The sequence below is a fragment of the Oncorhynchus keta genome, unplaced genomic scaffold, assembly GCF_023373465.1.
Source record: "Oncorhynchus keta strain PuntledgeMale-10-30-2019 unplaced genomic scaffold, Oket_V2 Un_contig_7461_pilon_pilon, whole genome shotgun sequence".
Lineage (NCBI taxonomy): Eukaryota > Metazoa > Chordata > Actinopteri > Salmoniformes > Salmonidae > Oncorhynchus > Oncorhynchus keta.
In genome coordinates, this window is record NW_026289475.1 from 40,529 (window position 1) to 112,360 (window position 71,832).

General features: G+C 46.7%; 1 protein-coding gene and 3 long non-coding RNA genes across 15 annotated transcripts; 3 read left to right on the forward strand and 1 right to left on the reverse strand.

The window, feature by feature from the left end:
- The first annotated feature begins 6,574 nt into the window (after positions 1-6,574).
- LOC127926384 (uncharacterized) lies at positions 6,575-7,096 on the forward strand. Of its 2 annotated transcripts, none has more exons than XR_008124028.1 (3): positions 6,575-6,707; positions 6,808-6,932; positions 6,983-7,096. It is a non-coding gene; the product is annotated as an uncharacterized LOC127926384 (long non-coding RNA). The 2 variants fall into 2 exon arrangements; XR_008124027.1 differs by having other exon boundaries at positions 6,575-6,682.
- A 16,503-nt stretch (positions 7,097-23,599) lies between these two features.
- LOC127926385 (myelin regulatory factor-like protein) lies at positions 23,600-60,542 on the reverse strand. Its single transcript, XM_052511775.1, is given in 23 exon segments — positions 23,600-23,713; positions 23,856-23,967; positions 24,850-24,924; positions 25,024-25,108; positions 25,232-25,279; positions 26,683-26,856; positions 31,297-31,349; positions 31,529-31,600; positions 34,749-34,825; positions 34,934-34,997; positions 37,595-37,764; positions 39,004-39,222; positions 39,366-39,460; positions 39,463-39,565; positions 39,937-40,027; positions 41,460-41,570; positions 41,764-41,840; positions 42,947-43,142; positions 45,148-45,384; positions 49,417-49,888; positions 50,061-50,122; positions 52,531-52,621; positions 60,494-60,542. Coding segments are annotated over 22 exon segments (2,787 nt in total). The 5' UTR covers positions 52,611-52,621; positions 60,494-60,542.
- Positions 30,373-31,039, forward strand: LOC127926383 (uncharacterized). Of its 2 annotated transcripts, XR_008124026.1 has the most exons (4): positions 30,373-30,489; positions 30,616-30,713; positions 30,756-30,867; positions 30,994-31,039. It is a non-coding gene; the product is annotated as an uncharacterized LOC127926383 (long non-coding RNA). The 2 variants fall into 2 exon arrangements; XR_008124025.1 differs by lacking the exon at positions 30,616-30,713 and having other exon boundaries at positions 30,784-30,867.
- On the forward strand, positions 43,203-44,463 carry LOC127926382 (uncharacterized). Of its 10 annotated transcripts, none has more exons than XR_008124015.1 (3): positions 43,203-43,354; positions 43,429-44,284; positions 44,335-44,463. It is a non-coding gene; the product is annotated as an uncharacterized LOC127926382 (long non-coding RNA). The 10 variants fall into 10 exon arrangements; XR_008124016.1 differs by having other exon boundaries at positions 43,210-43,354; positions 44,361-44,463; XR_008124019.1 differs by having other exon boundaries at positions 43,210-43,354; positions 43,429-44,232; positions 44,309-44,463.
- Positions 60,543-71,832: the final 11,290 nt, after the last annotated feature.

Here is a 71,832-nt window from a genome sequence, read left to right on the forward strand (position 1 = left end):
ATTTCAGCCAGCACGGAGCCCATCATTTCAGCCAGCACGGAGCCCATCATTTCAGCCAGCACGGAGCCCATCATTTCAGCCAGCACGGAGCCCATCATTTCAGCCAGCACGGAGCCCATCATTTCAGCCAGCACGGAGCCCATCATTTCAGCCAGCAGTACAGCCCATCATTTCAGCCAGCACGGAGCCCATCATTTCAGCCAGCACAGAGCCCATCATTTCAGCCAGCACAGAGCCCATCATTTCAGCCAGCACGGAGCCCATCATTAGCATTATCCCCTCAGCCCAGCCTCTATAGCATTATCCCATCTCACAGTCAGTACAGCCTCTATAGCGTTAGCCACAGTCAGTACAGCCTCTATAGCATTATCCCATCTCACAGTCAGTACAGCCTCTATAGCGTTATCCTCTCTCACAGTCAGTACAGCCTCTATAGCGTTATCCCCTCTCACAGTCAGTACAGCCTCTATAGCGTTATCCCCTCTCACAGTCAGTACAGCCTCTATAGCGTTATAGCGTTATCCCCTCTCACAGTCAGTACAGCCTCTATAGCGTTATCCCCTCTCACAGTCAGTACAGCCTCTATAGCGTTATCCCCTCTCACAGTCAGTACAGCCTCTATAGCGTTATCCCCTCTCACAGTCAGTACAGCCTCTCATAGCGTTATCCCCTCTCACAGTCAGTACAGCCTCTATAGCGTTATCCCCTCTCACAGTCAGTACAGCCTCTATAGCGTTATCCCCTCTCACAGTCAGTACAGCCTCTATAGCGTTATCCCCTCTCACAGTCAGTACAGTTATCCCCTCTCACAGTAGCAGTTATCAGTCTATCGTTATCCTCTCACAGTCAGTACAGCCTCTATAGCGTTATCTCCTCTCACAGTCAGTACAGCCTCTATAGCGTTATCCCCTCTCACAGTCAGTACAGCCTCTATAGCGTTATCCCCTCTCACAGTCAGTACAGCCTCTATAGCGTTATCCCCTCTCACAGTCAGTACAGCCTCCATGACTACCTTTCCCACAAGTCCTAGAGGCAAAATGGAAGACGTTGTAGTTCCTACCACATGTACTGTACCTCCTCAAGTAGACGCTTGTTGTCCTCCACTTTCCTCTGGTGCTCCTGGAGGGGAGCTCCTGGAGGGTGAGCTCCTGGAGGGTGAGCTCCTGGATGGGGAGCTCCCGGAGGGGGAGCTTGGCTGGGTCTCCCCTCTCTTTGCTTTGAGTAGCAGGGTTGATGGGAGGGAAAATACATGGCCTGTAAAAGGAGAACGGGGGAACATTAGATGATGCTCCTTTTTCTAACACATTCTAAAATATATTACTTTATTTTCAAACACATTTCCAGAACATTTAAACCTCCAGGTTTTCATAAGCGTTTCTTTCCACTGACAGCAGGTTTTCTAAGTGAGCAAACGGCACGTTGACAAAGGGATTGATGACGCAGCAACAGTCCACCTAAAGTGTAACCGTGAAGTCTCCCATTTACCAATGTCTTCCTCTCTCGTTGCTTCCTTCCCTGCCTGCTGTTAACCAATCAGATGTCTTTACTGTACATTGAGCCTTGCCACTGTAACGTATCCCTGCTCCTGAAAGAGAGGTTGTGGTTCGGTCCTGCATCGCCGTGGAAAATCTGAGTAATCATCATTATTCAGGTCAGTAGCCAAGAGCCCTTCAGTTAAGAGAGGTGAGGCCTGATAGAGGTGTTGGCTTGCCTGGATCTGTATCACAGCAAATACACACACACACACACACACACACACACACACACACACACACACACACACACACACACACACACACACACACACACGGACAAAGGGTGAGCTCACAGATTGTCTTCGGGAGCTTATTTTACAGGTTTGCCTCAATGTGATCATGATGGAACACTAAGTGTTGGGTTACTGGATGGAAACGACACCAAGACATGAGATCAATAGCACCTTGAGCCCACCCCTGTCTCTTCTCACTAGAGCTTGTCTCTTCTCACAGAGTTTGTCTCTCTCTCACAGATGTGTCTCTCATCTCTCATGGCCCACCCTAAGTCTCTCTCTTCACTAGAGCCCACCCTGTCTCTCTCTCACCAAGAGCATGAGCCTGATAGAGGTCTCTCTCTCACTAGAGCCCACCCTGTCTCTCTCTCTCACTAGAGCCCACCCTGTCTCTCTCTCACTAGAGCCCACCCTGTCTCTCTCTCTCACTAGAGCCCACCCTGTCCTCTCTCTCACTCTCTCTCTCTCTCTCTCACTCAGAGCCCACCCTGTCTCTCTCTCTCACTAGAGCCCACCCTGTCTCTCTCTCTCACTAGAGCCCACCCTGTCTCTCTCTCTCACTAGAGCCCACCCTGTCTCTCTCTCTCACTAGAGCCCACCCTGTCTATCTCTCTCTCTCACTAGAGCCCACCCCCTCTCTCTCTCTCTCACTAGAGCCCACCCTGTCTCTCTCTCTCACTAGAGCCCACCCTGTCTCTCTCTCTCACTAGAGCCCACCCTGTCCCCTCTCTCTCACTAGAGCCCACCCTGTCTCTCTCTCTCACTAGAGCCCACCCTCTCTCTCTCTCACTAGAGCCCACCCTGTCTCTCTCTCTCACTAGAGCCCACCCTGTCTATCTCTCTCTCTCACTAGAGCCCACCCTGTCTCTCTCTCACTAGAGCCCACCCTGTCTCTCTCTCACTAGAGCCCACCCTGTCTCTCTCTCACTAGAGCCCACCCTGTCTCTCTCTCTCTCTCTCTCTCACTAGAGCCCACCCTGTCTCTCTCTCTCACTAGAGCCCACCCTGTCTCTCTCTCTCACTAGAGCCCACCCTGTGGAGCCCACCCAGAGAGAGCGACAGAGAGAGAGAGCGACAGAGAGAGAGAGCGAGAGAGAGCGAGAAGGAAAAAAGAGAGCCAGAGAGAGAGAGCAAAAGAAAGAAAGAGCACGAGAGAAGGAAAAAAGAGAGAGGGAGTGAAAGAGAGAGAGAAGGAAAAAGAGAGAGAATGAAAAAGAGAGAGAGAATGAGAGAGAGAAGGAAAAAGAGAGAGGGAGTGAAAGAGAGAGAGAGAATGAGAGAGAGAGAATGAGAGAGAGAGAGAGAGAATGAGAGAGAGAGAGAATGAGAGAGAGAGAGAATGAGAGAGAGAATGAGAGAGAGAGAGAGAATGAGAGAGAGAGAGAGAATGAGAGAGAGAGAATGAGAGAGAGAGAGAGAATGAGAGAGAGAGAGAATGAGAGAGAGAGAATGAGAGAGAGAGAGAGAGAGAGAGAGAGAGAGAGAGAGAGAGAGAGAGAGAGAGAGAGAGAGAGAGAGAGAGAGAGAGAGAGAGAGAGAGAGAATGAGAGAGAGAGATGAGAGAGAGAGAGATGGGGGAGAGAGAGAGAGAGAGAGAGAATGAGAGAGAGAGAGAGAGAGAATGAGAGAGAGAGAGAGAGAGAGAGAGAGAGAGAGAGAGAGAGAGAATGAGAGAGAGAGGGGAAAAGAAAGAGCGAGAGAGGAGTCACCTGAAACCCTCACCTTTCTGCTGGTGAATGTGAGAGGTAAAGACGTCTTAATGTCCGGTCCACTAGCGCCTGTCAAATAAAAGACAGAAGGGGATTATCCCTAAATAACATCCCAGTTTACTGCAGCTGAACAAGAGCCAGCCACCTAAAAGCAATACTTCATTATTACTTTCACGCTTTCATTGAGTGAGGTGGGGTAGAACTGGGGCGGCAGGGTAGCCTAGTGGTTAGAGCGTTGGACTAGTAACCGGAAGGTTGCGAGTTCAAACCCCCGAGCTGACAAGGTACAAATCTGTCATTCTGCCCCTGAACAGGCAGTTAACCCACTGTTCCTAGGCAGTCATTGAAAATAAGAATTTGTTCTTAACTGACTTGCCTGGTTAAATAAAGGTAAAATAAAAAAATAAATTAGAAAAAAAGGTGTCTTTACAGTTTGAGCTGAGTGGGAGTGGGAGCTGTAGCTTTCATTGGGAGGTGTCTTTACAGTTTGAGCTGAGTGGGAGCTGGGACCGTGGGAGCTGGGGCGGCAGGGTAGCTTTCATTGAGTGAGGTGTCTTTACAGTTTGAGCTGAGTGGGAGGTGGTACCGTGGGAGCTTGGGATGGACGGACTTGTTTTACGACTCTGGTCAACATTGCTGTAATCAAATCGTGTCTCTGTTCATTATGCCTATGTGAGACAATGTGTGTGTGTGTGTGGTCCCTAAGTGTGACACCTGTCCCACTGCAGCTGAGTGTGGTCCCAGTAGAACTGAACTAGGTGGAGTGACACATCTGAGCCCCACTGCAGCTGAGTTGAGTTTATTTAGCCCTCAGTAGAACTGAACTAGGTAGAGTGGACTAACATCTGAGCCCTCAGTAGAACTGAACTAGGTAGAGTGGACTGACATCTGAGCCCTCAGTAGAACTGAACTAGGTAGAGTGGACTAACATCTGAGCCCTCAGTAGAACTGAACTAGGTAGAGTGGACTAACATCTGAGCCCTCAGTAGAACTGAACTAGGTAGAGTGGACTAACATCTGAGCCCTCAGTAGAACTGAACTAGGTAGAGTGGACTAACATCTGAGCCCTCAGTAGAACTGAACTAGGTAGAGTGGACTAACATCTGAGCCCTCAGTAGAACTGAACTAGGTAGAGTGGACTAACATCTGAGCCCTCAGTAGAACTGAACTAGGTAGAGTGGACTAACATCTGAGCCCTCAGTAGAACTGAACTAGGTAGAGTGGACTAACATCTGAGCCCTCAGTAGAACTGAACTAGGTAGAGTGGACTAACATCTGAGCCCTCAGTAGAACTGAACTAGGTAGAGTGGACTGACATCTGAGCCCTCAGTAGAACTGAACTAGGTAGAGTGGACTAACATCTGAGCCCTCAGTAGAACTGAACTAGGTAGAGTGGACTGACATCTGAGCCCTCAGTAGAACTGAACTAGGTAGAGTGGACTAACATCTGAGCCCTCAGTAGAACTGAACTAGGTAGAGTGGACTAACATCTGAGCCCTCAGTAGAACTGAACTAGGTAGAGTGGTCTGACATCTGAGCCCTCAGTAGAACTGAACTAGGTAGAGTGGACTGACATCTGAGCCCTCAGTAGAACTGAACTAGGTAGAGTGGACTGACATCTGAGCCCTCAGTAGAACTGAACTAGGTAGAGTGGACTGACATCTGAGCCCTCAGTAGAACTGAACTAGGTAGAGTGGACTGACATCTGAGCCCTCAGTAGTACTGAACTAGGTAGAGTGGACTGACATCTGAGCCCTCAGTAGAACTGAACTAGGTAGAGTGGACTAACATCTGAGCCCTCAGTAGAACTGAACTAGGTAGAGTGGACTGACATCTGAGCCCTCAGTAGAACTGAACTAGGTAGAGTGGACTAACATCTGAGCCCTCAGTAGAACTGAACTAGGTAGAGTGGACTGACATCTGAGCCCTCAGTAGAACTGAACTAGGTAGAGTGGACTAACATCTGAGCCCTCAGTAGAACTGAACTAGGTAGAGTGGACTGACATCTGAGCCCTCAGTAGAACTGAACTAGGTAGAGTGGACTAACATCTGAGCCCTCAGTAGAACTGAACTAGGTAGAGTGGACTAACATCTGAGCCCTCAGTAGAACTGAACTAGGTAGAGTGGACTAACATCTGAGCCCTCAGTAGAACTGAACTAGGTAGAGTGGACTAACATCTGAGCCCTCAGTAGAACTGAACTAGGTAGAGTGGACTAACATCTGAGCCCTCAGTAGAACTGAACTCAGTAGAACTGAAGTAAAATAGTATCATACTGTTTGTTTCATTTGAGGTGCATTCATGAGTGGACAAATCTGAGCCCTCATTTCTGTGGACATCTGAGTCAAGTTCTTTGCAAATTGTCCAATACTAATCCTCCATTAAAACTGAACTAGGTAGAGAACAACACTGAAAAACTGCTTTTAAAAACACATCCAACAGCCTGTCACTTGGTCATTAATGTGTTTGATGTCACTGCAGAAGGCAGGGTTGATGACTGACATTCACTATGCACTGTTATTACTGAGGGTACAAAACATTAAGAACACCTGCCTTTCCATAACACAGACTGACCAGGTGAAATCTATGATCCCTTATTGATGTCACTTGTGGACTAAATCTGAGCCCTCTTCAAATCAGTGTAGATGAAGGGGAGGAGACTAGGGTTAACAAAGATGAACTGAACTAGGGGGACTAACATCTGAGCCCTCAGTAGAGACAGGTTAAAGATGAAGGAGGAGACGGGTTAAAGATGAAGGGGGGGAGACAGGTTAAAGATGAAGGGGGAGACGGGTTAAAGAACATCTGAGGGGAGACATGGGTTAAAGATGAAACATCTGGAGTTCTTTGAGACAGGTTAAAGATGAATTTGGGATTCATGTTACAAAGATGAAGGGGAGGAGACAGGTTAAAGATGAAGGGGAGGAGTGAGAACGGGTTAAAGATGAAGGGGAGGAGACGGGTTAAAGATGAAGGGGGGAGACGGGTTAAAGATGAAGGGGAGGAGACAGGTTAAAGATGAAGAGGGAGGAGACAGGTTAAAGATGAAGGGAGGAGACAGGTTAAAGATGAAGGGGAGACAGGTTAAAGATGAAGGGGGAGACGGGTTAAAGATGAAGGGGAGGAGACGGGTTAAAGATGAAGGGGAGGAGACGGGTTAAAGATGAAGGGGAGGAGACGGGTTAAAGATGAAGGGGAGGAGACGGGTTAAAGATGAAGGGGAGGAGACGGGTTAAAGATGAAGGGGAGGAGACAGGTTAAAGATGAAGGGGAGGAGACGGGTTAAAGATGAAGGGGAGGAGACGGGTTAAAGATGAAGGGGAGGAGACAGGTTAAAGATGAAGGGGAGGAGACGGGTTAAAGATGAAGGGGAGGAGACGGGTTAAAGATGAAGGGGAGGAGACGGGTTAAAGATGAAGGGGAGGAGACGGGTTAAAGATGAAGGGGAGGAGACGGGTTAAAGATGAAGGGGAGGAGACAGGTTAAAGATGAAGGGGAGGAGACAGGTTAAAGATGAAGGGGAGGAGACGGGTTAAAGATGAAGGGGAGGAGACGGGTTAAAGATGAAGGGGAGGAGACGGGTTAAAGATGAAGGGGAGGAGACGGGTTAAAGATGAAGGGGAGGAGACGGGTTAAAGATGAAGGGGAGGGAGACGGGTTAAAGATGAAGGGGAGGAGACGGGTTAAAGATGAAGGGGAGGAGACAGGTTAAAGATGAAGGGGGAGACGGGTTAAAGATGAAGGGGAGGAGACGGGTTAAAGATGAAGGGGAGGAGACGGGTTAAAGATGAAGGGGAGGAGACGGGTTAAAGATGAAGGGGGGGAGACGGGTTAAAGATGAAGGGGAGGAGACGGGTTAAAGATGAAGGGGGGGAGACGGGTTAAAGATGAAGGGGGAGACATGTTAAAGATGAAGGGGAGGAGACATGTTAAAGATGAAGGGGAGGAGACATGTTAAAGATGAAGGGGAGGAGACATGTTAAAGATGAAGGGGAGGAGACATGTTAAAGATGAAGGGGAGGAGACATGTTAAAGATGAAGGGGAGGAGACAGGTTAAAAATGAAGGGGAGGAGACAGGTTAAAAATGAAGGGGAGGAGACAGGTTAAAGATGAAGGGGAGGAGACAGGTTAAAGATGAAGGGGAGGAGACATGTTAAAAATGAAGGGGAGGAGACATGTTAAAAATGAAGGGGAGGAGACAGGTTAAAAATGAAGGGGAGGAGACAGGTTAAAGATGAAGGGGAGGAGACATGTTAAAAATGAAGGGGAGGAGACAGGTTAAAAATGAAGGGGAGGAGACATGTTAAAGATGAAGGGGAGGAGACATGTTAAAGATGAAGGGGAGGAGACAGGTTAAAAATGAAGGGGAGGAGACATGTTAAAAATGAAGGGGAGGAGACATGTTAAAGATGAAGGGGAGGAGACATGTTAAAAATGAAGGGGAGGAGACATGTTAAAGATGAAGGGGAGGAGACATGTTAAAGATGAAGGGGAGGAGACATGTTAAAGGAGGAGTTCTCAGCCTTGAGACCAATGAGACGTGGATTGTGTTTGTGTCAGAGGGTGAACAGCCAAGACAGAATATTGAAGTGTATTTGAACCTGGTAGTATTGAACCTTTACTTAACTAGGCAAGTCAGTTAATTAAGAACAAATTATTATTTACAATGACGACCTACACCGGCCAAACGACGCTGGGCCAATTGTGCGCCACCCTATGGGAGTCCAAATCACGGCCGGTTGTGATACAACCTGGATTCGAACCAGGGACTGTAGTGACGCCTCTTGCACTGAGATGTAGTGCCTTAGACCGCTGCCCCACTCGGGAGCCAAGAAGGTGCCAGGCTCACAGGTTTGCGTTAAGAACTACAACGCTGCTGGGTTTTTCATCCTCAACAGTTGTCTGTGTGTATTAAGAATGGTCCACCACCCAAAGAACATCCAGACAACTTGACACAACTGTGTGAAGCACTGGAGTCAACATGGACCAGCATCCCTGTGGAACACTTTCAACACCTTGTAGAGTCCATGACCTGATGAATTGAGGCTGTTCTGAGGGCAATAGGGTGGTGGAGTGGATTAGTATGAAGGTGTTCTTAATGTTTTGTCCACTCAGTGTAGAGTCCCTTTCTCTTCTGAAATTCTCTCTTCTATTAAAAAAATAAAAAATCCAAGTAGCCTAGGCACACAAATTCGATGAAAATATCTAAACATAATTTGCAATACATCTTTTATCGATTTGGCATCACGCGAATGTTATTAATACACAAATGTTAGCAGGCTGTGTACCCCAACTAACACGTACATACCTATAACATGCATCATGTTCACCCAGTGATTAAACAGGCTATTTGTGCTTTAGTACTTACATTGTAGACAGAAGAACACATTAAAAGTAACTGAATCACTACATTCTATAGAGCCTCTGTGTACAAATAAATAATACATTCTACAGAGCCTCTGTGTACAAATAAATAATACATTCTACAGAGCCTCTGTGTACTAATAAATAATACATTCTATAGAGCCTCTGTGTACTAATAAATAATACATTCTATAGAGCCTCTGTGTACTAATAAATAATACATTCTATAGAGCCTCTGTGTACTAATAAATAATACATTCTACAGAGCCTCTGTGTACTAATAAATAATACATTCTACAGAGCCTCTGTGTACTAATAAATAATACATTCTATAGAGCCTCTGTGTACTAATAAATAATACATTCTACAGAGCCTCTGTGTATAATAAATAATACATTCTATAGAGCCTCTGTGTACTAATAAATCATACATTCTATAGAGCCTCTGTGTAAATAAATAATACATTCTATAGAGCCTCTGTGTACTAATAAATAATACATTCTACAGAGCCTCTGTGTACTAATAAATAATACATTCTATAGAGCCTCTGTGTACTAATAAATAATACATTCTACAGAGCCTCTGTGTACTAATAAATAATACATTCTATAGAGCCTCTGTGTACTAATAAATAATACATTCTATATGCAGATATTTATAAAATGTTTTCTGTGGCAGTAACTCACCTCTACGTCCATCTCTGTTGCAGAGGCTTGTGGGAATGCTGCTGGTGTGTGGTCTGGGCTGTGTGCCTCTGTCCCCCCCACCCCCTGTCCCAGCCTAGTCTACTCTCTCTGCCTCCACCCCTGTCAGCCACAGCCTAGTCTACTCTCTCTGCCTCCACCCCTGTCAGCCACAGCCTAGTCTACTCTCTCTGCCTCCACCCCTGTCAGCCACAGCCTAGTCTACCCTCTCTGCCTCTCTCTGCCTCCACCCCTGTCAGCCACAGCCTAGTCTACCCTCTCTGCCTCCACCCCTGTCAGCCACAGCCTAGTCTACCCTCTCTGCCTCTCTCTGCCTCCACCCCTGTCAGCTACAGCCTACTCCTCACCGCCTGGCTAACCAGTGTCTTCACTGTTCGTCATAATGCAGCAGAATCTTCTACAGTTTCTCCCATCCCTCCAGGTAGAGCACAGCGTGTCTCTGACTCTGCCTCCAGCCGTCATTCTCCACGCCGTCTACTGCCACCTAATTAGTCTTTCAGAGTGCTGCTTCTACGCTTGAATAAGTCATAAAACACACACAGATGGGTGGTGTGTCAACGTGTTCCTCTGTGTTTCTGGTTGTAAGACCACGTCATGTCTACCGGATATTTTGTTCTTTAGTTTTAATGAAGGAAGTAGTTGATGACTAAATGAGTGACGGTGTGGTCCTGGGGTCCTGACGGTCTGGTCCTGTGACGGTGGGGTCCTGTGGGGTCCTGTGACGGTGGGGTCCTGTGACGGTCTGGTCCTGTGGGGTCCTGACGGTGTGGTCCTGTGACGGTCTGGTCCTGTGGGGTCCTGTGACGGTCTGGTCCTGTGACGGTGGGGTGCTGTGACGGTGGGGTCCTGTGACCCCTGTGGGGTCCTGTGACGGTGGGGTCCTGTGACGGTCTGGTCCTGTGGGGTCCTGTGACGGTGGGGTCCTGTGACGGTCTGGTCCTGTGGGGTCCTGTGACGGTGGGGTGCTGTGACGGTGGGATCCTGTGGGGTCCTGTGACGGTGGGGTCCTGTGACTGTGGGGTCCTGTGACTGTGGGGTCCTGTGACGGTGGGGTCCTGTGGGGGTCCTGTGACGGTGGGGTCCTGTGACGGTGGGGTCCTGTGGGGTCCTGTGACGGTGGGGTCCTGTGGGGTCCAGGTGGGGTCCAGGGGGACGGTGTGGTCCTGTGACTCTTCCCGGTGGAGTCCTGTGACGGTGGGGTCCTGTCGGTGGGGTCCTGTGACGGTGGGGTCCTGTGGGGTCCTACTGGTCCTGTGGGGTCCTGTGACGGTGTGGTCCTGTCGGTGTGGTCAGAGTGTGGTCCTGTGACGGTTGGTCCTGTGGGGTCCTGTGGGGTCCTGTGACGGTAAGACGGTGTGGTCCTGTGACTTCTGGGGGGGTTCGTGTGGGGTCCTGTGACGGTGTGGTCCTGTGACGGTGGGGGTGTGGGGTCCTGTGACGGTGTGGTCCTGTGACGGTGGGGTCCTGTGGGGTCCTGTGATGGTGTGGTCCTGTGACGGTGGGGTCCTGTGGGGTCCTGTGACGGTGGGGTCCTGTGACGGTGGTCCTGGGTCCTGTGGGGTCCTGTGACGGTGTGGTCCTGTGACGGTGGGGTCCTGTGGGGTTAATGACGGTGGGGTCCTGGACGGTCTGGTCCTGTGGGGTCCTGTGACGGTCTGGTCCTGTGGGGTCCCTGTGACAGTCTGGTCCTGTGACGGTGTGGTCCTGTGTGGGGTCCTGTGACGGTGGGGTCCGGTGGGGTCCTGTGATGGGGGTCCTGTGACAGTGTGGGGTCCTGTGACGGTGGGGTCCTGTGACGGTGGGGTCCTGTGACGGTCTGGTCCTGTGACGGTGTGGTCCTGTGACGGTGGGGTCCTGTGGGGTCCTGTGACGGTGTGGTCCTGTGGGGTCCTGTGACGGTGGGGTCCTGTGACGGTGTGGTCCTGTGACGGTGGGGTCCTGTGGGGTCCTGTGACGGTGGGGTCCTGTGACGGTGGGGTCCTGTGGGGTCCTGTGACGGTGTGGTCCTGTGACGGTGTGGTCCTGTGACGGTGTGGTCCTGTGACGGTGGGGTCCTGTGACGGTCTGGTCCTGTGGGGTCCTGTGACGGTCTGGTCCTGTGGGGTCCTGTGACGGTGGGGTCCTGTGACGGTGGGGTCCTGTGACGGTGGGGTCCTGTGACGGTGGGGTCCTGTGACGGTGGGGTACTGTGACGGTGGGGTCCTGTGACGGTGGGGTCCTGTGACGGTGGGGTCCTGTGACGCTGGGGTGCTGTGGGGTCCTGTGACGGTGGGGTCCTGTGACGGTCTGGTCCTGTGACGGTGTGGTCCTGTGGGGTCCTGTGACGGTGTGGTCCTGTGACGGTGTGGTCCTGTGACGGTGGGGTCCTGTGGGGTCCTGTGACGGTGTGGTCCTGTGACGGTGTGGTCCTGTGACTGTGGGGTCCTGTGACGGTGGGGTCCTGTGACGGTGGGGTCCTGTGACGGTGGGGTCCTGTGACGGTGGGGTCCTGTGACGGTGGGGTGCTGGGGTCCTGTGACGGTGTTGCCCTGTGACGGTGGGGTCCTGTGACGGTGGGGTCCTGTGACGGTGTGGTCCTGTGACGGTGGGGTCCTGTGACGGTGGGGTCCTGTGACTGTGGGGTCCTGTGACGGTGGGGTCCTGTGACGGTGTGGTCCTGTGACGGTGGGGTCCTGTGACGGTCTGGTCCTGTGGGGTCCTGTGACGGTGTGGTCCTGTGACGGTGGGGTCCTGTGACGGTCTGGTCCTGTGGGGTCCTGTGATGGTGTGGTCCTGTGACGGTGTGGTCCTGTGACGGTGTGGTCCTGTGATGGTGGGGTCCTGTGATGGTGTGGTCCTGTGACGGTGTGGTCCTGTGACGGTGGGGTCCTGTGACGGTGGGGTCCTGTGACGGTGGGGTCCTGTGACGGTGGGGTCCTGTGGGGTCCTGTGACGGTGGGGTCCTGTGAGGGTGGGGTCCTGTGACGGTGGGGTGCTGTGATGGTGGGGTCCTGTGGGGTCCTGTGGGGTCCTGTGACGGTGGGGTCCTGTGACGGTGTGTGACGTCCTGTGGGGTCCTGTGACGGTGGGGTCCTGTGACGGTGGGGTGCTGTGACGGTGGGGGGGTCCTGTGACGGTGGGGTAAGGTGACGGTCTGGTCCTGTGGGGTCCTGTGACGGTGGGGTCCTGTGACGGTGTGGTCCTGTGGGGTCCTGTGACGGTGTGGTCCTGTGACGGTGGGGTCCTGTGGGGTCCTGTGACGGTGGGGTCCTGTGACGGTGTGGTCCTGTGGGGTCCTGTGACGGTGTGGTCCTGTGGGGTCCTGTGACGGTGTGGTCCTGTGACGGTGTGGTCCTGTGATGGTGGGGTCCTGTGACGGTGTGGGTGGGGTCCTGTGACGGTCTGGTCCTGTGGGGTCCTGTGACGGTCTGGTCCTGTGACGGTGTGGTCCTGTGACTGTGGGGTCCTGTGACGGTGGGGTCCTGATACGGTAGGGTCCTGTGACGGTGGGGTCCTGTGACAGTGTGGTCCTGTGGGGTCCTGTGACGTTGTGGTCCTGTGACGGTCTGGTCCTGTGGGGTCCTGTGACGGTGGGGTCCTGTGGGGTCCTGTGACGGTGTGGTCCTGTGATGGTGGGGTCCTGTGACGGTGTGGTCCTGTGACGGTGGGGTCCTGTGATGGTGGGGTCCTGTGATGGTGGGGTGCTGTGACGGTGGGGTGCTGTGACGGTGGGGTGCTGTGATGGTCTGGTCCTGTGATGGTGTGGTCCTGTGATGGTGTGGTCCTGTGACGGTGGGGTCCTGTGACGGTGGGGTCCTGTGGGGTCCTGTGGGCTGTGACAGTGGGGTCCTGTGACGGTGGGGTCCTGTGACGGTGGGGTCCTGTGACGGTGGGGTCCTGTGGGGTCCTGTGACGGTGGGGTCCTGTGACGTCCTGTGGTCCTGTGGGGTCCTGTGGGGTCCTGTGACGGTGGGGTCCTGTGACGGTGGGGTGCTGTGATGGTGGGGTGCTGTGACGGTGTGGTCCTGTGGGGTCCTGTGACGGTGGGGTCCTGTGGGGTCCTGTGGGGTCCTGTGGCGGTGGGGTCCTGTGGGGTCCTGTGACGGTGTGGTCCTGTGATGGTGGGGTCCTGTGACGGTGTGGTCCTGTGGGGTCCTGTGACGGTGTGGTCCTGTGACGGTGGGGTCCTGTGACGGTGGGGTCCTGTGGGGTCCTGTGACGGTCTGGTCCTGTGGGGTCCTGTGACGGTCTGGTCCTGTGACGGTGTGGTCCTGTGACTGTGGGGTCCTGTGACGGTGGGGTCCTGATACTGTGGGGTCCTGTGACGGTGGGGTCCTGATACGGTAGGGTCCTGTGACGGTGGGGTCCTGTGACAGTGTGGTCCTGTGGGGTCCTGTGACGTTGTGGTCCTGTGACGGTGGGGTCCTGTGACGGTCTGGTCCTGTGGGGTCCTGTGACGGTGGGGTCCCCGGTGTGGTCCTGTGATGGTGGGGTCCTGTGACGGTGTGGTCCTGTGACGGGTGGTGGGGTCCCCGTGTGATGGTGGGGTCCTGTGACGGTGGGGTCCCTGTGATGGTCTGGTCCTGTGATGGTCTGGTCCTGTGATGGTGTGGTCCTGTGACGGTGGGGTCCTGTGACGGTGGGGTCCTGTGGGGTCCTGTGGGGTCCCAGTGGGGTCCTGTGACGGTGGGGTCCTGTGACGGTGGGGTCCTGTGACGGTGGGGTCCTGTGGGGTCCTGTGGGGTCCTGTGACGGTGGGGTCCTGTGACGCTGTGGTCCTGTGACGCTGTGGTCCTGTGGGGTCCTGTGGGGTCCTGTGACGGTGGGGTCCTGTGACGGTGGGGTGCTGTGATGGTGGGGTGCTGTGACGGTGTGGTCCTGTGGGGTCCTGTGACGGTGGGGTCCTGTGGGGTCCTGTGGGGTCCTGTGACGGTGGGGTCCTGTGGGGTCCTGTGGGGTCCTGTGACGGTGGGGTCCTGTGGGGTCCCGGTGGGGTCCTGTGACGGTGGGGGGGTGACGGTGTGGTCCTGTGGGGTCCTGTTACGGTGTGGTCCTGTGACGGTGGGGTCCTGTGACGGTCTGGTCCTGTGGGGTCCTGTGACGGTCTGGTCCTGTGGGGTCCTGTGACGGTCTGGTCCTGTGGGGTCCTCACGGTGTGGTCCTGTGGGGTCCTGTGACGGTCTGGTCCTGTGGGGTCCTCTGACTGTGGGGTCCTGTGACGGTGTGGTCCCGGTGGGGTCCTGACGGTGGGGTCCTGTGACGGTTGGATCCTCCTGACGGTGGGGTCCTGTGGGGTCCTGTGACGGTGTGGTCCTGTGACGGTGGGGTCCTGTGATGGTCTGGTCCTGTGGGGTCCTGTGACCGTGTGGTCCTGTGATGGTGTGGTCCCGGTGGGGTCCTGTGATGGTGGGGTCCTGTGACGGTGGGGTCCTGTGACGGTGGGGTCCGTGTGACGGTGGGGTCCTGTGACGGTGGGGTCCCCGGTGGGGTCCTGACGGTGGGGTCCTGTGACCTGTGATCCCCCTGTGATGGTCTGGTCCTGTGATGGTGTGGTCCTGTGACGGTGGGGTCCTGTGACGGTGGGGTCCTGTCGGTGTGGTCCTGTGGGGTCCTGTGGGGTCCTGTGACGGTGGGGTTCTGTGGGGTCCTGTGACGGTGGGGTCCTGTGGGGTCCACGGTGGGGTCCTGTGGGGTCCTGTGACGGTGTGGTCCTGTGACGGTGGGGTCCTGTGACGGTGTGGTCCTGTGGGGTCCTGTGACGGTGTGGTCCTGTGACGGTGGGGTCCTGTGACGGTGTGGTCCTGTGGGGTCCTGTTACGGTGTGGTCCTGTGACGGTGGGGTGCTGTGACGGTGGGGTCCTGTGGGGTCCTGTGGGGTCCTGTGACGGTGGGGTCCTGTGACGGTGTGGTCCTGTGACGGTGGGGTCCTGTGGGGTCCTGTGACGGTGGGGTCCTGTGGGGTGCCGGTGGGGTGCTGACGGTGGGGTCCACGGTGGGGTGCTTGACGGTGGGGTGCCTCCTGTGACGGTGTGGTCCTGTGACGGTGGGGTGCTGTGGACGGTGGGGTCCTGTGACGGTGGGGTCCTGTGACGGTGGGGTGCTGTGATGGTGGGGTCCTGTGATGGTCTGGTCCTGTGACGGTGGGGTCCTGTGACGGTGGGGTCCTGTGACGGTGGGGTCCTGTGACGGTGTGGTGCTGTGACGGTGGGGTCCTGTGGGGTCCTGTGACGGTGGGGTCCTGTGACGGTGGGGTGCCACGGTGGGGTCCTGTGGGGTCCTGTGGGGTCCTGTGACGGTGGGGTCCTGTGACGGTGTGGTCCTGTGACAGTGGGGTCCTGGGGTCCTGTGACGGTGGGGTCCTGTGGGGTGCTGTGACGGTGGGGTGTCCTGTGACGGTGGGGTCCACGGTGGGGTGCTGTGGACGGTGGGGTCCTGTGACGGTGGGGTCCTGTGACGCTGTGGTCCACGCTGTGGTCCTGTGGGGTCCTGTGGGGTCCTGTGACGGTGGGGTCCTGTGACGGTGGGGTGCTGTGATGGTGGGGTGCTGTGACGGTGTGGTCCTGTGGGGTCCTGTGATGGTGGGGTCCTGTGGGGTCCTGTGACGGTGGGGTCCTGTGGGGTCCTGTGGGGTCCTGTGACGGTGGGGTCCTGTGGGGTCCTGTGACGGTGTGGTCCTGTGACGGTGGGGTCCTGTGACGGTGTGGTCCTGTGGGGTCCTGTTACGGTGTGGTCCTGTGACGGTGGGGTCCTGTGACGGTCTGGTCCTGTGGGGTCCATCTGGTCCTGTGGGGTCCTGTGACGGTCTGGTCCTGTGGGGTCCTCTGACGGTGTGGTCCTGTGGGGTCCTGTGACGGTCTGGTCCTGTGGGGTCCTCTGACTGTGGGGTCCTGTGACGGTGTGGTCCTGTCGGTGGGGTCCTGTGACGGTGGGGTCCTGTACGGTTGGGTCCTGTGACGGTGTGGTCCTGACGGTGTGGTCCTTGACGGTGTGGTCCTGTGACGGTGGGGTCCATGATGGTCTGGTCCTGTGGGGTCCTGTGACCGTAATGGTGTGGTCCTGTGACGGTGGGGTCCTGTGATGGTGGGGTCCTGTGACAGTGTGGTCCTAGACGGTGGGGTCGTGTGACGGTGGGAGACGGTGGGGTCCTGTGACGGTTGGTCCTGTGACGGTGGGGTCCTGAGACGGTGGGGTCTGTACGGTGGGGTCCTGTGACGGTGGGGTGCTGTGATGGTGGGGTCCTGTGATGGTCTGGTCCTGTGATGGTGTGGTCCTGAGACGGTGGGGTCCTGTGACGGTGGGGTCCTGTGGACGGTGTGGAATGGGGTCCTGTGACGGTGGGGTTCTGTGGGGTCCTAGACGGTGGGGTCCTGTGGGGACCTGTGACGGTGGGGTCCTGTGGGGTCCTGTGACGGTGTGGGTGACGGTAGACGGTGTGGTCCTGTGGGGAGACGGTGTGGTCCTGTGACGGAGGGGTCCTCTACGGTGTGGTCCTGTGGGGTCCTAGAGGAGACGGAGGTGCTGTGACGGTAGGGGTCCTGTGGGGTCCTGTGGGGTCCTGTGACGGTGGGGTCCTGTGACGGTGTGGTCCTGTGACGGTGGGGTCCTGTGGGGTCCTGTGACGGTGGGGTCCTGTGGGGTGCTGTGACGGTGGGGTGCTGTGACGGTGGGGTGCTGTGGACGGTGGGGTCCTGTGACGGTGGGGTAGAATGGTGGGGTGCTGTGACGGTGGGGTGCTGTGATGGTGGGGTCCTTACGGTGTGGTCCTAGACGGTGGGGTGCTGAGACGGTGGGGTCCTGTGACGGTGGGGTTAGAATGGGGAGCTGTGATGGTGGGGACATCTGGTCCTGATGGTGTGGTCCTAGACGGTGGGGTCCTGTGACGGTGGGGTCCTGAGACATGGGGTCCTAGACGGTGGGGTGCTGTGACGGAGGGGACTGTGGGGTCCTGTGGGGTCCTGTGATGGGGTCCTGTGACGGTGGGGTGCTGTGAGTGGGGACTGTGGGGTCCTGTGGGGTCCTAGAATGGGGTCCTGGACGGTGTGGTCCTGTGACAGTGGGGTCCTGTGGGGTCCTACGGTGGGGTCCTAGGGTGCTGTGACGGAGGGGTGCTCTGACGGTGGGGTGCTGAACGGTGGGGTGCTGTGACGGTGGGGTCCTGTGACGGTTGGTCCTGTGACGGTGGGGTGCTGTGATGGTGGGGTCCTGTGATGGTCTGGTCCTGTGACGGTGGGGTCCTGTGACGGTGGGGTCCTGTGACGGTGGGGTGCTGTGATGGTGGGGTCCTGTGGGGTCCTGTAGGACGGTGTGGTCCTGTGACGGTGGGGTCCTGTGGGGTACTGTGACGGTGGGGTCCTGTGACGGTGGGGTGCTGTGACGGTGGGGTCCTGTGGGGTCCTGTGACGGTGGGGTCTGTGACGGTCTGGTCCTGTGGGGTTCAGAACGGTGGGGTGCTGTGACGGTGGGGTCCTGTGGGGTCCTGTGACGGTGGGGTCCTGTGATGGTGGGGTCCTTGACGGTGTGGTCCTGTGACAGACGGTGGGGTCCTGTGGGGTCCTGTGACGGTGGGGTCCTGTGTGGTCCTGTACGGTGTGGTCCTGTGACGGTGGGGTCCTGTGGTCCTGTGACGGTGTGGTCCTGTGACGGTGGGGTCCTGTGGGGTCCTGTGACGGTGGGGTCCTGTGGTCCTGTGACGGTGGGGTGCTGTGACGGTGGGGTCCTGTGGGGTCCTGTGACGGTCTGGTCCTGGGGAAATGACGGTGGGGTGCTTGCGGTGGGGTCCTGACATGACGGTGGGGTCCTGTGGGGTCCTGTGACGGTGTGGTCCTGTGACGGTGTGGTCCTGTGGGGTCCTGTGGGGTCCTGTGACGGTGTGGTCCTGTGACGGTGTGGTCCTGTGGGGTCCTGTGGGGTCCTTACGGTGGGGTCCTGTGACGGTAGGGTGCTGTGAAAGTGTGGTCCTGTGGGGTCCTGTGACGGTGTGGTCCTGGGGTCCTGTGATGGTGGGGTCCTGTGACGGTGGGGTCCTATGACGGTGGGGTCCTGTGGGGTCCTGTGATGGTGGGGTCCTGAACTGGTCCTGTGACGGTGGGGTCCTGTGATGTCTGGTCCTGTACGGTGGGGTCCTACTGGGTCCTGTGGGGTCCTGTCGGTGGGGTCCTGTAAATATGTGATGGTGGGGTCCTGTGTGGTCCTGTGACGGTGGGGTCCTGTCGGTGGGATCCTGTGGGGTCCTGTGACGGTGGGGTCCTGTGACGGTGGAGTCCTGTGACGGTGGGGTCCTGTGACGGTGGGGTCCTGTTTGATCAGGATAATAACATCATAACACACAGCTAATTCATGCAGACCTACAGCGTCCACTTATCGTTTGTTCTAACATCTCTAATACACTCCAACCAACTTTTCTCCCTCATTCCCCCATTTATCCCTCAACCCCCTATCCCTCCCTCTACCCCTCTCTCTCTCTCTCTCTCTCCATCCATCACCCCCATTTCTCCCTCCATTCATCCCCATCTCTCACTCCACCCCCCATCCCCCATCTCTGTGATCCCTCCATCCATCTCCCCTCCATTCCCCATCTATCCCTCCATCCCCCATTTCTTCCTCCATCCCACCTCTCCCTCATCCCCCATTTGCCATCTCTCCCTCCATACCCCATCTATCTCTCCCTCCATCCATACCCATCTCTCTCCCTGATCCCTCCCTCCACCCCCCATCTCCCCATCCCCCATCTATCCCTCCATCCTTCCCTCCCCCATTTCTTTCTCCAATCCCATCTATTCCCCATCCCTCCCTCCATCCCCCATCTCCTTCTATCCTTCCCATCTCTCCATCTAGCCTCCACCCCCCCGTCCTCCATCCCTCCCTCCATCCCCCACTCCATTCCCCATCTATTCCCCACCCCCCATCTCCCTCCACCCCCCCGTCCTCCATCCATCCCCCACTCCATTCCCCACTTCTCCCTCCATCCCCCATCTCTCCCCTCATCTCTCTCCCCATCTGTCCCCCACTTCTCCCTCCATCCCTCATTTCTTCCTCCATCTCAGTCCTCCATCTATCTCTCCCTCCCTCCATCTCCCCATTCTATCCCTCCAACCCCTCTGTCCCTCATCCATCCCTCTATCTCCCATTTCTTCCTCCATCTTCCTCCCTATATCCCTCCATCTCCCCATTCTATCCCTCCAACCCCCTCTGTCCCTCATCCATCCCTCCATCTCCCATAGAATAAAGGAGAGGAGACATCTCTATTGGTTAGAATAGAGAAGAGGAGATGTCTCTATTGGTTAGAATAAAGGAGAGGAGACATCTCTATTGGTTAGAATAAAGGAGAGGAGACATCTCTATTGGTTAGAATAAAGGAGAGGAGACATCTCTATTGGTTAGAATAAAGGAGAGGAGACAGGGAGTCATTGGTTAGAATAGAGGAGAGGAGACATCTCTATTGGTTAGAATAAAGGAGAGGAGACATCTCTATTGGTTAGAATAAAGGAGAGGAGACATCTCTATTGGTTAGAATAAAGGAGAGGAGACATCTCTATTGGTTAGAATAGAGGAGAGGAGACAGGGAGACATTGGTTAGAATAGAGGAGAGGAGACATCTCTATGGGTTAGAATAAAGGAGAGGAGACATCTCTATGGGTTAGAATAAAGGAGAGGAGACATCTCTATTGGTTAGAATAGAGGAGAGGAGACAGGGAGACATTGGTTAGAATAGAGGAGAGGAGACATCTCTATTGGTTAGAATAAAGGAGAGGAGACAGGGAGACATCTCTATTGGTTAGAATAGAGGAGAGGAGACAGGGAGACATTGGTTAGAATAGAGGAGAGGAGACATCTCTATTGGTTAGAATAGAGGAGAGGAGACATCTCTACAGGTTAGAATAAAGGAGAGGAGACATCTCTACGGGTTACAATAAAGGAGAGGAGACATCTCTATTGGTTAGAATAGAGGAGAGGAGACATCTCTATTGGTTAGAACAGAGGAGAGGAGACAGGGAGACATTGGTTAGAATAGAGGAGAGGAGACAGGAGACATTGGTTAGAATAGAGGAGAGGAGACATCTCTATGGGGAATAGAGGAGAGGAGACATCTTATGGGTTAGAATAAAGGAGAGGAGACATCTCTATTGGTTAGAATAAAGGGAAGAGACAGGAGACATTGGTTAGAATAGAGGAGAGAGACATCTCTATTGGTTAGAATAAAGGGAGAGACAGGGAGACATTAGAATAGAGGAGAGGAGACATCTTATTGGTTAGAATAGAGGAAATGATGGAGACATCTCTATAGGTTAGAATAAAGGAGAGGAGACATCTCTATGAGTTAGAATAAAGGAGAGGAGACATCTCTATTGGTTAGAATAGAGGAGAGGAGACAGGGAGACATTGGTTAGGAGGAGAGGAGACATCTTATGGGTTAGAATAAAGGCGAGAGACATCTCTATTGGTTAGAATAGAGGAGAGGAGACATCTCTATTGGTTAGAACAGAGGAGACAGGGAGACATTGGTTAGAATAGAGGAGAGGAGACAGGGAGACATTGGTTAGAATAAAGGAGAGGAGACATCTCTATGGGTTAGAATAAAGGAGAGGAGACATCTCTATTGGTTAGAACAGAGGAGAGGAGACAGGGAGACATTGGTTAGAATCCCTTGTAGCCGTTGGTTTAAAAGTTGTGTTGTGGTGGTGTGTGTTGTAGGCAACTGACGTCATTCTAAATTTGCGTCTGAATGATAAAGTTGATCCTGGATGGAAGTAGCTGCTTCAGAACAGAGAATTCAGTACTTTATTTTACAGTTTCCAATGGTATTTACCTGGTAATTACTAGGAAATGATGCAGTAACACAGAATTCAACACAATTACTTTCTGAAATAAATGTAATTAGCTACCTACATAGTCAAGTTTGAGATATAAGTACTATTTTACTTTGTGACTCATCCTGTCCTCCTGTGTTCCAACAGTGTGACATGATCAATGTATAGTTTAATGAATAACCAATAACCTGTTGGGCATTTACATTCCACTGAAAACAAAATGATCCCGTTCAGGTCTGTTCCAACTCAAGCTTTTCACATAGTGCAAAAACTGTCACAAGGCAAAGTGAATCATTACGACTCTTATCTACTGTAATTCTGTCTCAATAAATATTATCTCATTACAGTCCTTGTAAAAGAGATTATATACAACGATCTCATCACCAATCAGGACATTTCATAGAAAAACAATACAAAGTGGATGAATTATTACGGTTGCCAGACATCACGAAGAGAAGCACCGACACCCGTGTCATTGGACACTGGCTGGCCTGCCAGAGGAACTGTAGTGTGAGGTCTTCTTCCTCACTCACACCTCCGGTAGAAGTTGAAGTGGTAGCATCTGTGAACAGCGGGAGACGAAGCCACGAGTCGGATTGCAGTCTGCCTGGCCCTGGATGGAGATAGACCAACATTGTCTATTACATTGACAAGTGACGGCTCTAACAGTGGAGATACTGTACAAGTCCTCAAAGATGGAAGGCAAGCGTGAGGAGGCGAGATCAGGTGGAACCATTCTAGCCAATGGAGGGTAGATAGGCATTAGAGGAGAGTTCTCATCTTTGATCTGTGAGCATTTTAGCTTCTCTGGGAGCGCCAGCATGGAGAGAGCATTCCATTTTAATGGAGAAAGAGCTATTGGGGAGGGGAGACGAGAGCATTACGGGAGAGACGATGAGACGAGAGCATTACGGGAGACGAGAGCATTACGGGAGACGAGAGCATTACGGGGAGACGAGAGCATTACGGGGAGAGGGAGAGCATTACGGGAGAGGAGAGCATTACGGGGAGACGAGAGCATTACGGGAGACGAGAGCATTACGGGGAGACGAGAGCATTACGGGGAGACGAGAGCATTACGGGGAGACGAGAGCATTACGGGGAGACGAGAGCATTACGATGAGACGAGAGCATTACGGGAGACGAGAGCATTACGGGGAGACGAGAGCATTACGGGAGACGAGAGCATTACGGGGAGACGAGAGCATTACGGGGAGACGAGAGCATTACGGGGAGACGAGAGCATTACGGGGAGACGAGAGCATTACGGGGAGACGAGAGCATTACGGGGAGACGAGAGCATTACGGGGAGACGAGAGCATTACGGGGAGACGAGAGCATTACGGGGAGACGAGAGCATTACGGGGAGACGAGAGCATTACGATGAGACGAGAGCATTACGGGGAGACGAGGCATTCACGGGAGACGAGAGCATTACGGGAGACGAGCATTACGGGGAGACGAGAGCATTACGGGGAGACGAGAGCATTACGGGAGACGAGAGCATTACGGGAGACGAGAGCACGGGGGAGACGAGAGCATTACGGGGAGACGAGAGCATTACGGGAGACGAGAGCATTACGGGAGACGAGAGCATTGACGGGAGGCGAGAGCATTACGGGGAGGCGAGAGCATTACGGGAGACGAGAGCATTACGGGAGACGAGAGCATTACGGGAGACGAGAGCATTACGGGGAGACGAGAGCATTACGGGAGACGAGAGCATTACGGGGAGACGAGAGCATTACGGGAGACGAGGCATTACGGGAGACGAGAGCATTACGGGGAGACGAGAGCATTACGGGGACGAGAGCATTACGGGAGGCGAGAGCATTACGGGGAGACGAGAGCATTACGGGGAGGAGAGCATTACGGGAGCATTACGGGAGACGAGAGCATTACGGGAGACGAGAGCATTACGGGAGACGAGAGCATTACGGGGGAGACGAGAGCATTACGGGAGACGAGAGCATTACGGGAGGGGAGGCGAGAGCATTACGGGGAGACGAGAGCATTACGGGGAGACGAGAGCATTACGGGGAGACGAGAGCATTACGGGGAGACGAGAGCATTACGGGGAGACGAGAGCATTACGATGAGATGGGGAGACGAGTAAAGGGAGGGGGTGGTTATCATACTAATGTTATCATACTAATGTTTAACAACTCTATTAGATTGTGGTTATAAGATCGGGTCGTTTTCCCCCCACAACAAACAACACGTAGTAGTTGTGAGGCTACTGGGACAGTGTCGTTTGACATTGATATTTTAGGAAAGGACACATTGGAGAAATCTTTTAGTTCTTACAGCCACTGCTGAGCGGAAGTGGTAGGAGCTCCTGTAGAATCGAGACACTGGCAGAGGCCATTCATGGACGTAGCCCTGGAGAGAACAAAAGAGAAACACTTTCAAGCTTTATACTCTCTTACTTTCTTTGTTCACTTTTTATCACACAAAGAGCAGAGAGTTTGCAATTATCAAACAGAGAGCAACCACAGTATAGTGTTGTCTGTGGATGCCATACCTGTGTATTTATGAAATTGTATTCTTCGTTGGTTTGATCGTGGTCCATCAAGGCAGAGCATTTAAACATCTCATCATTATGACACAGGTGGACAACCAGCAGCTCTGTGGTACTGCGTCAGAGGAGAGGAGACACCTAGTGGTCATTTACGGTACTTTCAACAAACCCACAGTGCAAGTACCAAGTGCTCTGTGACCATTTGTAATTAGTGTGAACAACAATGAGAGAATGTGCCTTATGCAACTCTGTCTTAGTAGAGGCCTTCATCTCCTCATACAGAACAGGAAGTCCTGCCACACTGGGGTCCAATGTCTGATTCAGACAAAGCCTCAAGTCTCGATTCAATCCGTAGCGCTGAAGGTCTGCGGTAGTATGGTGTGATTGACATTTAAAGGTAATTTCCCATTGAGACGACATACGCAGCAACGACGTGACTGCAGTCTCCGCAAATGCCCAGAAACATTGCCTTTAAATTCTAAATCGCAACCCTACTGCACTAAGGATTAAATGGAGCCCTTAGACTCACAAGCTCCCGCTAGTTCCCCCCGTGCATGGACTCTGCTAGTTCCCCCCGTGCATGGACTCTGCTAGTTCCCCCCGTGCATGGACTCTGCTAGTTCCCCCCCGTGCATGGACTCTGCAGTTCCCCCCCGTGCATGGACTCTGCTAGTTCCCCCCGTGCATGGACTCTGCAGTTCCCCCCGTGCATGGACTCTGCCAGTTCCCCCTGTGCATGGACTCTGCTAGTCCCCCCCGTGCATGGACTCTGCTAGTTCCCCCCCCGTGCATGGACTCTGAATGTCTGGGAGGATCCAGACCATCATCAGCCCCGGAGGTAAAACAACCTCTTAGAAACTATCCCCTGCTCCTTCCAGAGTCCACAGTCAATGCCAACCTGTCACCACCACAGTGGGAAGACAAGACCTATTGCATTATTCAAGTGGAAAACAAAGTGGAGACAAGAGGAAGCATGTCTCATGTCCTGGTCACTCACTTCATCTGGACAGTGACACGCATGTTGGTGGGGACGAACTTGCTGATAGGGATTTGGAAGGAGTAGTTTCCTGACCTGAATGGAAACAGATCAACATAGAGATGAAGTATACCATCGGTTTGGCAGTCTGAATCTACATCTATTAAATGAGTTCAAACGGACTGAATTACGTACCCGCAGCTTCCCCTCTCACAGTACCGAGAGTCAATGATCTGTTCGTTTTCTTTGATGAAAAAAGACTTTATTGTTGTGTTTGTCCCTGAAAATAGAACAACAATCTGATGTCCAACTCTAAAGTATTGTGAAATAAAGTCAGAAAATAACACATTTGGATTAAGCATTAAAACGTGTGTTCAAACGTATGTGATAGAATTTGACTTACAATCTCCGGCACCTTTGATTTCTTCATTGAATTTGTCTTTCCCTTTATCTGAGAAGGCAGAATTGGAACCAAGAGAAGAAGTGAGATTACTGCCTGTCACAAGCAGCACAATGCCAACACTTTATAGAGCATCAGAATTATGTCTATGTGGTCCTTCTGTGGCACAGTTGGTAGAGCATGGCGCTTGTAACGCCAGGGTAGTGGGTTCGATTCCCGGGACCACCCATACGTAGAATGTATGCACACATGCACACATGCACACATGACTGTAAGTCGCTTTGGATAAAAGCGTCTTCTAAATGGCATATATTATATGTCTCATTCAAGGTCAGCAACATGTAGGTTTTACGTCAAGATAAGCTAGCATGAAGAAAGAAATACAGTGGAGAATGCTGTTGGTAAATGAAGACAGGGAGTAGCCAGCTCACCTGCTAGAGAGGGCCAGGTAGTGGGAGATACAGGGAGTAGACAGCTCACCTGCTAGAGAGGGCCAGGTAGTGGGAGATACAGGGAGTAGACAGCTCACCTGCTAGAGAGGGCCAGGTAGTGGGAGATACAGGGAGTAGCCAGCTCACCTGCTAGAGAGGGCCAGTTAGTGGGAGATACAGGGAGTAGACAGCTCACCTGCTAGAGAGGGCCGGTAGTGGGAGATACAGGAGTAGACAGCTCACCTGCTAGAGAGGGCCAGGTAGTGGGAGATACAGGGAGTAGACAGCTCACCTGCTAGAGAGGGCCAGGTAGTGGGAGATACAGGGAGTAGACAGCTCACCTGCTAGAGAGGGCCAGGTAGTGGGAGATACAGGGAGTAGACAGCTCACCTGCTAGAGAGGGCCAGGTAGTGGGAGATACAGGGAGTAGACAGCTCACCTGCTAGAGAGGGCCCGGTAGTGGGAGATACAGGGAGTAGACAGCTCACCTGCTAGAGAGGGCCAGGTAGTGGGAGATACAGGGAGTAGACAGCTCACCTGCTAGAGAGGGCCAGGTAGTGGGAGATACAGGGAGTAGACAGCTCACCTGCTAGAGAGGGCCTGGTAGTGGGAGATACAGGAGTAGACAGCTCACCTGCTAGAGAGGGCCCGGTAGTGGGAGATACAGGAGTAGCCAGCTCACCTGCTAGAGAGGACCAGGTAGTGGGAGATACAGGAGTAGACAGCTCACCTGCTAGAGAGGGCCAGGTAGTGGGAGATACAGGGAGTAGACAGCTCACCTAATAGAGAAGGCCAGGTAGTGGGAGATACAGGTAGTAGACAGCTCACCTGCTAGAGAGGGCCCGGTAGTGGGAGATACAGGGAGTAGACAGCTCACCTGCTAGAGAGGGCCTGGTAGTGGGAGATACAGGGAGTAGCCAGCTCACCTGCTAGAGAGGGCCAGGTAGTGGGAGATACAGGAGTAGACAGCTCACCTGCTAGAGAGGGCCAGGTAGTGGGAGATACAGGGAGTAGACAGCTCACCTGCTAGAGAGGGCCTGGTAGTGGGAGATACAGTGGAGGAGAGGAGGACAGGAGAGATGGTGCTGGTATTATCCATGGAGGCTGTAGTGGGACAGCAGAACACTTCTTCACAGTAGATCAGGCTACAGAAGTCCACATCAGGGGTCCACGGGACAGGGGTGGTTGTTGGGTTTACTAATAAATAAACAAACAAACAAACGTCAATTTCCACATAAAGGACTACTCATGACAGACAGCAATACTTTTACCACCTCTTTGTACAATAGAATTGAATGAGACACCACAACGTTACTACGGTGAGACACCACAACGTTACTACGATGAGACACCACAACGTTACTACGATGAGACACCACAACGTTACTACGATGAGACACCACAACGTTACTACGATGAGACACCACAACGTTACTACGATGAGACATCACAACGTTACCACGATGAGACATCACAACGTTACCACGATGAGACACCACAACGTTACTACGATGAGACATCACAACGTTACCACGATGAGACATCACAACGTTACCACGATGAGACACCACAACGTTACTACAATGAGACACCACAACGTTACTACGATGAGACATCACAACGTTACCACGATGAGACATCACAACGTTACCACGATGAGACACCACAACGTTACTACAATGAGACACCACAACGTTACTACGATGAGACACCACAACGTTACCACGATGAGACACCACAACGTTACTACGATGAGACATCACAACGTTACCACGATGAGACATCACAACGTTACCACGATGAGACACCACAACGTTACCGTGATGGGACACCACAACGTTACTACGATGAGACACCACAACGTTACTACGATGAGACACCACACCGTTACTACGATGAGACACCACACCGTTACCACGATGAGACATCACAACGTTACCACGATGAGACATCACAACGTTACTACGGTGAGACACCACAACGTTACTACGATGAGACACCACAACGTTACTACGATGAGACACCACAACGTTACTACGATGAGACATCACAACGTTACTACGATGAGACATCACAACGTTACCACGATGAGACATCACAACGTTACCACGATGAGACACCACAACGTTACTACAATGAGACATCACAACGTTACTACGATGAGACATCACAACGTTACCACGATGAGACACCACAACGTTACTACAATGAGACATCACAACGTTACCACGATGAGACATCACAACGTTACCACGATGAGACATCACAACGTTACCACGATGAGACACCACAACGTTACTGTGATGAGACACCACAACGTTACTACGATGAGACACCACAACGTTACTACGATGAGACACCACAACGTTACTACGATGAGACACCACAACGTTACCACGATGAGACATCACAACGTTACCACGATGAGACACCACAACGTTACTACGATGAGACATCACGTTACTACGATGAGACATCACGTTACTACGATGAGACACCACAACGTTACTACGATGAGACACCACAACGTTACTACGATGAGACACCACAACGTTACCACGATGAGACACCACAACGTCACTACGATGAGACATCACAACGTCACTACGATGAGACACCACAACGTTACTACGATGAGACACCACACCGTTACTACGATGAGACACCACACCGTTACCACGATGAGACATCACAACGTTACCACGATGAGACATCACAACGTTACTACGGTGAGACACCACAACGTTACTACGGTGAGACACCACAACGTTACTACGGTGAGACACCACAACGTTACTACGATGAGACATCACAACGTTACTACGATGAGACATCACAACGTTACCACGATGAGACATCACAACGTTACCACGATGAGACACCACAACGTTACTACAATGAGACATCACAACGTTACTACAATGAGACACCACAACGTTACTACAATGAGACATCACAACGTTACCACGATGAGACATCACAACGTTACCACGATGAGACATCACAACGTTACCACGATGAGACATCACAACGTTACCACGATGAGACACCACAACGTTACTGTGATGAGACACCACAACGTTACTACGATGAGACACCACAACGTTACTACGATGAGACACCACAACGTTACTACGATGAGACACCACAACGTTACCACGATGAGACATCACAACGTTACCACGATGAGACACCACAACGTTACTACGATGAGACACCACAACGTTACTACGATGAGACATCACAACGTTACCACGATGAGACATCACAACGTTACTACGATGAGACACCACAACGTTACTACGATGAGACACCACAACGTTACTACGATGAGACATCACAACGTTACCACGATGAGACATCACAACGTTACCACGATGAGACACCACAACGTTACTACGATGAGACACCACAACGTTACTACGATGAGACACCACAACGTTACTACGATGAGACACCACAACGTTACTACGATGAGACACCACAACGTTACCACGATGAGACATCACAACGTTACCACGATGAGACATCACAACGTTACTACGATGAGACATCACAACGTTACTACGATGAGACACCACAACGTTACTATGATGAGACATCACAACGTTACTACGATGAGACATCACAACGTTACTACGATGAGACACCACAACGTTACTGTGATGAGACACCACAACGTTACTACGATGAGACACCACAACGTTACTACGATGAGACACCACAACGTTACTACGATGAGACACCACAACGTTACTACGATGAGACACCACAACGTTACTACGATGAGACATCACAACGTTACTACGATGAGACACCACAACGTTACTGTGATGGGACACCACAACGTTACCACGATGAGACACCACAACGTTACTACGATGAGACACCACAACGTTACTACGATGAGACACCACAACGTTACTACGATGAGACACCACAACGTTACTACGATGAGACACCACAACGTTACTACGATGAGACACCACAACGTTACTACGATGAGACACCACAACGTTACCACGATGAGACATCACAACGTTACCACGATGAGACACCACAACGTTACTACGATGAGACACCACAACGTTACTACGATGAGACACCACAACGTTACTACGATGAGACACCACAACGTTACTACGATGAGACACCACAACGTTACTACGATGAGACACCACAACGTTACTACGATGAGACACCACAACGTTACTACGATGAGACACCACAACGTTACTACGATGAGACACCACAACGTTACCACGATGAGACACCACAACGTTACTACGATGAGACACCACAACGTTACCACGATGAGACACCACAACGTTACCACGATGAGACATCACAACGTTACTACGATGAGACACCACAACGTTACTACGATGAGACATCACAACGTTACTACGATGAGACACCACAACGTTACTACGATGAGACACCACAACGTTACTGTGATGAGACACCACAACGTTACTGTGATGAGACATCAACGTTACCACGATGAGACATCACAACGTTACTACGATGAGACACCACAACGTTACTACAATGAGACACCACAACGTTACTACGATGAGACACCACAACGTTACTGTGATGAGACATCACAACGTTACTACGATGAGACATCACAACGTTACTACGATGAGACATCACAACGTTACTGTGATGAAAGTAGAACTATATAAAGAGCATTTATGGGTTGTTTACCTAAGGTAGTCCTGACTGTTGTGGTGTAGAGAGGTTGTTTACCTAAGGTAGTCCTGACTGTTGTGGTGTAGAGAGGTTGTTTACCTGAGGTAGTCCTGACTGTTGTGGTGTAGAGAGGTTGTTTACCTAAGGCAGTCCTGACTGTTGTGGTGTAGAGAGGTTGTTTACCCGAGGTAGTCCTGACTGTTGTGGTGTAGAGAGGTTGTTTACCTAAGGTAGTACTGACTGTTGTGGTGTAGAGAGGTTGTTTACCTAAGGTAGTCCTGACTGTTGTGGTGTAGAGAGGTTGTTTACCTGAGGTAGTACTGACTGTTGTGGTGTAGAGAGGTTGTTTACCTAAGGTAGTACTGACTGTTGTGGTGTAGAGAGGTTGTTTACCTGAGGTAGTACTGACTGTTGTGGTGTAGAGAGGTTGTTTACCTAAGGTAGTCCTGACTGTTGTGGTGTAGAGAGGTTGTTTACCTGAGGTAGTCCTGACTGTTGTGGTGTAGAGAGGTTGTTTACCTAAGGCAGTCCTGACTGTTGTGGTGTAGAGAGGTTGTTTACCTAAGGTAGTCCTGACTGTTGTGGTGTAGAGAGGTTGTTTACCTGAGGTAGTACTGACTGTTGTGGTGTAGAGAGGTTGTTTACCTAAGGTAGTCCTGACTGTTGTGGTGTAGAGAGGTTGTTTACCTGAGGTAGTACTGACTGTTGTGGTGTAGAGAGGTTGTTTACCTAAGGTAGTACTGACTGTTGTGGTGTAGAGAGGTTGTTTACCTGAGGTAGTACTGACTGTTGTGGTGTAGAGAGGTTGTTTACCTAAGGTAGTCCTGACTGTTGTGGTGTAGAGAGGTTGTTTACCTGAGGTAGTCCTGACTGTTGTGGTGTAGAGAGGTTGTTTACCTGATGTAGTCCTGACTGTTGTGGTGTAGAGAGGTTGTTTACCTGAGGTCGTCCTGACTGTTGTGGTGTAGAGAGGATGCACAGTAGTCTCGTTGCTGCAAATAAATAAAAACATGATATGACCTTTGAAATGAATTTCACATTCCCATTCTGGATAGCATTTGGCACAGAGGATACAGTTTGAGTCTCAGTAGTATTCTTGGCACCGTATTCTTGGCAGATAAAGGCTGGCGGCAACTGTAGTTGGTGACGCCAGATCAGTGGTGTATCTTACGTGTTTCCAGGAAGCAGCATGCCGGCGTCGTCTCTCAGAGTCAGCATGTAGAGAGCTGTGATGGCAATAGAACTGTGGAAGAGACATAGGGATGTCATAACCCTTCATAACACATTCATAAACATTACATAAGAAGAAAAAAACCGTTGTCAGGCCCAGACCAGGGGACTTACAATACAGGTACATCAACAACAACAAAAACTTAGAGTCGATTTATGAAAAGGAATAGTAAACTTCTATATTCTAAACTCTCCAATGCTTTTATACAGTCATGTCCCACCCCATCTGATCTGATAGTCAACCTTTTCTCACATTCTCTGATACAGTTGCGAGTTCAAACCCCCGAGCTGACAAGGTACAAATCTGTCGTTCTGCCCCTGAACAGGCAGTTAACCCACTGTTCCCAGGCCGTCATTGAAAATATGAATATGTTCTTAACTGACTTGCCTGGTTAAATAAAGGTCAAATAAAAAAATAAAAAAATAAAAATAAATAAAGTTATCAGAATAGATAAAGCTTTATGCATTCAATATTATGTTATATTCAGGTAGAGGTAACTGCCAAAATAATGGAAACACTTGAGTAAATGAGGGATACAAAGTATATTGAAAACAGTCGCTTCCACAGAGGTGTGGTTCCTGAGTTAATTAAGCAATTAACATCCTGGCCTGCTTAATAAGGGTTATTATTTATATGACCATGTCTAAGGGTTATTATTTATATTATCATGTCTAAGGGTTATTATTTATATTATATTATCATGCTTAATGGTTATTATTTATATTATCATGTCTAAGGGTTATTATTTATATGACCATGTCTAAGGGTTATTATTTATATTACCATGTCTAAGGGTTATTATTTATATTATCATGTCTAAGGGTTATTATTTATATTACCATGTCTAAGGGTTATTATTTATATTATATTATCATGCTTAAGGCTTATTATTTATATTATCATGCTTAAGGGTTATTATTTATATTATCATGTCTAAGGGTTATTATTTATATTATCATGTCTAAGGGTTATTATTTATATTACCATGTCTAAGGGTTATTATTTATATTATATTATCATGCTTAAGGGTTATTATTTATATTATCATGCTTAATGGTTATTATTTATATTACCATGCTTAAGGGTTATTATTTATATTATATTATCATGCTTAAGGGTTATTATTTATATTATCATGTTTAAGGGTTATTATTTATTTTATCATGCTTAAGGGTTATTATTTATATTATCATGCTTAAGGGTTATTATTTATATTATCATGCTTAAGGGTTATTATTTATATTATCATGCTTAAGGGTTATTATTTATATTATCATGCTTAAGGGTTATTATTTATATTATCATGCTTAAGGGTTATTATTTATATTATCATGCTTAAGGGTTATTATTTATATTATCATGCTTAAGGGTTATTATTTATATTATCATGCTTAAGGGTTATTATTTATATTATCATGCTTAAGGGTTATTATTTATATTATCATGCTTAAGGGTTATTATTTATATTATATTATCATGCTTAAGGGTTATTATTTATATTATCATGCTTAAGGGTTATTATTTATATTATATTATCATGCTTAAGGGTTATTATTTATATTATATTATCATGCTTAAGGGTTATTATTTATATTATCATGCTTAAGGGTTATTATTTATATTATCATGCTTAAGGGTTATTGTTTATATTATCATGCTTAAGGGTTATTATTTATATTACCATGCTTAAGGGTTATTATTTATATTATCATGTCTAAGGGTTATTATTTATATTACCATGTCTAAGGGTTATTATTTATATTATCATGTCTAAGGGTTATTATTTATATTATCATGCTTAAGGGTTATTATTTATATTATCATGCTTAAGGGTTATTATTTATATTATCATGTCTAAGGGTTATTATTTATATTACCATGTCTAAGGGTTATTATTTATATTATATTATCATGCTTAATGGTTATTATTATTTATATTATCATGTCTAAGGGTTATTATTTATATTATATTATCATGCTTAAGGGTTATTATTTATATTATATTATCATGCTTAAGGGTTATTATTTATATTATATTATCATGCTTAAGGGTTATTATTTATATTATCATGCTTAAGGGTTATTATTTATATTATATTACCATGCTTAAGGGTTATTATTTATATTATATTACCATGCTTAAGGGTTATTATTTATATTATATTATCATGTCTAAGGGTTATTATTTATATTATATTACCATGCTTAAGGGTTATTATTTATATTATATTACCATACTTAAGGGTTATTATTTATATTATATTATCATATTTATATTATCATGCTTAAGGGTTATTATTTATATTATCATGCTTAAGGGTTATTATTTATATTATCATGCTTAAGGGTTATTATTTATATTATCATGTCTAAGGGTTATTATTTATATTATCATGCTTAAGGGTTATTATTTATATTATCATGCTTAAGGGTTATTATTTATATTATCATGCTTAAGGGTTATTATTTATATTATCATGCTTAAGGGTTATTATTTATATTATCATGCTTAAGGGTTATTATTTATGTTACCACACTTAAGGGTTATTATTTATATTATCATGCTTAAGGGTTATTATTTATATGACCATGTCTAAGGGTTATTATTTATATTATCATGCTTAAGGGTTATTATTTATATTATATAATCATGCTTAATGGTTATTATTTATATTACCATGCTTAAGGGTTATTATTTATATTACCATGCTATGATGATGACAATGCCCAGATCCACAGGGGTCGAGTGGTCACAGAATGGTTTGATGAGCATGAAAACAAAGTAAACCATATGCCATGGCCGTCTCTGTCACCAGATCTCAACCCAATTGAACAATTATGGTAGATTCTGAAGCAGCGCCTGAAACCACCGTCAACAAAACACCAAATGATGAATTGTCTGGTGGAATAATGGTGTCACATCCCTCCAATAGGGATCCAGACACGTGTAGAATCGATGTCAAGGTGCATTGATGCTGTTCTGGCTGGTGGAGACCCAACGCCCCTCGTAAGACACTTCATGTTTCCTTTACTTTGGCAGTTACCTGTATATTGCAGTGCTTCAATATCCAGAGGTATTTTCTAACAAAGCAGTCATACTTTTGTTTCAATATGAAAGTAACATGAACATCTGCTCCTCAGTTGTAACAGGAAGTCTTACCAGAAAGCCATTGTTGCTGCCAGAATGATCACGCTGACTTGAACAAACTTGTGTTTTAAGCAGCGGTGGAACTTTGCCTACAAGAGAATAAATATGAATATTAATGGTTTTAGTTTAGTTTGATTCAGACTTGCTGTACACCTGTTCTTATACAAGTCTACAGTCTTTCTGCAGTTCTACCTCACCTTGACAGATTTGAGAGGTGTTGGCTTCTGTGGTGGTGGAACACTGCTGTGTCTGTTTATTTTCCTGTGTGACACAACACATATATTATCAACACAGCACGTTAAATAATGACAGTTGAAACACGTTAAATAATGACAGTTGAAACACGTTAAATAATGACAGTTGAAACAACACGTTAAATAATGACAGTTGAAACAACACGTTAAATAATGACAGTTGAAACACGTTAAATAATGACAGTTGAAACACGTTAAATAATGACAGTTGAAACACGTAAAATAATGACAGTTGAAACACGTAAAATAATGACAGTTGAAACACGTAAAATAATGACAGTTGAAACACGTAAGATAATGACAGTTGAAACACTTTAAATAATGACAGTTGAAACACGTTAAATAATGACAGTTGAAACACTTTAAATAATGACAGTTGAAACACGTTAAATAATGACAGTTGAAACGCGTTAAATAATGACAGTTGAAACACGTTAAATAATGACAGTTGAAACACGTTAAATAATGACAGTTTAAACACAACACGTTAAATAATGACAGTTGAAACACAACACGTTAAATAATGACAGTTGAAACACAACACGTTAAATAATGACAGTTGAAACACGTTAAATAATGACAGTTGAAACAACACGTTAAATAATGACAGTTGAAACACGTTAAATAATGACAGTTGAAACACGTTAAATAATGACAGTTGAAGCACGTTAAATAATGACAGTTGAAGCACGTTAAATAATGACAGTTGAAACACGTTAAATAATGACAGTTGAATAAACAACACGTTAAATAATGACAGTTGAAACAACACGTTAAATAATGACAGTTGAAACACAGCACGTTAAATAATGACAGTTGAAACACGTTAAATAATGACAGTTGAAACATGTTAAATAATGACAGTTGAAACACGTTAAATAATGACAGTTGAAGCACGTTAAATAATGACAGTTGAAACAACACGTTAAATAATGACAGTTGAAACACGTTAAATAATGACAGTTGAAACAACACGTTAAATAATGACAGTTGAAACACAGCACGTTAAATAATGACAGTTGAAGCACGTTAAATAATGACAGTTGAAACAACACGTTAAATAATGACAGTTGAAACACAGCACGTTAAATAATGACAGTTGAAACACAGCACGTTAAATAATGACAGTTGAAACATGTTAAATAATGACAGTTGAAACATGTTAAATAATGACAGTTGAAACATGTTAAATAATGACAGTTGAAACATGTTAAATAATGACAGTTGAAACACGTTAAATAATGACAGTTGAAACACGTTAAATAATGACAGTTGAAACACGTTAAATAATGACAGTTGAAACACGTTAAATAATGACAGTTGAAACACGTTAAATAATGACAGTTGAAACACTTTAAATAATGACAGTTGAAACACGTTAAATAATGACAGTTGAAACACGTTAAATAATGACAGTTGAAACACTTTAAATAATGACAGTTGAAACAACACGTTAAATAATGACAGTTGAAACAACACGTTAAATAATGACAGTTGAAACACGTTAAATAATGACAGTTGAAACACAGCACGTTAAATAATGACAGTTGAAACACGTAAAATAATGACAGTTGAAACACGTAAAATAATGACAGTTGAAACACGTAAAATAATGACAGTTGAAACACGTAAAATAATGACAGTTGAAACACGTAAGATAATGACAGTTGAAACACTTTAAATAATGACAGTTGAAACACGTTAAATAATGACAGTTGAAACAACACGTTAAATAATGACAGTTGAAACACGTTAAATAATGACAGTTGAAACACGTTAAATAATGACAGTTGAAACACAGCACGTTAAATAATGACAGTTGAAACACGTAAAATAATGACAGTTGAAACACGTAAAATAATGACAGTTGAAACACGTAAGATAATGACAGTTGAAACACTTTAAATAATGACAGTTGAAACACGTTAAATAATGACACTTGAAACACGTTAAATAATGACAGTTGAAACACGTTAAATAATGACAGTTGAAACACAACACGTTAAATAATGACAGTTGAAACACAACACGTTAAATAATGACAGTTGAAACACAACACGTTAAATAATGACAGTTGAAACAAGTTAAATAATGACAGTTAAAACACGTTAAATAATGACAGTTGAAACAACACGTTAAATAATGACAGTTGAAACACGTTAAATAATGACAGTTGAAAATGTATTAGAAACCAAAGAACGTTGAGCATTCAGTCAGCCAGTCCATTACAAGTATAAACTCAGTCCCTCCAAAAGGCGAGATTCCTAAGCTACAATAAAGTGGAGATATTTGACAGTACAGGAGGCACAATGCAGAAGGCTGTTATGGTTGAGCTGAGAAAGTGTTGATGGTCCCCATGAGAGTGACCCTGGTCATAAAGACAGACACACAACACATCCACAGGTCAACCATCCTCAGTACAGCCCCACCGTCTCATACACACCAGGCTGTATCACAACCGGCCGTGACTGAATGTACTTAAAGAAATGTTTTTATGTTGGGTGAAAATCTCTCAATGTCTCCAAAATATTTTGAAAACTGAAAGAGAACTTGTAGGCAATAGGCCATAGAGAAATAGCACCCCTGGTGGCACTGTGACATTACCCTTTAGTGCTGCTGTTAGCAGGGTTTCTGCTGTTAGCAGGGCTGCCCATGTCCTTTAGCTTGGCTGACCTTGTGTTCCACCCCTCCAGCTCCTGAATCCTGTTCTCCAGGTTGTCAGTCACCTTGCACAGCTGCTTCACAGCCCCTACATTCTCCATGAAGATCTGCTCCTATGGGGGACAAATAGCATAGAAATGGTACAGTATTTTGTTCTTCAAAGTAAAACTTTATTTTTATTTTTTATTGAACCTTTATTTAACTAGGCAAGTCAGTTAAGAACAAATTCTTATTCACAATGACGGCCTACCGGGGAACAGTGGGTTAACTGCCTTGTTCAGGGGCACAAAGACAGATTCTTACCTTGTCAGCTCGGGGATTCGATCCAGCAAACTTTCGGTTACTGGCCCACTGCTCTAACCACTAGGCCACCCTGCCTCTAACCACTACCTAACCACTAGGCTACCCTGCCTCTAACCACTAGGCTACCCTGCCTCTAACCACTAGGCCACCCTGCCTCTAACCACTAGGCCACCCTGCCTCTAACCACTAGGCCACCCTGCCTCTAACCACTAGGCCACCCTGCCTCTAACCACTAGGCCACCCTGCCTCTAACCACTAGGCTACCCTATCTCTAACCGCTAGGCTACCTGCCTCTAACCGCTAGGCTACCCTATCTCTAACCGCTAGGCTACCCTATCTCTAACCGCTAGTCTATCCTGCCTCTAACCGCTAGGCTACCCTGCCTCTAACCGCTAGGCTACCCTGCCTCTAACCGCTAGGCTACCCTGCCTCTAACCACTAGGCTACCCTGCCTCTAACCACTAGGCTACCCTGCCTCTAACCACTAGGCTACCCTGCCTCTAACCACTAGGCCACCCTGCCTCTAACCACTAGGCCACCCTGCCTCTAACCACTAGGCCACCCTGCTAACCACTAGGCCACCCTGCCTCTAACCACTAGGCCACCCTGCCTCTAACCGCTAGGCTACCTATCTCTAACCGCTAGGCTACCCTATCTCTAACCGCTAGGCTACCCTATCTCTAACCAGTCTATCCTGCCTCTAACCGCTAGGCTACCCTGCCTCTAACTAGGCACCCTGCCTCTAACCGCTAGGCTACCCTGCCTCTAACCACTAGGCTACCCTGCCTCTAACCACTAGGCTACCCTGCCTCTAACCACTAGGCTACCCTGCCTCTAACCACTAGGCTACCTGCCTCTAACCACTAGGCTACCTGCCTCTAACCACTAGGCTACCTGCCTCTAACCACTAGGCTACCCTGCCTCTAACCACTAGGCTACCTGCCGCCCCAAAGTGGGACCATAACTCAGATCTCTTGACAATCCTCATGCTGATTATCACACTGATCATATGTTATCAGGCCTTAAATCTCACGCGGACGGACACGTACTTTGTCCACCATGAGGAAGTTGCGTATCCTCTCTCCGTCGCTGCAGGTGATGTCCCCCACCACTTTGACAGCAGTGGGCAGCAGCTCCTTCACCTCCTGGGCTAGGACGCCCGTTTCATGTATGTGATCGATCCCCATCTCTGAGGCGAACTCAGGCTTGTAGTCATACTCCACAATCCTCATCTGAGATATTCTCTTCAACTGTTCTGTTGAATCCACCTACACAGTTGAAATATTGTCCCGTCAGGTAAGACATCATTCCCTGGGCCACTGTGAAGGCATTTTCTATGTTCCTTCCTGTTATTTCACACCAAAACCATTCATTTGATAGCTATTATATAAGAGCATGTGTTGCTTCCTACCTCTTGTATGTTGTGTTTTGCGCGGCTGTCGGAGGGATGCATAACCTGCCCCATGATCTTAGCGTTGCCACAGACCACCAGGGCTTCATCGGGGTGTCTGTGTTGATGCCCACCCTCCCCTGGCACACCACCGCGTCCGGAGCCTGTCCTCGTTGCCACAACACCTCACTGTCGTTCTCAAACTGGCCCGGGTTCGACGCCTGTAGTGGAAGAACACGGAAGAGTTTAGAGTTCTGGTTACGGTTGGTTCCATTCAGAACACGGTGCATTCTAGAACTAATTGTCCAATGGAATCATGGTAGGAACTACATTTGATTTAATTTTTATATATTCTTTATTTAATATTAATTTTAGCAAGGAGTCTCATGCTTTAGTATGCTTTAGTACTTAGTGCTTGAGTCTCATGCTTTTAAATACTTTAGTACAGGGTTCCCCAACTGGTGTCCTCCGTGCCAAATTTGGCCCCCGGGGTGGTCTCATTTGGCCCCCCAAGTTTTCAGAGAGAAAATAAATAAATAATCTGCTCAACAGTTGATGATCCCTGCTTTAGTACTTCTGGTTCAGTACTGACCCTGACTACGATCCTCTCTGACATGAACGCTATCAGCAGGTAACTCTCTTCCCTCACTGTGGCATACAGACCCACCACCATCAGGAAGTACCTGGTCATAACACAAGGACACATGGAACGACATGTTGAAACGGCTTTCAATGCCGATATTAGTATCATGGCAATGACACGGCAAAGACACGGCAGTAACACGGCAGTAACACGGCAGTGACACGGCAGTGACACGGCAGTGACACGGCAACAACACGGCAGTAACACGGCAGTAACACGGCAGTAACACGGCAGTGACACGGCAGTGACACGGTAGTAACACGGCATTAACACGGCATTAACACGGCAATCACACGGCAACAACACTGCAATGACACGGCAGTGACACGGCAGTAACACGGCAGTGACACGGCAGTAACACGGCAGTAACACAGCAGTGACACGGCAAATGACAATAACACAGCAATAACACGGCAGTAACACGGCAGTAACACGGCAAATGACAATAACACGGCAGTAACACGGCAGTAACACGGCAGTGACACGGCAGTAACACGGCAAATGGCAATAACACGGCAGTAACACGGCAAATGGCAATAACACAGCAGTAACACGGCAGTAACACGGCAGTAACACGCCAGTAACACGGCAAATGGCAATAACACGACAATAACACGGCAGTAAAACGGCAGTAACACGGCAGTGACACGGCAAATGGCAATAACACAGAAATAACACAGCAATAACACGGCAGTAACACGGCAGTAACACGGCAGTAACACGGCAGTAACACGCCAGTAACACGGCAGTGACACGGCAGTGACACGGCAGTGACACGGCAGTGACACGGCAGTAACACGGCAGTAAAACGGCAGTAAAACGGCAGTAACACGGCAGTAACACGGCAGTAAACGGCAGTAACACGGCAGTAACACGGCAGTAACACGGCAGTAAAACGGCAATAACACGGCAATAACACGGCAGTAACACGGCAGTAACACGGCAATAACACGGCAATAACACGGCAGTAACACGGCAGTAACACGGCAGTAACACGGCAGTGACACGGCAGTGACACGGCAGTGACACGGCAGTGACACGGCAGTAACACGGCAGTAACACGGCAGTAACACGGCAGTAACACGGCAGTAACACGGCAATAACACGGCAATAACACGGCAGTAAAACGGCAGTAACACGGCAGTAAAACGGCAGTAACACGGCAATAACACGGCAGTAACACGGCAGTAACACGGCAATAACACGGCAGTAACACGGCAGTAACACGGCAATAACACGGCAATAACACGGCAGTAACACGGCAATAACACGGCAGTGACACGGCAGTGACACGGCAGTGACACGGCAGTAACACGGCAGTAACACGGCAGTAACACGGCAGTAACACGGCAGTAACACGGCAGTGACACGGCAGTAACACGGCAATAACACGGCAGTAACACGGCAGTGACACGGCAGTGACACGGCAGTAACACGGCAGTGACACGGCAGTGACACGGCAGTAAACAAACCTCTGGTCAGGGTTGGGTTTACCCTTTTTCCTCATGTTGTTGGCAGTGGTCTCACTGAAGTGCAGTCTTCCCAGAGTAACTCTAGTGATCTTGTCCCCTGGTAGACTCACTCTGAGGGACGAGATGTTATTCAGAAATTTAGGCCAGAGATTCCATCCAAATCGCCCCTTTTTGGCTATGCACCGTATACCTCTTGAATCACAGTTGTGTCATTGTTCAGATATGAATGACAGATTACACTCCCAACGTTGAACACGGCAGTCTACAGTACAGTGTATAGTGACATGGAGGACGGGACACTCACTTGACTGGCAGGAATGGCTTCTTGCTGCGATCCGGCTGGGACTGCTCTATGGTGACTTTGTGAGTCTGTGCCTCAAGCTGCAGAGAACAAGAAGTCAAAGTATAGATAACTAGCAGGGTTGGGGAGAACAAACGGTCAAAGTATAGATAACTAGCAGGGTTGGGGAGAACAAACGGTCAAAGTATAGATAACTAGCAGGGTTGGGGAGAACAAACGGTCAAAGTATAGATAACTAGCAGGGTTGGGGAGAACAAACGGTCAAAGTATAGATAACTAGCAGGGTTGGGGAGAACAAACGGTCAAAGTATAGATAACTAGCAGGGTTGGGGAGAACAAACGGTCAAAGTATAGATAACTAGCAGGGTTGGGGAGAACAAACGGTCAAAGTATAGATAACTAGCAGGGTTGGGGAGAACAAACGGTCAAAGTATAGATAACTAGCAGGGTTGGGGAGAACAAACGGTCAAAGTATAGATAACTAGCAGGGTTGGGGAGAACAAACGGTCAAAGTATAGATAACTAGCAGGGTTGGGGAGAACAAACGGTCAAAGTATAGATAACTAGCAGGGTTGGGGAGAACAGCCAAACGGTCAAAGTATAGATAACTAGCAGGGTTGGGGAGAACAAACGGTCAAAGTATAGATAACTAGCAGGGTTGGGGAGAACAAATGGTCAAAGTATAGATAACTAGCAGGGTTGGGGAGAACAAACGGTCAAAGTATAGATAACTAGCAGGGTTGGGGAGAACAAACGGTCAAAGTATAGATAACTAGCAGGGTTGGGGAGAACAAACGGTCAAAGTATAGATAACTAGCAGGGTTGGGGAGAACAAACGGTCAAAGTATAGATAACTAGCAGGGTCAAAGTATAGATAACTAGCAGGGTTGGGGAGAACAAACGGTCATAGTATAGATAACTAGCAGGGTTGGGGAGAACAAATGGTCAAAGTATAGATAACTAGCAGGGTTGGGGAAAACAAACGGTCATAGTATAGATAACTAGCAGGGTTGGGGAGTACCGGGGGACATTTAGAAAGTAATCTCCCCAACTCTGCTAACTTACATACTAACAAAAAAAACGAGTGCTTTTAATGTCCTCGGCATCATCTGAAGTAGTCTGCCGAGGACAAACGCTGATGTTCCAGGGAAGTTCGTGTTGCATATTTGGAAGGCGTTAAACTAACCTTCACGCCAAACACCTTGATGTGGAAGCTCTCTATCGGCGCAGGGCCGTTGGGTGTTTTGACGTACAGGGGGTCTCCGGCCATCCCTACGTGAACTGTGACCTGAAAGTGGTTCTTTTTCTGACACACGAAGGACTCGTCAGCTGTGGAGTAGTTGAAACCTTTATCGGTGTCCACATGGTAACCGGGAGAAGGGCTGTGGAGAGACGATAGAGCGAGCTACACTGAGTGACAAAACATTAGGAACACCTGCTCTTTCCATGACATAGACTGACCAGGTGAATCCATGACATAGACTGACCAGGTGAATCCACGACATAGACTGACCAGGTGAATCCACGACATAGACTGACCAGGTGAATCCACGACATAGACTGACCAGGTGAATCCATGACATAGACTGACCAGGTGAATGCATGACAGACTGACCAGGTGAATGCATGACACAGACTGACCAGGTGAATGCATGACAGACTGACCAGGTGAATCCATGACATAGACTGACCAGGTGAATCCATGACATAGACTGACCAGGTGAATCCATGACATAGACTGACCAGGTGAATCCATGACATAGACTGACCAGGTGAATCCATGACATAGACTGACCAGGTGAATCCATGACATAGACTGACCAGGTGAATCCATGACATAGACTGACCAGGTGAATCCATGACATAGACTGACCAGGTGAATCCATGACATAGACTGACCAGGTGAATCCATGACATAGACTGACCAGGTGAATCCATGACAGACTGACCAGGTGAATCCATGACATAGACTGACCAGGTGAATCCATGACATAGACTGACCAGGTGAATCCATGACATAGACTGACCAGGTGAATCCATGACATAGACTGACCAGGTGAATCCATGACATAGACTGACCAGGTGAATCCATGACATAGACTGACCAGGTGAATCCATGACATAGACTGACCAGGTGAATCCATGACATAGACTGACCAGGTGAGTCCATGACATAGACTGACCAGGTGAATCCATGACATAGACTGACCAGGTGAATCCATGACATAGACTGACCAGGTGAATCCATGACATAGACTGACCAGGTGAATCCATGACATAGACTGACCAGGTGAATCCATGACATAGACTGACCAGGTGAATCCATGACATAGACTGACCAGGTGAATCCATGACATAGACTGACCAGGTGAATCCATGACATAGACTGACCAGGTGAATCCATGACATAGACTGACCAGGTGAATCCATGACATAGACTGACCAGGTGAATCCATGACATAGACTGACCAGGTGAATCCATGACATAGACTGACCAGGTGAATCCATGACACAGACTGACCAGGTGAGTCCATGACAGACTGACCAGGTGAATCCATGACATAGACTGACCAGGTGAATCCATGACATAGACTGACCAGGTGAATCCATGACATAGACTGACCAGGTGAATCCATGACATAGACTGACCAGGTGAATCCATGACATTAGACTGACCAGGTGAATCCAGGTGTTTGAAGATATGATCCCTTCTTGATGTCACCTGTTAAATCCACTTCAATCAGTGTAGATGAAGGGGAGGAGACAGGTTAAAGAAGGAGTTTTAAGCCTTGAGACAATGGAGACATGGATGATGTGTGTGTCAGAGGGTGGAGGGGCAAGACAAAATATTTAAGGGCCTTTTAACAGGGTAGCCCTTAACTGTGGTATATTGGCAATGTACCACAAAGCTATGAGATGCCTTTTTGCTATTTTAAACTGGTTACCAACGTAATTAGAATAGTAAAAATACATGTTGTGTCATACGGTCTGATATACCACAGCTTTCAGCCAATCAGCATTCAGGGCTCAAACCACCCAGTTTATAATTATGAATGACCAAGTACGATAAGAATAACATACAGTAGGAGTCAATTGTGTCAATTTAAGTCTATAATTTAACCAAATGGGGTTTGTTTACAACGACTCATGACTAAAACCATTTTACTGCTGGCTAAGAAATGACAAAGATGTTACTGATGAGTTATGACATTGTCAGACATAGAAAGTGAAAAATATTTGCTCCCCTGCACTTAACTTGAACAAAAACCAGTCCCTTAAAATAATGTAGCGTTAGTTGAATAGCATTTGAGTTTAGAGACTAAGACAGGCAGTTTAGAAGGCATGAGCCTTGGTGATGAGTGAGGGAATGTCAAGAAGGACACTCACAGGATGTCATAGTTACTGTTGTAGAGCGGTGTCCACAGGCCAGGCTGGTAGCGATCCCAGGTGAGGAGCTGATAGGTCCCCATCCCAGAGCTGCTCTCTGTGGCCCCGTCACTGTCATAGGACGGGACGTCACCGCCTCCCCTCTCGGAGCCCCCTGCTAGAGGAACAGCCGCTAAATGGTTCTGTACCTCAAGGGGTTCTGTTAGTCTTCTCTTCCTACAGTCAGGCAATATAAGCCTGAGGAGGAAGAGGAGAGGAGGGAACTGTTAAAACATTAATATCCCGTTAAAGTAAAACATATTTTGACTGTCATTTTCAAACTGATATGTACTGTACGGTAGTTTAGTAGTTTATGTACTGTACGGTAGTTTAGTAGTTTATGTACTGTACGGTAGTTTAGTAGTTCATGTGCTGTACGGTAGTTTAGTAGTTTATGTACTGTACGGTAGTTTAGTAGTTTATGTACTGTACGGTGGTTTAGTAGTTTATGTACTGTACGGTAGTTTAGTAGTTTATGTACCCATATGTACGGTAGTTTAGTAGTTTATGTACTGTACGGTAATTTAGTAGTTTATGTACTGTACGGTAGTTTAGTAGTTTATGTACCCATATGTACTGTACGGTAGTTTAGTAGTTTATGTACTGTACGGTAGTTTAGTAGTTTATGTACTGTACGGTAGTTTAGTAGTTTATTTACCCATATGAACTGTTGGGTAGTTTAGTAGTTTATGTACCCATATGTACTGTTGGGTAGTTTAGTAGTTTATGTACTGTACGGTAGTTTAGTAGTTTATGTACCCATATGTACGGTAGTTTAGTAGTTTATGTACCCATTTGTACGGTAGTTTAGTAGTTTATGTACCCATATGTACGGTAGTTTAGTAGTTTATGTACTGTACGGTAGTTTAGTAGTTTATGTACTGTACAGTAGTTTAGTAGTTTATGTACTGTACGGTAGTTTAGTAGTTTATGTACCCATATGTACTGTACGGTAGTTTAGTAGTTTATGTACCCATATGTACTGTACGGTAGTTTAGTAGTTTATGTACCCATATGTACTGTACGGTAGTTTAGTAGTTTATGTACTGTACGGTGGTTTAGTAGTTTATGTACTGTACGGTAGTTTAGTAGTTTATGTACCCATATGTACGGTAGTTTAGTAGTTTATGTACTGTACGGTAATTTAGTAGTTTATGTACTGTACGGTAGTTTAGTAGTTTATGTACCCATATGTACTGTACGGTAGTTTAGTAGTTTATGTACTGTACGGTAGTTTAGTAGTTTATGTACTGTACGGTAGTTTAGTAGTTTATTTACCCATATGTACTGTTGGGTAGTTTAGTAGTTTATGTACCCATATGTACTGTTGGGTAGTTTAGTAGTTTATGTACTGTACGGTAGTTTAGTAGTTTATGTACCCATATGTACGGTAGTTTAGTAGTTTATGTACCCATTTGTACGGTAGTTTAGTAGTTTATACGGTAGTTTAGTAGTTTATGTACTGTACGGTAGTTTAGTAGTTTATGTACTGTACGGTAGTTTAGTAGTTTATGTACTGTACGGTAGTTTAGTAGTTTATGTACCCATATGTACTGTACGGTAGTTTAGTAGTTTATGTACCCATATGTACTGTACGGTAGTTTAGTAGTTTATGTACTGTACGGTAGTTTAGTAGTTTATGTGCTGTATGGTAGTTTAGTAGTTTATGTACCCATATGTACTGTACGGTAGTTTAGTAGTTTATGTACCCATATGTACTGTACGGTAGTTTAGTAGTTTATGTACCCATATGTACTGTACGGTAGTTTAGTAGTTTATGTACCCATATGTACTGTACGGTAGTTTAGTAGTTTATGTACCCATATGTACTGTACTGTAGTTTAGTAGTTTATGTACCCATATGTACTGTACGGTAGTTTAGTAGTTTATGTACCCATATGTACTGTACAGTAGTTTAGTAGTTTATGTACCCATATGTACTGTACTGTAGTTTAGTAGTTTATGTACCCATATGTACGGTAGTTTAGTAGTTTATGTACTGTACGGTAGTTTAGTAGTTTATGTACTGTACGGTATTTTAGTAGTTTATGTACCCATATGTACTGTACAGTAGTTTAGTAGTTTATGTGCCCATATGTAATGTACGGTAGTTTAGTAGTTTATGTACCCATATGTACTGTACGGTAGTTTAGTAGTTTATGTACTGTACGGTGGTTTAGTAGTTTATGTACTGTACGGTAGTTTAGTAGTTTATGTACCCATATGTACGGTAGTTTAGTAGTTTATGTACTGTACGGTAATTTAGTAGTTTATGTACTGTACGGTAGTTTAGTAGTTTATGTACCCATATGTACTGTACGGTAGTTTAGTAGTTTATGTACTGTACGGTAGTTTAGTAGTTTATGTACTGTACGGTAGTTTAGTAGTTTATTTACCCATATGTACTGTTGGGCAGTTTAGTAGTTTATGTACCCATATGTACTGTTGGGTAGTTTAGTAGTTTATGTACTGTACGGTAGTTTAGTAGTTTATGTACCCATATGTACGGTAGTTTAGTAGTTTATGTACCCATATGTACGGTAGTTTAGTAGTTTATGTACTGTACGGTAGTTTAGTAGTTTATGTACTGTACGGTAGTTTAGTAGTTTATGTACCCATATGTACTGTACGGTAGTTTAGTAGTTTATGTACCCATATGTACTGTACGGTAGTTTAGTAGTTTATGTAACCATATGTACTGTACGGTAGTTTAGTAGTTTATGTACTGTACGGTAGTTTAGTAGTTTATGTGCTGTATGGTAGTTTAGTAGTTTATGTACCCATATGTACTGTACGGTAGTTTAGTAGTTTATGTACCCATATGTACTGTACGGTAGTTTAGTAGTTTATGTACCCATATGTACTGTACGGTAGTTTAGTAGTTTATGTACCCATATGTACTGTGCGGTAGTTTAGTAGTTTATGTACCCATATGTACTGTACTGTAGTTTATTAGTTTATGTACCCATATGTACTGTACGGTAGTTTAGTAGTTTATGTACCCATATGTACTGTACGGTAGTTTAGTAGTTTATGTACCCATATGTACTGTACTGTAGTTTAGTAGTTTATGTACCCATATGTACGGTAGTTTAGTAGTTTATGTACTGTACGGTAGTTTAGTAGTTTATGTACTGTACGGTATTTTAGTAGTTTATGTACCCATATGTACTGTACAGTAGTTTAGTAGTTTATGTGCCCATATGTAATGTACGGTAGTTTATGTACCCATATGTGCTGTACAGTAGTTTAGTAGTGTATGTACTGTTGGGTAGTTTAGTAGGTCATGTACTGTACGGTAGTTTAGTAGTGTATGTACTGTATGGTAGTTTAGCAGTTTATGTACCCAGGTGTGCCGTACGGTAGTTTAGTAGTTTATGTACCCATATGTACTGTCTGGTAGTTTAGTAGTTTATGTACTGTACGGTAGTTTAGTAGTGTATATACCCGTATGTACCCGTATGTGCTGTACAGTAGTTTAGTAGTTTATGTACTGGGGGTAGTTTAGTCATTTATGTGCTGTTTGGTAGTTTAGTAGTTTATGTACCCATATGTACTGCACTGTAGTTTATGTACCCATATGTACTGTACTGTAGTTTAGTATTTTATGTACCCATATGTACTGTACGGTAGTTTGGTAGTTTATTTACCCATATGTACTGTAGTTTAGTAGTTTATTTACCCATATGTACTGTACGGTAGTTTGGTAGTTTATTTACCCATATGTACTGTAGTTTAGTAGTTTATTTACCCATGTGTACTGTATGGTAGTTTGGTAGTTTATTTACCCATATGTACTGTAGTTTAGTAGTTGATTTACCCATATGTACTGTACGGTAGTTTGGTAGTTTATTTACCCATATGTACTGTAGTTTAGTAGTTTATTTACCCATGTGTACTGTACGGTAGTTTGGTAGTTTATTTACCCATATGTACTGTAGTTTAGTAGTTTATTTACCCATGTGTACTGTACGGTAGTTTGGTAGTTTATTTACCCATATGTACTGTAGTTTAGTAGTTTATTTACCCATGTGTACTGTACGGTAGTTTGGTAGTTTATTTACCCATATGTACTGTAGTTTAGTAGTTTATTTACCCATGTGTACTGTACGGTAGTTTGGTAGTTTATTTACCCATATGTACTGTAGTTTAGTAGTTTATTTACCCATATGTACTGTACGGTAGTTTAGTAGTTTATGTGCTGTACGGTAGTTTAGTAGGAGTTCTCACCCTGTGTATTGACCAGCTGTGGGAGGCAGGTATGAATATCCTGGTTCTGAAGGGCATCCAGGCACAGGTAGTAGGCAGGATGAGGGCAGCCCGAGGCCTGAGGCTAGGTATGGGGCTTGGCCTGGAGGTAGTTCTGGGACCGGGGGTGCGTTGGCCCTGGGGTAGCTGTCTGCCAGGCCCTGGCATGGAGGAGGCTGATGCTGCTGGGGAGCCTTGTGGTGGACTGGCGGTGTGGGGGCAGTGTTAGACTGTATATAGCTCTCCCCTGGGCTCAGGTAGTGGGGGTGGTGGAGGGGGTTGTGGGGCAGTGAGCCTGGAGATGTGCCTGCCTTGGTGTAAGAGTTAGTCAGCCCCTGGTGGTATGGCAGTCCTGGGTGTGGTGGGGGTTGTGGTGCCAGCTCTTTATATCGGCACAGTGAGGCTGGAGGACGTGTCACTGTCTGGAACACTTCCTGGTAGCCGTAGCTCACGTCTAGGTTAGGAACGGGCAAAGGCAGTCATATCATTCATTAAAATAGGAACATTTTATTATTATGATATGGTTGTACTGTTTGTAACACTTGGCATTAACAGAGATTCCTATCAACTGTTGTTGATAAAGTATTGCCAATAAAGGAAGAGGTTTCATTATCACAGTGGCTCACCTGGTATTTGCGGAGGTGAACACGGTTCTGAACCAGAATCTGGTGGTGACTCTGGTAACATGCTAGGAAGACAAAGACACAGTCAGACACGGCCCTCCAAAGTCACAGTCAGACACGGCCCTCCAAAGACACAGTCAGACACGGCCCTCCAAAGACACAGTCAGACACGGCCCTCCAAAGTGACACACGGCCCTCCAAAGTCACAGTCAGACACGGCCCTCCAAAGCCACAGTCAGACACGGCCCCCCAAAGACACAGTCAGACACGGCCCTCCAAAGTGACACACGGCCCTCCAAAGTCAGTCAGACACGGCCCTCCAAAGTCACAGTCAGACACGGCCCTCCAAAGTCACAGTCAGACACGGCCCTCCAAAGTGACACACGGCCCTCCAAAGTCAGTCATACACGGCCCTCCAAAGTCACAGTCAGACACGGCCCTCCAAAGTCACAGTCAGACACGGCCCTCCAAAGTCACAATCAGACACGGCCCTCCAAAGTCACAGTCAGACACGGCCCTCCAAAGTCAGTCAGACACGGCCCTCCAAAGTCAGTCAGACACGGCCCTCCAAAGACACAGTCAGACACGGCCCTCCAAAGTCACAGTCAGACACGACCCCCAAAGACACAGTCAGACACGGCCCTCCAAAGTCACAGTCAGACACGGCCCCCCAAAGACACAGTCAGACACGGCCCTCCAAAGACACAGTCAGACACGGCCCTCCAAAGTCACAGTCAGACACGGCCCTCCAAAGTCACAGTCAGACACGGCCCTCCAAAGACACAGTCAGACACGGCCCTCCAAAGACACAGTCAGACACGGCCCTCCAAAGACATAGTCAGACACGGCCCTCCAAAGACACAGTCAGACACGGCCCTCCAAAGACACAGTCAGACACGGCCCTCCAAAGTCACAGTCAGACACGGCCCTCCAAAGACACAGTCAGACACGGCCCTCCAAAGACACAGTCAGACACGGCCCTCCAAAGTCAGTCAGACACGGCCCTCCAAAGACACAGTCAGACACGGCCCTCCAAAGACACAGTCTCAGACACGGCCCTCCAAAGACACAGTCAGACACGGCCCTCCAAAGACACAGTCAGACACGGCCCTCCAAAGACACAGTCAGACACGGCCCTCCAAAGACACAGTCAGACACGGCCGTCCAAAGACAAGGTTTCTAGAACTAGCCTTTCTCTCTGCAAAGGGTCAAAGTATAGATAACTAGCAGGGTTGATGAGAACAAACGGTCAAAGTATAGATAACTAGCAGGGTTGATGAGAACAAACGGTCAAAGTATAGATAACTAGCAGGGTTGGGGAGAACAAACGGTCAAAGTATAGATAACTAGCAGGGTTGGGGAGAACAAATGGTCAAAGTATAGATAACTAGCAGGGTTGGGGAGAACAAATGGTCAAAGTATAGATAACTAGCAGGGTTGGGGAGAACAAACGGTCAAAGTATAGATAACTAGCAGGGTTGGGGAGAACAAACGGTCAAAGTATAGATAACTAGCAGGGTTGGGGAGAACAAATGGTCAAAGTATAGATAACTAGCAGGGTTGGGGAGAACAAACGGTCAAAGTATAGATAACTAGCAGGGTTGGGGAGAACAAACGGTCAAAGTATAGATAACTAGCAGGGTTGGGGAGAACAAACGGTCAAAGTATAGATAACTAGCAGGGTTGAGGAGAACAAACGGTCAAAGTATAGATAACTAGCAGGGTTGATGAGAACAAACGGTCAAAGTATAGATAACTAGCAGGGTTGGGGAGAACAAACGGTCAAAGTATAGATAACTAGCAGGGTTGGGGAGAACAAACGGTCAAAGTATAGATAACTAGCAGGGTTGGGGAGAACAAAGGGTCAAAGTATAGATAACTAGCAGGGTTGGGGAGAACAAACGGTCAAAGTATAGATAACTAGCAGGGTTGGGGAGAACAAACGGTCAAAGTATAGATAACTAGCAGGGTTGGGGAGAACAAACGGTCAAAGTATAGATAACTAGCAGGGTTGGGGAGAACAAAGGGTCAAAGTATAGATAACTAGCAGGGTTGGGGAGAACAAACGGTCAAAGTATAGATAACTAGCAGGGTTGGGGAGAACAAACGGTCAAAGTATAGATAACTAGCAGGGTTATCCCTAACGTGTCATTGTCTTGACTAGCTAACAACAAAGCCTACAGCTGTAGCTGTTGATGCCATGGTGGAGAGCTGCCCACCTGCAGCAGGTACAGTGTAGGGCAGGAACAAAAGCCTGCAGAACCAGTAGGTCTCCAGGAGGAGGGTTGGCCACCCCAGCTCCAGGATTGTGCAGTTGTGTTGTAAACACTTATGTGTGTCATCCATTCCATTTAACACAGCTGCTGTGTTTATGGGTGGTAGATGGACTAAGAATATGGATGCTTACCAGGTATTAGATGGTACTGGAAACAGATTTACCCTCAGGTACAATAAAGTAAACATGGATGCTTACAATGTTGGGTCCATGTCGTTGCTGAGGTACTGTTCCAGTATGCTGGTGTCCACCACAGCACTCTCCAGGACCCCACTCATATCCTGGCATCCTGGAAACACACACACTTTTCATTACAATTCACAAGTGTCTCATTCTGGTTCACAGTCGCTCTCTAAATCTTGCTCCCTCTCTCTCGCTCTAAATCTTGCTCCCTCTCTCTCGTTCTCTTAATCTTGCTCCCTCTCCCTCTCTAAATCTCTCCCTCTCTCTCTCTAAATCTTGCTCCCTTTCTCTCTCTAAATCTCGCTCCCTCTCTCTCTCTAAATCTTGCTCCCTCTCTCTCTAAATCTTGCTCCCTCTCTCTAAATCTTGCTCCCTCTCTCTAAATCTCGCTCCTTCTCTCTCTCTAAATCTTGCTCCCTCTCTCTCTCTAAATCTTGCTCCCTCTCTCTCTCTAAATCTCGCTCCCTCTCTCTCTCTAAATCTCGCTCCCTCTCTCTCTCTAAATCTTGCTCCCTCTCTCTCTCTAAATCTTGCTCCCTCTCTCTAAATCTCGCTCCCACTCTCTAAATCTTGCTCCCTCTCTCTCTCTAAATCTTGCTCCTTCTCGCTCTCTCTCCCTCTCTCTCTCTAAATCTTGCTCCCTCTCTCTCTCTAAATCTTGCTCAGTCTTCCCCTCTCTTTCTCTCTAAATCTTTCTCTCTAAATCTTGCTCCCCCTCTCTCACTCAAGATCTTGCTCTCTCTCTCTCCCCTACAAAGCATGAATCTGCCAAGGTTATAGGTCACCAGGTGAAACTAACCCATCGTTAATTTCAGTATGTAACCATTACAGCGTATCAGAGTGTGGTCCATCACCTACAGGCTTGCTATAGCCTGGCCTATACATGGCTCCCTGTACTGTAGGAGATCACTGTTATCAGCCAGGACACAGCTCTCATAGAGGCTCCCTGTACTGTAGGAGATCACTGTTATCAGCCAGGACACAGCTCTCATAGAGGCTCCCTGTACTGTAGGAGATCACTGTTATCAGCCAGGACACAGCTCTCATAGAGTCTCCCTGTACTGTAGGAGATCACTGTTATCAGCCAGGACACAGCTCTCATAGAGGCTCCCTGTACTGTAGGAGATCACTGTTATCAGCCAGGACACAGCTCTCATAGAGGCTCCCTGTACTGTAGGAGATCACTGTTATCAGCCAGGACACAGCTCTCATAGAGGCTCCCTGTACTGTAGGAGACAGTAGTAATCACTGTTATCAGCCAGAAAAGAGGCAGGTCGTTAGAAGAAATGACTGCTCAGTGTGTGCTGTGGTTGATGTCCCAGTCCTGCTGTGTGTCTGGGGTGGCAGGGTAGCCTAGTGGTTAAAGCATTGGACTAGTAACCGAAAGGTTGCAAGTTCAAACCCCTGAGCTGACAAGGTCGTTCTGCTGCCCCTGAACAGGCAGTTAACCCACTGTTCCTAGGCCGTCATTGAAATTAAGAATTTGTTCTTAACTGACTTGCCTAGTAAAATAACAAATAAATACAAAATCTACTGTGTGTACACTCCCCTACGTATTACATTTGGGCAGAAGCTTAGTATCTGGTCCCATATATACTGCTTAAATACACCAGAGGTGAATTTGTCCAAAGACCCTTCAAATCTTTATTAGTCCCATGCTCCGTATACAACAGGTAAACCTTACAGTGAAATGCTTACTTACTTATGACCCCTTCAAATCTTTATTAGTCCCATGCTCCCTATACAACAGTTAGACCTTACAGTGAAATGCTTACTTACTTACGAGCCCAAAAACCAACAGTGCCGTTTCAAAGAAAATACTGGAGGGGACAAGATACATAAAGCACATTTATTTCTAAAATCCTCAAAATAAAAAAAAGGTGACATTCTGTAATGTTGCTTCATATAAAACATTTGAACTCAAATCCAAAATGCTGGAGTTTAGAGCCAAATGTTTTAGCTTCACTGTCCAAAGGCATCAGTAGAGGAGTCTATGTCTACGGTGAGCTCACCTCAGAGCCATATACAGCCTGTATATACATGTACACACACAGTACTGGCTGGGCTCTGCTTCCAACACATCAGTGTAGTGACTAGGACAGGACACATATTATAGACAAGACCTGGGTAAAAATACATACCTAGCATACCAAATACATACCAAGCGTACCAAATACATCCCTAGCGTACCAAATACATCCCTAGCGTACCAAATACATACCTAGCATACCAAATACATACCAAGCATACCAAATACATACAAAGCATACCAAATACATACCAAGCATACCAAATACATCCCGAGCGTACCAAATACATACCTAGCGTACCAAATACATACCTAGCGTACCAAATACATACCAAGCATACCAAATACATACCTAGCATACCAAATACATACCTAGCATACCAAATACATACCAAGCATACCAAATACATACCTAGCATACCAAATACATACCAAATACATACCAAACACATACCAAGTACATACCTATCATACCAAATACATACCTAGCATACCAAATACATACCTAGCATACCAAATACATACCTAGCATACCAAGTACATACCTAGCATACCAAATACATACCTAGCATACCAAATACATACCAAATACATACCAAATACATACCTAGCATACCAAAAAGATACCTAGCATACCAAATACATACTTAGTACGCAAGTTAAATGCAAGGAGACATTTTACAGTCACAAACACTCACGCAACAAACAAAGACCTGAACTTAAAAAACATTTTTAAACGTTATCTAAGTTCTTTAAAGAATGTCCTACTAGCTTGTCCCTGAGAGTGATGTGTTTGGCCTTGATCTAATTACTGTGTGACTGATTGTGGGACAGGTGGCCTTGAGCTGCCCATGACGTCAGAGCTCTGCTGCACCTGTGTAGATACGGGGCTGGGAAGTGTCTCTGGTCTGCTAACCCTATGACCGTATTTCAATTGTCATAAGCATCTTATCTGTCCTCGTATGCTGTCCATTTTTAGCCCACAAAACGTGAAATAACTGGCTCCTTTGAACTTTAACTCCAGATATGGAATGTGTGAGTATGGAAGAGGACCAAGCTTTTGTAGAACTATCAACACAGAACCGGGATATTTTATTTCAGCTCTTGAAACATGTGACCAACACTTTACATTTCTATTTGTTTTCAGTATATATGGTCAGTCACCGGCTTCATTAGGAAATGTGTTGATGATGGTGTACCCACAATAACAATCCGGACAAACCCCCAACCAGAAACCCTGGATGAACGGAGATATCCGTACAATGCAGAGAGCCCGTACTGCAGCATTCAATGTCAGCAGAACGGATCCCGATGACTCTGTGGGGCGCTGCGCGGCTAGCAGGTACGAGCTCTGCAAATCCATTAGGGACGCAAAAACACAACACAGCCTCAAACTTGAATTGATGTTCCACAACTCAGACTCACAACGCATGTGGCAAGGACCACAGACTATCACAGACTACAAAAGGCAAATCCAGCTGTGTGGTGCCCACCGAAGCTCCCAGCTGAGTTGAACACATTCTGTTCTTGCTTCGAGGCAGACAATAGCGAGACAATCCGGGAAGTCTCTCGCTCCTCCAGACAACCAGGAAGTTTCTCGCTCCTCCAGACAACCAGGAAGTCTCTTGCTCCTCCAGACAACCAGGAAGTCTCTCGCTCCTCCAGACAACCAGGAAGTCTCTCGCTCCTCCAGACAACCAGGAAGTCTCTCGCTCCTCCTGACAACCAGGAAGTCTCTCGCTCCTCCAGACAACCAGGAAGTCTCTCGCTCCTCCAGACAACCAGGAAGTCTCTCGCTCCTCCAGACAACCAGGAAGTCTCTCGCTCCTCCAGACAACCAGGAAGTCTCTCGCACTTCCAGACAACCAGGAAGTCTCTCGCTGCTCCAGACAACCAGGAAGTCTCTCGCTGCTCCAGACAACCAGGAAGTCTCTCGCTGCTCCAGACAACCAGGAAGTCTCTCGCTGCTCCTGACAACCAGGAAGTCTCTCGCTCCTCCAGACAACCAGGAAGTCTCTCGCTGCTCCAGACAACCAGGAATTCTCTCGCTGCTCCAGACAACCAGGAAGTCTCTCGCTGCTCCAGACAACCAGGAAGTCTCTCGCTGCTCCAGACAACCAGGAAGTCTCTCGCTGCTCCAGACAACCAGGAAGTCTCTCGCTCCTCCAGACAACCAGGAAGTCTCTCGCTCCTCCAGACAACCAGGAAGTCTCTCGCTCCTCCAGACAACCAGGAAGTCTCTCGCTCCTCCAGACAACCAGGAAGTCTCTCGCTCCTCCAGACAACCAGGAAGTCTCTCGCTGCTCCAGACAACCAGGAAGTCTCTCGCTCCTCCAAACAACTAGAGAGTCTCTCGCTCCTCCAGACAACCAGAAAGTCTCTCGCTCCTCCAGACAACCAGGAAGTCTCTCGCTGCTCCAGACAACCAGGAAGTCTCTCGCTACTCCAGACAACCAGGAAGTCTCTCGCTCCTCCAGACAACCAGGAAGTCTCTCGCTCCTCCAGACAACCAGGAAGTCTCTCGCTCCTCCAGACAACCAGAAAGTCTCTCGCTCCTCCAGACAACCAGGAAGTCTCTCGCTGCTCCAGACAACCAGGAAGTCTCTCGCTACTCCAGACAACCAGGAAGTCTCTCGCTCCTCCAGACAACCAGGAAGTCTCTCGCTCCTCCAGACAACCAGGAAGTCTCTCGCTCCTCCAGACAACCAGGAAGTCTCTCGCTCCTCCAGACAACCAGGAAGTCTCTCGCTCCTCCAGACAACCAGGAAGTCTCTCGCTCCTCCAGACAACCAGGAAGTCTCTCGCTCCTCCAGACAACCAGGAAGTCTCTCGCTCCTCCAGACAACCAGGAAGTCTCTCGCTCCTCCAGACAACCAGGAAGTCTCTCGCTCCTCCAGACAACCAGGAAGTCTCTCGCTCCTCCAGACAACCAGGAAGTCTCTCGCTCCTCCAGACAACCAGGTGCTTTCACTCTCTGAGGCTGATGTGAGGAAAACTCAAAAAGAGTGTGCTGACCAGCTAGTCTCCACTGACATCTTCAACCTGTCCCTGTCCCAGGCTGTAGTCCCCACCTGCTTTAAGGAGACCACCATCGTCCTAGTGCCCAAGAAAAATAGAGTGGCATGCCCAAATGTCTATCGCCCCGTCGCGTTCACCTCAGTCCTCATGAAGTGCCCGGAGAGGCTGGTCATGGCCCACATCAAGGCCGGCATGTCAGGCCCAATGGACCCACTTACATCTGGAAAGAGGAAGACCTATGTGACAATGCTGTTCATTGACTACAGTTCAGCATTCAACACTATTGTTCCCTCCACGTTTGTTACCAAACTCAGAGCCCTGGGTCAGGACACCAAGCTCTGCAAATGGATTCTGGATTTCCTGACAGGCAGACCACAGGCTGTGAGGATCGTCAACAATACCTTCTCCACACTGACTCAACACAGGTCCACTCCCAGGGGTGTGTCCCCAAGTCCTCTGCTCTACTTCCTGTTCATCAACCATCCACGACTGTGTAGCTTTGCACCACACCAACTCCATCATCTAGTCTCCATGACGACACCACGGTTGTAGGCCTGATAACCTACCAAGAACAACGAGTCAGCCTATAGGGAGGAGGTAAGTGAACTGGCATTTTGGTGTCAGGACAACAACCTCTCCATCAATGTCAGCAACAACAACAAAAAATGAGTTGATTGTTGACTTCAGGAAGCAGAGGAGGGAACACGCCCCGATCCACATCAGCGGGACTGCGGTAGAGAGAGTCACACGTTTTAAGTTCCTCGGCATCCACATCACAGAGTACTTATCATGGACAAACAACACCACCACTCTTGTCAAGAGGGCACAACAGCGTCTCTAAGGCGGCTGAAGAAATTTGGCATGCTAACTAACCCGGGTCCTCTCTAAATACAACCACTGCACCATCGAGAGCATCCTGACTGATTGCATCACGGCCAAGTATGGGAATTGCTCCGTCCACGACTACACACATCACAACTGCTGCTACCTGACTGTTACTACACTGCTCAGTTTATACACTGCCCCCCATCCCCCCTTCTCCAATACACCTGGAAATATTGATCCACAAATTGTGCCTTCCTTTATTATACTTAATAAGCAACAAAAAATATATATATTCTACTGAGACATTTATTTTCAAAATCTTATTTTATATTATTTCTTCTTGTTGTTGCATGTAAGTAAGCATTTCATTGGACGATGCATGTACGGGTTATGCGTGGTATACGACCAATAAAAAACTTGAAACTTGACAGTGGACCGATTTAGCCAAACGACTATATATTTCTCAATTGAAACCGCCTCACAACATGACCTATTAACTCATCTAACTGTAGTAACTCACAACATGACCTATTAACTCATCTAACTGTAGTAACTCACAACATGACCTAATAACTCATCTAACTGTAGTAACTCACAACATGACCTATTAACTCATCTAACTGTAGTAACTCACAACATGACCTATTAACTCATCTAACTGTAGTAACTCACAACATGACCTATTAACTCATCTAACTGTAGTAACTCACAACATGACCTATTAACTCATCTAACTGTAGTAACTCACAACATGACCTATTAACTCATCTAACTGTAGTAACTCACAACATGACCTATTAACTCATCTAACTGTAGTAACTCACAACATGACCTATTAACTCATCTAACTGTAGTAACTCACAACATGACCTATTAACTCATCTAACTGTAGTAACTCACAACATGACCTATTAACTCATCTAACTGTAGTAACTCACAACATGACCTATTAACTCATCTAACTGTAGTAACTCACAACATGACCTAATAACTCATCTAACTGTAGTGACTCACAACATGATCTATTAACTCATCTAACTGTAGTAACTCACAACATGACCTATTAACTCATCTAACTGTAGTAACTCACAACATGACCTATTAACTCATCTAACTGTAGTAACTCACAACATGACCTATTAACTCATCTAACTGTAGTAACTCACAACATGACCTATTAACTCATCTAACTGTAGTAACTCACAACATGACCTATTAACTCATCTAACTGTAGTAACTCACAACATGACCTATTAACTCATCTAACTGTAGTAACTCACAACATGACCTATTAACTCATCTAACTGTAGTAACTCACAACAGGACCTATTAACTCATCTAACTGTAGTAACTCACAACATGACCTATTAACTCATCTAACTGTAGTAACTCACAACATGACCTATTAACTCATCTAACTATTAACTTTGGGAAGATGAATCACTGTTTGAATATATTTTCAACTTGACGGGTGATCGTTACACCTCTGACGGGTGATCGTTACACCTCTGACGGGTGATCGTTACACCTCTGACGGGTGATCGTTACACCTCTGACGGGTGATCGTTACACCTCTGACGGGTGATCGTTACACCTGACGGGTGATCGTTACACCTGACGGGTGATCGTTACACCTGACGGGTGATCGTTACACCTCTGAATGGTGATCGTTACACCTGACAGGTGATCATTACAAGTAATGGGTGATCATTAGACTGTTCTGAGAGGTTAGAGACATCGAATCAGAGCCTCTCTCTCCCCTCACCGCCTCACTACTTCCCCTAAAGATTACGTGTTGAAAAACACACACTCATAATTCCATACACACTCACTTACTCACTAGAGGAGGCTGGTGGGAGGAGGTTAAGGAGGATGGGCTCATTGTAATGGCTGGAATGGAATTAGTGCAACGGTAAGTCAAACATGTGGTTTCTATGTGTTTGATTCCGTTCCATTTATTCCATTCCAGCCTTTACAATGAGCCCATCCTCCTAAAGTACCTCCCACCAGCTTCCTCTGACTCGCACAACCCTCTCTCTCACACACACACACACACATACTAGGGAATAGGGTGCTGTTTTGGGACACAACTATAGAATGTCTTACCGTCAAAGAACTGCTGCAGCGCTTCATTCTCTCCCAGAACATCAACGGGCACTGGAGTCCTCCGGGGGCTCCATGGTGATCAGCTGCCTGAGATACATAACTGTTATTGGGGGTGAAACAGTAGGCAAGGCCTAGGCTTGAGCACTGTGTAGGCCCAAGCATGTTCATGAGGAGGTAAACACACAGACTGTACAAAATGGAAGAAACCCCTTCACCAATGCCAACCTAATCTTTTTCAGGCTTGCATGGTAGGCTTTGAATGTAACTCCAGACTCTTAGAAAATTGGAGGCTCTGCTATTCTGCCCGAGGTCAAACTACTTCTGTCAGGAAAACATACTGGCCGAGCTAAAACTATTTCTGTCAGGAAAACATAGTAGCCTAACAAACTATTTCTGTCAGGAAAACATACTGGCCTTGGTCAAACTATTTCTGTCAGGAAAATATACTGCCCTAGGTCAAACTATTTCTGTCAGGAAAACATTCTGCCCTAGGTCAAACTATTTCTGTCAGGAAAACATACTGCCCTAGGTCAAACTATTTCTGTCAGGAAAACATACTGGCAGAGCTAAAACTATTTCTGTCAGGAAAACATAGTAGCCTAACAAACTATTTCTGTCAGGAAAACCTAGAGGCCTAACTGAAAGTCAACCTGCCATGGAGTAAACTAACTGTCCGTATCCCCTGGTAACAGTTTCATAAAGCTGTTCTTCACCTGACATGGAGTAAACTAACTGTCCGTATCCCCTGGTAACAGTTTCATAAAGCTGTTCTTCACCTGACATGGAGTAAACTAACTGTCCGTAACCCCTGGTAACAGTTTCATAAAGCTGTTCTTCACCTGACATGGAGTAAACTAACTGTCCGTATCCCCTGGTAACAGTTTCATAAAGCTGTTCTTCACCTGACATGGAGTAAACTAACTGTCCGTATCCCCTGGTAACAGTTTCATAAAGCTGCTCTTCACCTGACATGGAGTAAACTAACTGTCCGTATCCCCTGGTAACAGTTTCATAAAGCTGTTCTTCACCTGACATGGAGTAAACTAACTGTCCGTATCCCCTGGTAACAGTTTCATAAAGCTGTTCTTCACCTGACATGGAGTAAACTAACTGTCCGTATCCCCTGGTAACAGTTTCATAAAGCTGTTCTACACCTGACATGGAGTAAACTAACTGTCCGTATCCCCTGGTAACAGTTTCATAAAGCTGTTCTTCACCTGACATGGAGTAAACTAACTGTCCGTATCCCCTGGTAACAGTTTCATAAAGCTGTTCTTCACCTGACATGGAGTAAACTAACTGTCCGTATCCCCTGGTAACAGTTTCATAAAGCTGTTCTTCACCTGACATGGAGTAAACTAACTGTCCGTATCCCCTGGTAACAGTTTCATAAAGCTGTTCTTCACCTGACATGGAGTAAACTAACTGTCCGTATCCCCTGGTAACAGTTTCATAAAGCTGTTCTACACCTGACATGGAGTAAACTAACTGTCCGTAACCCCTGGTAACAGTTTCATAAAGCTGTTCTTCACCTGACATGGAGTAAACTAACTGTCCGTATCCCCTGGTAACAGTTTCATAAAGCTGCTCTTCACCTGACATGGACTAAATGATGTGTAAACTGGGAAGACGACTTCTGTATTTGGACGCCAGGTGTTCACGGAGTAAGAAACGATTAGACAGGTCTGACTGGTTTGTGCTTCATAACAAGACCCCGTCTTCCTCCTCTTCACTTTGTGTTGCTCTTCCAGGAAGGCCTTTCTCTATTGAGCAAACGGTCCATCCGTCTTCTGTTGGCCTCAGTGTTTTTCACTGGGAATCAGTTCAACTGTAGTAGTCTCTCTCTCTGCAAGCAGCCGACGCGTAGTCTCTCTCTCTGCAAGCAGCCGACGCACTCAAGCTTTACTAAAGAAAACCACTGACTCTTCACAACGTTCCTGACTGCTGTTATGTCGTTATATATGGTGTAATAATAATTCATAATAAGTATTGCCTGCTTGCTGACAGGGTGTGTGTGTGTGTGTGTGTGTGTGTGTGTGTGTAATATACTGTACATTATTGCTAATCCATGATTAATCATCATCATTACTATTGTCTCTAGTCTCAGCTCATTTATGGAATCTGTAATTGCTTTGGCTGGTCTGTTACCAGGGGATACGGACAGTTAGTCTCTCTCAGCTCAGCTCATTTAGGTAAATGTGTAATTGCTTTGGCTTCACACCTGAGAGGCTTTCTGTAATAATATACACGATGCATCCCAAATGACACCCTGTTCCTTTGTAGTACACAGCTTTAGACCAGGGCCCATAGGGACTATTTTGGGGAATAGTCTGTCATTTGGGACAAAGATACAGTGACTAAACTGCTGTGAATAACGAGGCTATTTTCTCCTAGATATTGACTTTATAGCATTGTCAGTTTTGTTCTATGAATTAATGACACACTAAAGTCAGCCGATACATGATGAGAAACGGTCAGCCTTATGATAATGAAGAAGGATGTTCAAAATGATTTGGTAAAAACATCTCAGTCAGTCCCAGATGAAGATCTGGATGCTTATGAACCACTAACAATTCAAGTGACCTTTTAAAAGACAAAAAACAAACAACAGGAAATATACATCTTAAAGATTTACAAACATCTGACTAAAATATCCTGAACAAAGCTGAGAGACAGTCATCAAATTGGAGTGTTGTAAATACTAAAGTCCATTAGCTTCCTTTTAAACTGTTAGAAGGTAATGGTTTCTCTTCTCTACTGACTGTTAGAAGCTAATGGTTTCTCTTCTCTATTGACTGTTAGAAGGAAGCTAATGGTTTCTCTTCTCTACTGACTGTTAGAAGGAAGCTAATGGTTTCTCTTCTCTACTGACTGTTAGAAGGAAGCTAATGGTTTCTCTTCTCTACTGACTGTTAGAAGGAAGCTAATGGTTTCTCTTCTCTACTGACTGTTAGAAGGAAGCTAATGGTTTCTCTTCTCTACTGACTGTTAGAAGCTAATGGTTTCTCTTCTCTACTGACTGTTAGAAGCTAATGGTTTCTCTTCTCTACTGACTGTTAGAAGGAAGCTAATGGTTTCTCTTCTCTACAGACTGTTAGAAGCTAATGGTTTCTCTTCTCTACTGACTGTTAGAAGCTAATGGTTTCTCTTCTCTACTGACTGTTAGAAGAAAGCTAATGGTTTCTCTTCTCTACTGACTGTTAGAAGAAAGCTAATGGTTTCTCTTCTCTACTGACTGTTAGAAGAAAGCTAATGGTTTCTCTTCTCTACTGACTGTTAGAAGGAAGCTAATGGTTTCTCTTCTCTACTGACTGTTAGAAGCTAATGGTTTTCCGTCCCTACTGACTGTTAGAAGCTAATGGTTTCTCTTCTCTACTGACTGTTAGAAGGAAGCTAATGGTTTCTCTTCTCTACTGACTGTTAGAAGGAAGCTAATGGTTTTCCGTCCCTACTGACTGTTAGAAGCTAATGGTTTCTCTTCTCTACTGACTGTTAGAAGGAAGCTAATGGTTTCTCTTCTCTACAGACTGTTAGAAGGAAGCTAATGGTTTCTCTTCTCTACAGACTGTTAGAAGGAAGCTAATGGTTGTCTGTCTCTACTGACTGTTAGAAGGAATCTAATGGTTTCTCTTCTCTACTGACTGTTAGAAGGAAGCTAATGGTTTCTCTTCTCTACTGACTGTTAGAAGGAAGCTAATGGTTTCTCTTCTCTACTGACTGTTAGAAGGAAGCTAATGGTTTCTCTTCTCTACTGACTGTTAGAAGGAAGCTAATGGTTTATCTTCTCTACTGACTGTTAGAAGGAAGCTAATGGTTGTCCGTCTCCACTGACTGTTAGAAGGAAGCTAATGGTTGTCCGTCTCTACTGACTGTTAGAAGGAAGCTAATGGTTGTCCGTCTCTACTGACTGTTAGAAGGAAGCTAATGGTTTTCCGTCTCCACTGACTGTTAGAAGGAAGCTAATGGTTTTCCGTCTCTACTGACTGTTAGAAGCTAATGGTTTCTCTTCTCTACTGACTGTTAGAAGGAAGCTAATGGTTTCTCTTCTCTACTGACTGTTAGAAGGAAGCTAATGGTTGTCTGTCTCTACTGACTGTTAGAAGGAAGCTAATGGTTTTCCGTCTCTACTGACTGTTAGAAGGAAGCTAATGGTTTTCCGTCTCTACTGACTGTTAGAAGGAAGCTAATGGTTTCTCTTCTCTACTGACTGTTAGAAGGAATGGCTAACTGTTGGTTGTTTCTCTTCTCTACTGACTGTTAGAAGGAAGCTAATGGTTGTTTCTCTTCTCTACTGACTGTTAGAAGGAAGCTAATGGCTTGTCCTTCTCTACTGACTGTTAGAAGGAAGCTAATGGATTTCCGTCTCTACTGACTGTTAGAAGGAAGCTAATGGTTTTCCGTCTCCACTGACTGTTAGAAGGAAGCTAATGGTTTTGACCGTCTCTACTGACTGTTAGAAGGAAGCTAATGGTTTTCCGTTTCTCTCCACTGACTGTTAGAAGGAAGCTAATGGTTGTCCGTCTCTACTGACTGTTAGAAGGAAGCTAATGGTTGTCCGTCTCTACTGACTGTTAGAAGGAAGCTAATGGTTGTCCGTCTCTACTGACTGTTAGAAGGAAGCTAATGGTTGTCCGTCTCTACTGACTGTTAGAAGGAAGCTAATGGTTTTCCGTCTCCACTGACTGTTAGAAGGAAGCTAATGGTTGTCCGTCTCCACTGACTGTTAGAAGGAAGCTAATGGTTGTCCGTCTCTACTGACTGTTAGAAGGAAGCTAATGGATTTCCGTCTCTACTGACTGTTAGAAGGAAGCTAATGGTTTTCCGTCTCTACTGACTGTTAGAAGGAAGCTAATGGTTGTCCGTCTCTACTGACTGTTAGAAGGAAGCTAATGGTTGTCCGTCTCTACTGACTGTTAGAAGGAAGCTAATGGTTGTCCGTCTCCACTGACTGTTAGAAGGAAGCTAATGGTTGTCCGTCTCTACTGACTGTTAGAAGGAAGCTAATGGTTGTCCGTCTCTACTGACTGTTAGAAGGAAGCTAATGGATTTCCGTCTCCACTGACTGTTAGAAGGAAGCTAATGGTTTTCCGTCTCTACTGACTGTTAGAAGGAAGCTAATGGTTTTCCGTCTCTACTGACTGTTAGAAGGAAGCTAATGGTTGTCCGTCTCTACTGACTGTTAGAAGGAAGCTAATGGATTTCCGTCTCTACTGAATGTTAGAAGGAAGCTAATGGTTTTCCGTCTCTACTGACTGTTAGAAGGAAGCTAATGGTTGTCCGTCTCCACAGTCAGTAGAGAAGGGAAAGGCTGAATGTGAACCTTACCTTTTCTCCAAAATGGAGTCCTGGCTGGTAGTTCCGTTGACAACCTTCTCTCCGACTTCAGGTACAATCCATTTGGCAAACAATATCCATTATATCCTCAGAGCCCAGTTACTCCACGTTTGTTCACCCACCCAGGTAGTTGTTTCGGTAGATTTAGGCCTTTTGGTGTTGACAATAATATTCCCAGAATTGTGTATCCAAAATAATGTATATGTCACAGGTGTCTCTCCTGTGTACTTTGTTCTCTAGTCTGAAAGGTAAAAACCATTCACATGCCCTGCGCAGGCGTTCTGCCTGTGTGTGCCAGGTGTCCTTGCCCTGGATCATAAAGCAGGTATTCATTACAAGGTGACACAGAGGGGTAGTACACTAAAAAGCAGTCTTATCTCTGGCTTAGACACTCTGCAAATAGAACACTGTCCATACAGATATACAGTCCTGTCCATACAGATATACAGTCCATACAGATATACAGTCCATACAGATATACAGTCCATACAGATATACAGTCCATACAGATATACAGTCCATACAGATATACAGTACAGTACTGTCCATACAGATATACAGTACAGTCCATACAGATATACAGTACGTCCATACAGATATACAGTACGTCCATACAGATATACAGTACTGTCCATACAGATATACAGTACTGTCCATACAGATATACAGTACTGTCCATACAGATATACAGTACAGTCCATACAGATATACAGTACAGTCCATACAGATATACAGTACAGTCCATACAGATATACAGTACGTCCATACAGATATACAGTACGTCCATACAGATATACAGTAGTCCATACAGATATACAGTACTGTCCATACAGATATACAGTAGTCCATACAGATATACAGTACAGTACTGTCCATACAGATATACAGTACTGTCCATACAGATATACAGTAGTCCATACAGATATACAGTACAGTACTGTCCATACAGATATACAGTACTGTCCATACAGATATACAGTACAGTCCATACAGATATACAGTACTGTCCATACAGATATACAGTACGTCCATACAGATATACAGTACTCAGCCAGTACAGTCCGTAAATGTACAGTACTGTCCATACATATGTACAGTACTGTCCATACAAATGTACAGTACTGTCCATACATATGTACAGTACTGTCCATTAAAATGTACAGTACTGTACATACAAATGTACAGTACTGTCCATACTGTTCCTATGGGCAGTCATTGAAAATAAGAATTTGTTCTTAACTGACTTTCCTAGTTAAATAAAGGTAAAATAAATAAATAAAAACTATAAACAATTAATGAACATGCACCTGTGGAATAGTTGTTAAGACACAAACAGCTTACAGACGGTAGGCAATTAAGGTATAGTTATGAAAACTTAGGACACTAAAGGCCTTTCTACTGACTCTGAAAAACACCGATCTGCATGAACATGCCTTAGGCATTCTGCAAGGTGGCATGAGGACTGCGGATGTGGCCAGGGCAATACATTGCCATGTCTGTACTGTGAGTCGCCTAAGACTGCGCTATAGGGAGACAGGACGGACAGCTGATCGTCCTCGAAGTGGCAGACCACGTGTAACAACACCTGCACAGGATCGGTACATCCGATTGCGGGACAGGTACAGGATGGCAACAACACTGCCCGGGTTACACCAGGAATGTACAATCCTTCCATCACTGCTCAGGCTCTCTGCAATAGGCTGAGAGAGGCTGGACTGAGGGCTTGCAGGCCTGTTGTCAGGCAGGTCCTCACCAGATATCACAGGGAACAACGTCGCCTATGCTCTTGATGTTGCAGCTGTAGAACCTTGAAGATCTGAGGACCCATACCAAATCTTTCTAGTTTCCTGAGGGGGAATAGGCTTTGTCGTGTCCTCTTCAAGACTGGTCCAAACACACCAAGACATTCTAGTTTGTTGGTGAAGGAACTTGAAGCTCTCAACCTGCTCCACTACAGCCCCGTCAATAATATAATAATAATAAATATAATAATAATAATAATATAATATAAAATGAGAACGGGGGCGTGCTCGGTCCTCTTTTTCCTGTTGCCCACAATCATCTTCTCTGTCTTGATTGCGTTGACGGATAGATTGTTATTCTGGCATCACACGGCCAGGTCTCTGACCTCCTCCCTATCGGCTGTCTCGTCGTTGTTCAGACCTACCACTGTTGTCGTCTGCAAACTTAATGAAGGTGTTGGAGTTGTGCCTGGCCACGAGGTCGTGGGTGAACAGGGAGTACAGGAAGGGACTGAGCACACACCCCTGAGGGGCTCCAGTGTTGAGGATCAGCATAGCGGATGTGTTGCTACCTACCCTCACCACCTGGGGTCGGCCCGTCAGGAAGTACAGGATCCAGTTGCAGAGGGAGATGTTAAGTCCCAGGATCCTTCGCTTAGTGATGAGCTTTGAGGGCACAGTGTTTAACACTGAGCTGTAGTCAATGAATAGCATTCTCACATAGGTGTTCCTTTTGTCCGGGTGGGAAAGGGCAGTGTGGCGTGCAAAAGAGACTGTGGATCTGTTGGGGCGGTATGCAAATTGAAGTGGGTCTAGAGTTTCTGGGATAACGGAGTTAATGTGAGCCATTACCAGCCTTTCAAAGCACTTCATGGCTACGGATGTAAGTGCTACGGGTCTGTAGTAATTTAGGCAGGTTGCCTTTGGGGACTATGGCGGTCTGCCTTGACTCATTTTGGGTCTTGTTTCTAGTAAACCAACGTAGCAGGTGTAGAAAGACACCTGAACGGCGTCCCTACCTCTTCATGGGGACCAGAAGTTAGGTTGAAGGGGAGCAGATGGAGAGCTGTCTCTGCCAAGACCTTTCCACTCGTTTCCACTTGAGAACACTGGGACGACAATACAGTCATTTCTCAGTACACAGTCTACGTCAGAGCCCAGAGTCATATTTCAGTACAGTGGTTCCTGTTCCCTAGACCAGTGGTTCCTATTCCCTAGACCAGCGGTTCCTATTCCCTAGACCAGCGGTTCCTATTCCCTAGACCAGCGGTTCCTATTCCCTAGACCTGTGGTTCCTATTCCCTAGACCTGTGGTTCCTATTCCCTAGACCAGTGGTTCCTATTCCCTAGACCAGTGGTTCCTATTCCCTAGACCAGTGGTGCCCATCCAGGGCTACTAGGATCCCTAGGGGGAACTTGGCCTATCCACAGGGGGTACATGAGAAGGCTCATGATGAGACCATAGGGTTACTGCTAAAAAGCACACGAGTGGGTACTACAGGTGTACTCTGGGAAGAGCAAAATTCCGTTGGTGGTACAGTAACCGAAAAAGGTTGGGAACCACTGCCCTATAGAGTGCACTACTGTTGACCAGAGCCCAACATGCATGTACCCTAGTCAAAAGCAGTGCACTATATAGGGAATAGGGTTCTGGTCTAAAGTAGTGCATTATATAGGGAATAGGGCTCTGGTCTAAAGTAGTGCACTATATAGGGGATAGGGCTCTGGTCTAAAGTAGTGCACTATATAGGGAATAGGGCTCTGGTCTAAAGTAGTGCACTATATAAGGAATAGGGCTCAGGTCTAAAGTAGTGCACTATATAGGGAATAGGTTACCATTTGTGATGCACAACATGGGTATTGAACCAGGAAGTATTTTATATGCAGTATAATTGTGTTCAGTCCAAGATAATAAAGTTTATAGTGTTGAATCTATACTGCAGAGGAGGCTGGTGGGAGGAGATATAGGAGTGTTGAATCTATACTGCAGAGGAGGCTGGTGGGAGGAGACATAGGAGTGTTGAATCTATACTGCAGAGGAGGCTGATGGGAGGAGATATAGGAGTGTTGAATCTATACTGATGAACTCTGTGATTGTGAAAGACGACAACAAATTGACATTTTTAAATGCAATAGAATTGCAAAACATATTGAAACAGTAACATCGTCAAAACTACTGTATTGAAAGGACGTCATTTCACCAAGATTTACAATCCAGTTGAAAGCCCAGAGACGTGGCAGGAAGAAGAACCATTAGCAGGAAGTTACCCTACTTTTATAAGACAACGCTTGGACAACGTGCAGAATGTACTGAACAGATCTATTTGTATTACGCAGTAGAATTGTGTCCTGACAATTTTACCCTTAAATGTGTCATCATATGTACACTGACTGAGTGTGTTTGGGACAACCGACTTCATGTTCACAAACAGAGACACGTTGGTTCCAGAGGTATACCATTTTTTATTCAGTGTGTTCCAGAAAGGCACTAAAATAAATTGAGGAAAGCTTGGAGTTGGAATGTTAACAGAGGACTTGGAGGGATGGAAGGATGGAAAACCAGGAGAAGGTATATAGATTGGAACGTTTTTTAGACCACACACACGCACACACACCACACGTACACACACCACAACGACACACACACACACCACACGTACACACACACATGACGACACAGCTACATACTTCTAACTAAAGGGTTGGTAAAGAACTAAAAAGCCAGAGAGAATGTTCTTCATCATCATCATCGATGTGTTTTCTAAAACCTTCAAAACATTTGTCCAGATTCTTCTAAAGTCCTTGTATTGGACAGAACCCAACAGAATCCTCCAGAATCTGCTCCCAAATGGCACCTATTCTCTACATCACGGGTCCCAAACATACGGGGCGTCGGAGTATCACGGGACCTTCCGATCTAAAACGAAGCGTCACTCCGCAATGCATTAGGCTAGAAACAAGTAGTAAAATAACAAAGAGGAAGACGCGACTCGGATGCACATGGGGAATGTATTTGCTTTGTCTCTATGACATCGAGAAGCTGAGCTTACGACCTTCTAAAGTCGAGGAGTCAAAAGAAATTGGACTTCACTTGCGGAGTAATCTTATACAATCTGTGACTCCGTCGCTATCAATTGATCAAATCACTTCCTGTAAAATATAATTTGCATAATTAAATTGAATCACTTCCTGTCACATATAATTTGCATAATTAAATTGAATCACTTCCTGTAAAAATATAATTTGCATAATTAAATTGAAGGTTCATATAAATTATCGTAATAAAACATTTGGTAGCGGAAAACATTTGGGGAAATCAGGTCTAGACTATTTATTTCTATTATTATTGTTATCATCATCATGGAGGCTCCTGAGTGGCGCAGCTGTTTAAGGTACTGCATCTCAGTGCTACAGGAATCACTACAGACCCTGGTTCGATTCCAGGCTGTATCACAACCAGGCGTGATTGGGAGTACCATAGGGTGGAGCACAATTGGCCCCGCGTCGTCAGGCATCGTCAGGGTTAGGGGGGTTTGGCCTTGGTAGGCCGTCATTGTAAATAAGAATTGGTTCTTAACTGACTTGCCAAGTTAAATAAAAGGTTAAATAAATTGCCTACCTAAAACAAGTCATGAGACATTTTCCTAGGTCCCTAAAAAGAAACAAAATGAAGCTGGTGTTGTATTTAACAAAGGCAATCTCAATAAAAAAATAATGAAGCACGTTTGGGAACCCCTGCTGTGCATACTGCACCACTACAGTAGTTAACTATATAGGGAATAGGGTGCCATTTGTGACTCAGCCTTGTAGTGTGGACAGAAGAGCTCATTCAGCGTTTCTTACATGTAATAACGGAGTCACATACAGCAGCAGCGTGGTCGTCACCATAGTTACGGTCCTCTGGTTTTAAATACGGACTGGAGATAGATGGATAGAATAACCACAGATGGCTGGATGGACGGAGCGCCTCGATTTACACTTGTTCTGTGTCCCAAATGGCACCCTATTCCATATTTAGTGCACTACTTTTGACCAGGGCTCATAGGGGCCACAAGTCGTGCACTACAGTGAACAGGGTGCCATTTTGGAAGCAACCGTTGGGTTTAGAGCACTTCCTCTCTGTTCCAATATGCATTCTAGCAGACCAATCAGAATGACAAGCAAAGGTCATGTTCCAGACAGACTGACTGAACTACCAATCCACTTACATCCTGAATAACTACTCACTGTTATTGGTAGACCAGTCAGTCTGAACTACCAATC